This window comes from Pelmatolapia mariae, linkage group LG2 (assembly GCF_036321145.2).
Source record: "Pelmatolapia mariae isolate MD_Pm_ZW linkage group LG2, Pm_UMD_F_2, whole genome shotgun sequence".
Lineage (NCBI taxonomy): Eukaryota > Metazoa > Chordata > Actinopteri > Cichliformes > Cichlidae > Pelmatolapia > Pelmatolapia mariae.
In genome coordinates this window covers 15,495,001-15,553,377 of record NC_086228.1, presented here as the reverse complement: position 1 = coordinate 15,553,377, position 58,377 = coordinate 15,495,001, and the positions used below count along the sequence as shown (strand labels likewise).

The following is a 58,377-nucleotide window of genomic DNA, read 5'->3' as shown; positions in this document are numbered from 1 at the left end:
AGACCTCAAACAAAGACACGGCACCACGCTGCTTTCAGGCCACTGCAACTTCAATTTGTGACCAGTGTTTGTTGCACTCAAATGATTGCATCTTGGCAAGGAATTCAGCCCAGAATTTATGTAAAACAATCTGTGCTCAACACATATTTGAATTACAAAGACTGTACTATGATGGGAAAGACAGTTTGCATGCTGCTCAGTTATTAAGATTATTATTTATGCATATTTTATTACTTTTAGACATATTCATGATTGCAGAAACATTTAACAGTAGTTGCTAGATATCTCAGTACCTAGACTGCGGCCAGTTTTCCCCCCTAATGGATGTGAACTAAAAAGTGGATCACCACTAATCAAAACTTTGTGCACATGCTACAACCGAGTGTTGTAGCCTTTTGATGTGCTTCTTAGCTAAACATTGTTCCCCAAAGGATGTGGTATGAAATCAATCTCAGCAAGACGAAAAACATAAAACACTTCTTTTGACCTAAAGAGACATGGTCCACTTTTAAAGCAGGTCTATGAATGAGTTCAAAAAAGCTTTGATTATAATTTTTCAGTGCAAGTTTATCTTCTGGGAGATAAATTTGACTGAGATTACATGCTCAAATTCATACTTGCATTTTGACTTGACAGTAAATATACTGTGTGTGTGTGTGTGTGCTATGTGTACACCTGCAAAAAACACATGCCAGACTTGATAAGGAACGCTGGATATACACATATACAAAGATGAAATTTGCCTTTGACATTTTTTGAAATTATCTGCTAATAGATTGGGTGTGATTGGCAAATGCATAGCCTGTATATAAAGAGCATAAACCCAGAAAATCCACAAGTAAATACCCCTCGTGATGCTATCAATTAAGCCACATTAACATCAAGGTGTAAATCCAGCAAGCTTGAAAGCTCATCATGTGCAGCAGAAAATATAATAATAAATATACATCCTGAATTATGCAGAATGAACAGGTGACAGGCTGTCAGATTGATTGAAGATGGTGAAGCAAAGCAAGCTGTTAAATTTAATGAAGACAGGTAAGCATTTAATTCAGACAGAGGTTTTTCCAGTAGGTGCAAATCATAAAAAGCACAGAGAGGGGGGGATAAAGTGTTGATTAATCCATGTAAAAATAATCCAAGCAAAGACACAGAATGTGCCTAAAGTGTTTGTAGTTCCCAGCCGAGGGGTCACAGCTCTGCACACGGGTTCAAGATAACTCTGAGTCCAGAAATAAGAATATTCTGCCCAACAGACTTGTTTCGTTATTTAGACTTTTGTCAAATCTTTGCTGCTTTTATGAACTACTTTTATCCATTAGTGCTTCAAACAGTTGTTTAAATAGCACCACTGAATCTATTTAGAGGGGAAGTGCCTCTTTGCTTTAAATCTGAAATATGATAGGGGAATCCAACCAGACACTGTTGCCTTCAAACTGCAAAGATCCACTTCTTAAATCTTCAACATACCACTGTATTTTAAAAACATATGCGCACGCAACTTTCATACAGATATATTGTATATGTGCAAAGTCCAACATTTGTCTGTGAAATATAACAAAGTCAAGTCTGATCGTTGTTCTTCTGTTCTTGTTCTTTAGACCCTTCCATGAAAAGCTTTCATGCAGTCCTGTGAAAAACTAAGACCACCCCATGATTAAATAGCTTGAAGAACCACCTTTAGCAGCAACAACCCAAAGTAACTGTTTTTTGTATTAGTGTATCAGTCTCACACTCATTGTGGTTTGTTGGCATCTATTTATGAACACCTCTCTCAAGGTCGCATCACAACATCTGAACTGGATTGCAGTCTGGATGTTGAGTGAGCCATTCCAATAACATTCTTTTCTTTTTCAGCCATTCTGTTGTAAGGCTTGACTTGTAGGTTTGCTTGGGATAATTCCTGAAACATTTCTTCTTCAGATGTAGCTTTGAGAGCCATACTATCAAAAACTTTTTAGAGTGTAGAAGATTTTTCTAATTCTACTGCCATCTACTTTAACATTAAACATGTTAAATGAGGTCTGTAGAGCCTGAGATGTAGTTCTTGGGTTTTTTGCCGTTTCTGTGAATGCGGCATGGTCTGACCTCAGGGTGAATTTGTCCAAACATCCACTCCTGCGAAGATTATGGCACAACTGAATGCTCCAGATCAGACAACTGCCAAAATTTCTCATCACACTTGCAGATGATCAGTTAATCAATGCACTTGATTTGCAGCACCTGGCTGCTGCTTGCCCTCAAGGCGGTCGGAGCAGACACGCTCCATTTTGCATAACTATTTTTAAATCCTGGTAGCACTGCAACCACGTAAGCTAGCGCAATAATTTTTTTTGCATATGAAACCGGAGGAGTTGTACTTACATCTTATGCCATCAGCTTGTCCTAGGTCACAGTTTCCTTCCACATATAGCTTTGCAAAAACTGCATAAAAAGCACTTGCAGCAACAAAAACATAATATTCCAGAAACACGCTTTGCCGATCCGATCAGCTGTTCATAACACTTCCTACGTCCATCAGCGTGAACTATCGCATGTCCGCCATGACCTGCCCGAAACCGGAAGTGACGTCATTTGCGGAAATGTAGTTTTTTACCATCGGGGCCTTATGAGCGTATACTTGTGTTTTTAAAAGTTATGTTTGACTTTATGACTTTCTGTGTCGTTTCTGGGATGCTTTGGACTCATATTGCACTGCTGGAAATAGTTTATTTTGATGCATATGCAGTTATTTTGCAAATTTGCATTATAATATTTATTTTCGTTTTTCCTGCAGTATATGAAAATTGGTGTATTTCAAAAATAAAACTATGAAGACACTTAAAATAAATTTCCTGTGGTGGGAAACTAGTTTGTGCAACTTTTTTGTATTTAGAGTTTTGAGGGATAAGCCTCTTAAATTTCTCTAACTAGAAATATATGTTAAAAAAACAAAAACGATTTTCAATTTTTTTGTAGTTTATTGCACTTTTTTTGCAATTTATGTAATTACTATGCACTTAATGCATACATATTATTAAAATTTGGGCTATAATGGTTGTATTGATGTATATCAACTTGAAATGCTCCCAAAAATGGCACTACAGCATGTAAAAATATAATATAAGCTCTGGCGGACTTGGTTCTATGGTAGGTCTTAAAGGTTTTCCCATGGAAGTAGAAGGGTAAACTTAGTTTTTCCACAGGACTGCATTGAGTCCTGTGATAATGTTCTTTTTCAAATGACTGACAGTCATTCATATAATCTTTTATACTGTTTATGACCTCAAAGTCATGCTTAATTAAATAGTTACTTGCCACAACTAACAAAAGGTGATTGACAGTCCAGACACTGAATGCATATCAAAGTCAAAGCTGGGAATCAGAGAATGAGATAAACTGAGGTTAGAGAAAAGAGATTTGTATCAATGCTACACTGTAAAAAAACCAAAAAAAAACCAGTAATATTCCGGCAGCTGGGGCACCAAAATAATACCATAAAATAGCAGAAAATAACTTTCTCATAAAAATAGTTTGATGCCCTAATTTTACATGGGATTTTGCCTTATCCAAGTGCTTTTAAACATTAAATTAGGAACATTTTAATGTGATTAAACAATGAAATTACCTATAAACAAGGTCAATGAATGCGGCAATATGAATAATAATACTTAAATGTACAGACATATACAATTAACAGTTGGTTTAAATAATAATAATAATAATGGATTGCATTTATAGAGCGCTTTTCGAGACCCTCAAAGTGCTTTACAAATGGTAAATGGCCTGTATTTGTATAGCGCTTTATTTAGTCCCTAAGGACCCCAAAGCGCTTTACACATTCAGTCATCCACCCATTTACACACTGGTGATGGCAAGCTACATTGTAGCCACAGCCACCCTGGGACAGACTGACAGAAGTGAGGCTGCCATATCGCCCCATCAGCCCCTCTGGCCATCACCAGTAGGTGGTAGGTGAAGTGTCTTGCCCAAGGACACAACGACCAAGACTGTCCAAGCCAGGACTCGAACCGGCAACCTTCTGATTACAAGGCGAACTGCCAACTCTTGAGCCACGATCGCCCTAAATAACATTGTTTGATGTAAAAAAAAGTTTATAAGAATCATTTTATATATTTTTCCATAGCATTACATTTGAATTTAACAGTTCAATCTTTCAAATAACGGACAAATATTTGTGAAATTATGATACATTTGTGAATGTATTTTAACAATCTTTATATGCATATGTACAGACAAATACATTTAAAAAACAAGAAAATTATGTTTTATTACATTTACAGTGATTTTACGTTATTTTACATTTGAAATGTAAAATCACAGTCTATTTATGTAAATTTAATGATATTCTAGAAAAACAGTCCAAAACTGTAAAATACACAGTAAAATACTTTTATATATATATATTTTTTTACAGTGTAATTGCTGGCATGATGGAATTAAAAAATTCCATCATGCCAGGAAGTATTATATATAAGATGTAGAAGTTCTTCTCTGTAGTCCACAAATAAATAAAACCAGTGAGAGGGACAGAAACTCTGTACAAAAACAGACATGATGGTGTGGATGTAAAGTATAGCTTGATTAAAGTTATTTTATAACTGCGTGGATGTTAAGCTGCATATTACAAGATTTCCACCCCCAGGTGTCAGGGCCTACACATATAACAACACAAAGACATTTAAAAGAACACATATTTTAAAAGCAAAGGTTAGAAACTTCTGCCTAGTGCCAACTTATAACAGATATAGGAACGAGGTTTAGAGTGTATTCAAAAAGACTTTGAGTCTTATATAATGCTTCAAGGACAGCTCTTAAATTCATTCCAAAGTTTGATTTTCTGTTATTAATGAGGTTATATTGCTGTGTTTGACATAAGATTATCTTTGTGACCCGAAGGCCTGATTTTCATCTTGAATTACCGTGCAATATGTCTGGATGTGCTGTGTGGCTTATGAACACTCCAAATCACAGCCTTATACTTACATCTATGATTTATATGCGCGCCTGCATTCTGTCCATATTGTGATCAGATCTCATTATGCAAAGCAAGCGAACATGGCAGCTCTTGCTCTACAGCTTGGACTTAATTTTGCTTTTGCTGCAGAGGTAGGTCCTCTGTCACAGCAAATGGCTTTCTGTTGAGAAGAGATAGAAGTGGCAAAAGGAAAGGCTGTGTTGATAAAGGGTTTACCTGCTTATGGGAGGTTTCTCGGCTGAACAATTACATTTTAAAGAATAATGTCATACCACTTATACCCCAACAAAAGACACACTGGTTTCTTTTGTTGAAGTAACCACACATTTTTCATTTTTGTGGCAAGTTTAGAAGTTTAAAACACCGGAAGTAAGTGACAACAAGATTTCAGTAAGTGTTGCATTTCTCTTTAGCCCATTATTGTGTTGCTTTTGCCAGTTTGTAGAGTTTTTCTCTCCTGGTATTCTATCTGGCCCCAGATTTCATTGTGCAAAATTAAACATATATTATGTACTTTCATCAGACATATTCCAAAAAATATTAAATTAATACTGTAAAGTAGGATAAAATGTGAGACAGGTGCTGAATTTGGATCTATGGAGGCTCATGTGGCAGAAGTCCATTTTTCTGCTGTAATCCAGGAATGCTATAATTCAGAAATTTTGCTATGGTTCCACAGTTAAATGAACCTGGAAATGGTAGGCAACTGGTTTTGATGCATGTGGGAGTGACAGAAATGCTACCCCATCAACAGCAATGTGTATATTGCAAAAGGCAGTGCACACAGTGGATTAGCTGCTAGGTGCAAAGCTGTTTAAATAAATATATGTTTTTGAGGGGCTGACAGCTCTGAGACCACTGACAGTTTTCTGACATATCTAATCAAACTATCAACAAAGTCAAGAACATCAAAAATGTCTCAGAACTCCAAATATTTACATTTACTTTATATTTCACTCAGTAGTACCTCTATGTTTTTTCTTCTTTCGTTTAACTTTAGCGCTCAATATTCAGACACTCAAAAAAATGCACTTATCCCATGTGCTGCTTTCAACACTTTCATACTAAAATAATTTAGCATAAATTGATTTTTAAAATTACAGCAATAGTGCAACGTGTAAAGCAAAAAAAACTTAATTAACACGATACAAATAAATTTGAGTTCACATACAGTACGGAAAGTCTTCTTATGCTGTAATTAACACAACCAGAAACTGTTTTTTTCTTAATTGGTGAGTCGTGTGACTGAACATGTTCATTGCCTCATCTGTCACGTTCAGGGATTTGGCTCTGGCTGAGTTTCAGCTACTAGTGAAAAATTACTGAAAAGATAAATAATGAAGTGAACGCTACACTGAAGGGGTAAAGTGCAAATGCTGAACCTTTAATCATTTCGTCCTCACCGTCCTTATGCCCATCTGTTGTTTCATTGCAGTTAAGTACTGCAACAACTTGTTAATTAAAGACTTTTTTCTAAAGAGAAACTACTGCTTTTGTTTTGACCTCACTAATGAGACTTACAGTATCCTTTTCAGAAAAGTCCAAGAAGTTGCACTTTGTAACTTTGCTATAAATTATTGTCAGTTATCAGCTGTACTTGGATTTTACTGATTTTTAATAAACACTACTACCAAGTTCAGATATTACAGTATTACCACCATTAAACCTCCAATCAATCTATATTTATTGAATGGTGCTTTTTCTTTTCTTTACTGTTGTATGTTTTGCATCTTATCTTACCATATCTTATTTGTTATTTTTTCTGTATTTTTAGTTTAAATCTGTTTTATCTATTTTATATTTTTTCTTAATTTGTACTTAATGTACTCTTATCCTGCTTTCATTTTCAAGTTTTACTTTACAGTTTGATTTGATTTTATTACTCCTTATTTTATGTCTTATTATTGGCTTATTAACCTGCATTATAGCTGCGTTATGGGTGCTATGCAAATCAAATCTGACTGACTGACTGCACCCGGGTTTGTTATATTTAGTCGCAGTGTGGCTTAGTGTGGCTTGGAATGACATTATATATGCGTGTGAGTACCCACAGAGACAATGGGTTTGACAAGGTAAAAAGAACATTAATATAGAACTCTTGTTTGAAATCACATTGGTTTAGAAAGTAGAAAGAGCAGAAGAAGCAGTTTAGTCCCGACAACCTCTGGATCAGTTTTAAACAAATGGTGCTAACTGGTAAGTCATCATTACTGTGATATGTACAGTAAACACATTGCAAATGACTGCCTGAAATGGAATCAAAACAGAAAGTTATTTTGTTTACATGCACAAAGCAGTCACACTTAGCATCAGATGTTTGACCTTGAAAAGAATGATTTATTTTCTTTTTTTTCCACTGGGCACAGCATATTAAATGTGTAATGCCTGTCATCAGAATACTAATTAAAGCAGAAGGACACATGGTCTGTATAGCTATTATGAACATGTCATTACTTGCTTATTAATCAAGAGTCATAAAGTCCATAAAGCCTTTGTGATTGCCACAGTGAACATTGTTATCACACATTTTTCTCATATAGTGCAGACATATTACCAACATATTAGTGACAAATGTCTTTGTGTGGCTTAAACGTAACATTAAATTACATAGTTAATGTTTCCCATAAGAGGGAATTCAGTTTTTTTTAAGCATTACTGTTTGATGTTGCTGTATGCTGCTACATCTCTTTTCTACTGCTCCACTTGTAGGCTGCCACAGTAAAATCATTTTACCCTGTCCACAGCATCCTCTTGTATCAAACCAACCTCTCTATATGTCACATAATGACATATAATCAGCCTACGTATGTGAAGTTAAAACCCTTGATTTATACATCTAGCAAACAAATTACAGAGATATTATACAGTCTCCAGCATTAAGGCAATTATCTATCCAGCTAGTGACTTTTGTCCTCCAGGGACCAGCATGGGAGTTTGTGGTTGTGAACTTGTCCTATGCAGACCCTTGCAAACCACTGCCCCTTCCTCCAGGGGGCAGTGTGCAAGACTGTTTTTTCTGTTGATCATTTAGCTTAACACTAGTCATATGAAGCAAAGTGAAGTGTCGTGAAAGTGAAACTGTGATTTGGGAGAAATATTCAACCCATACCTCCTATGCAAAGTGGGTTTTAGATGTCTACAAGCAAGGTATGCTGTGGTTGCATATCCAAAAAACTTCTCTCTTTGTAGGCAAAGTGAAGTGCAAATCCTATACATTGCTAGTAAAAAGCATAGACTGTATCTGAAAGATGGACTGAGCTACAGTGATGCCACACCTTTTTGGTTTTAGAAGTTTCATTTTGCATGTTATTGTCCAAAGCTGTTAAATCAAGCTAAAATGCTTGATTGGCAGAGTGCATCACATAGACCAATGCACTGATTAGTGCTAATTAGCATAGCAACAGGACAGACTTCTTGAATGGTCTGCTAGCACACTTGGCTGCGCATGAAGACATACTATTTAGCATTAAGTGTTCCAAAAGGCGCCAGCAATGCTACAAAATCAATATGAGTGCAGTTCCCTGTTCAACTTGAATTTATGTTGAAGCCAAGCAGGTAGGTAGGTAGTAGCTACAGCTACCAGTGTTAGAACCTGTCTTTCAGTCAAAGTGGCAATAACGCCAACTTTAAGCTTTAATTAAGTGAATGAGTTATATTAAAATCCAGTTCCTATTCAGTGTTTTATTAGCTACAGAGACAAAAGTATTCATATGAAAATATCTGTTGTTAAGTTTGGTATTTTAAAATAAGAGTGTAGCTTAATTAGCTTAATTATTTTAACCTTGAACGTTTGCTAAAAACGACCAAAAACTCTTGAGCTCAGGGGAAATACAATGATAGAGGGAGATTTGTCTCCAAGAATGACTTTTTTCTTTTTATGTCATTTATTTTCTTTCTACTGTACTGTGTGTGTGTGTTGGTTTACATACATGACACTCAACTGTACAATTAAACTCTGGTGATAGCTGGATTTTAACGTTTTAATGAACATTAAGGTTGCATCTTGAAAAGAAGTCTGAATCTGCAGCACACAGCACATCTGAGTCATCAAAGCTGATTTCTTGTGATATCTGACCATAAATGTCAAACATCAACCAGAAGCTAGATTTTCATCTTTTTACTGTTTCTGACTCTGAAGAGAAATAAATATAAAACTTATTTTTATCAGCCAGGAAACCTTTGCAAGATGCATCTTTTATCTTTTGTATGATAAAACTCATATCAGTGTTTACTTTCTGGTTGCGTTGTGTGGCGTCCCCATCAACACAGACTAGGCCTTTATTTCTGTCCTTTCTTGCATGCTGAAATTTTAAATGCTAAATGAAAAGACAACACATGCAAACATTAGCTTTCCAAAATGAATCCGAGATGAATGGAAATAGGATGTAGAAAAATGGTGACATTTGTTACTCTCGCAAAAGACTCCTCTCTGCATGACTGAACTATGCCTCTGAAAATGTCGCCTTTATCATCATATTTCCTTTTTTTCAATTCTATTTCCTATAAGCATTTAGAAAATAAGCATTTATTTGTTGTTTACATCTCAGTGCCCCCATGACTACTGGTGTGTGTAGTCACTTTGCTAATACATTTTGAACTTATCAGCGTGCAAACTTCAATTAGAGAAGTCTTTTCTTAAGGTGATTATTTCAAATTAAATGAGCTTCATCAACCAGCAGACAGTGGATAAAAAAAAATCTGCATTTCTGCCTTGGAAAACTTTTGAAAGTTGAAGTCTGCTGTTTTTTCTGCTTTCTAAGTTAATCAGAAGATTCAGATAAACAGAATAATAGATGGTGATGGGATTTTTGTGATTTAAAAAATCATAACTACTTTGGACAAGAAGAAGCAGCTGCTGGTGATTTTACACTACGCTTTCCTTCCAAGCGTATCTCCTCCATCTTTAAGCCCAAAGTCCCTGGCACAGATGTATCAATCCCCTTCTTGATTCTCCCCCAACTCCATTTTGATTGTTTCCCTCACACCCATAAAAGTAAGACTTCAATAAGCACCTGGACAGACACTGGAGATTCCCTGGGATTTTAACTTCAATCTCTCTCTAATCACAGCTTCACCTTGGTGTGAAAGCTCTCTTCCAGCTCTCCCCCTCACCAGTCGCTAACAGTATCACACTATCACTTTATTGCTTCTCCATGCTGATCTTACTCGAGGCAAGCTGTACTTTTATCCAGCATCAGTAGCAGACGTCTCTTTGTCTGTCTACCAACAGATTACCCTGGACCTGCTTTTCCTTCCATCTCTCACCCTCCAGTAAACTTCTGACACCAATATCAGCTTCATAATCCACTTTAGGGTGAGTTGCTGGGAGATCTGAGCCATTACACCCCTCAAGCTTCACTATCTAATCCTCCCCGTTTGGATCACCTGGTCTACAATGCACAGGGTTTTGTTTTCTGAGCTCATGCTTTGTCTGCAGGCCACAGTGATGCTACAGACTGCCCTGCATTTAACCAAGGTGCTTTGTCTTTTACTCCCCATTAGCACTGTCTGTACACTTGCTTCTTTGCATAATCTCTGTGTAATCTCTTAATTTGCATCTATATTACATGGTCTTGATAGAAAAAATATGTATTTATGATCCCCCAAACAGTGCTTTTTCACAGGCCGAGAGAAACACCAAGAGCTTGGGCTGAGTTTAATTTTTATTAAAGACTCATGGGGACATCTAGTGTTCACAGAGAAAAGGAAAAGAAGTCTTTCTGAAATGTTTTATTTCTCATAAAAGAGAAAGAGATCTCACAACCTTGTAATTTATTTTAAAAAGATTAAAATTGTTTTAAAAAAGATACACATGTTAAGAAATGTGAAGGTGGAGAAGTAATTCCATCATAACAGATTAATCTTTAATGAGTTGAACCAGAGACAGAATGTATTACCAGATGTCAAAGAATTCATCGAGCCTTTGCTTTGTCAGGCTCATAGATGTTTAAATTTTAATACTTGGGTTTAAATTTTTACTTGTGAGGCTGCAGAAACATAATGATCTAATTTCCAATGTTAGAAGCATTATCCACCATGTAACCTATTTATATTTGTTTAGGTCAGTACAGATTGTTACTATTGTCTTTTTGGGATACTGGCTCAATCTAAGGCAGTCAGTTCTCTTTGCTTCTATTTTTGCATCTTTTCTACAGTCATATTTCTGTTTCTTTGTTGAAATTAATTAATCTTTTTGAATGGCATTGGTTATTTTGTGTCTCTTTGTAGGCAATCTATCTACATGTCTCTTTGTGGTCATTTCGCATCACATTTGAATCAGTTTGCAGTACTTTGCAGGCAATGTGCAGATATTTTGTGGTCATTGTAAAACGAGGATTCTGGCTTAGGATCCCAAATATGCTCATGTCAGCCATCCAGCCAGCCAGCCATCTGCCTATCTTGCTTTTCCCTGTTTGATTAGCTCCCATTAATAAAACCACTCCAAGCAGCTCAGCTACCCAACACATTTTCAAGTCATGAATCACTGCAATCAACAAACTCACAGCAGACCAAAACTCTCCAAGCACCTACTTACAAACCGCCAACAGTGAAGCTTAGAATTCAAATGGCCACAAAGTGGTGGTTGACACAGCCTGGGGATGACTGAAAAAGCTGGATTTATGTCTCAAAAGAATCAAAGTCCATGAGGGAGACACCCCAGGGAGAGGATGTATCTATGTTCTCTGTCAAGAGTGGAATCAGTGCAAACAATTTGGCTAGATGGTGCTGGCTGTCAAATTTTGAGTGGCAAAGAGGTCTACAGAAAACTGATTTTACATAGTTTTGTCCACAGCTACAAGACATTATGAGAATAGGATGCAATTTAACAAAAAAACCCAAAACAAAACAAAACACTTACCTTTTATCTGCTACACAAGAAACTTGAAATTTGATTTCAACAAACAATTTGAGTCTTTCTCTTCAATGCACTGTGTAAGCAAGGACTTGCAGTATTATTGCTTTGTGAAGGAAGTGTTTTTAAGAAAAGGGGAAGAGATACAGACAGGTTATCAAATTAAATGGATTACATGAATAAATTAATAGAGATAACAATGCCACACCACTGCTATTGGAGAGTACACTTGTTGCTATAATTTGGGACTTCTTGATGGCTCGGACAGACAAGTTAGATAATTACTGTGCTTTTATTTTATGTAGATCACTTTACTATAACTCCCTTTCACTCGGCTTTAGACTGGGTACCAATTAGCGAGCATTTCGAGATTCTTCCTCACTTTCTGTGTTCTGACAGGCTGGGCACCTGTCTACATTAGAGAATTAGCTCAGCTCTATGTCACCAGCAAGTCTCTAAGATTTTCTGATCAGAGTATCTGAGGTGTTTCTTGCTCCGGGCTCAAAAGAAGACTTTGAAGCAGTAACTTGTAGAAACTTGGGAAGTATTATACTTCACTTCACACTTGTGGATGCCTTACACAGGAGTGCAAGTCCATATATATTCAGATAGTCTCAATTTTATGTAATACTCGTATTTCTTTACCATTACAGTATTTTGTCCTTTTTTTTTTACGTTACTTACATAATGACAGTGAGTCACTGAACAGACTGGTAAGCGTGAAAATGATGTGAATCACGTATAACACCATTTGCTGTCACCGGCACAGTGTTTCAGATCCTGTATTTCCACACTTACAGTATGTTTGCTATTTTGAAGACGTAGGTGTGTATACACCGATAATTCAGCACATTCACATTTCCATGGTGTTAACTGATGTACTGTCATTTTTGTCGTAGCCGCTAATACAAACCCCTATTTGCCGTCTGTGGTCTGATCCAACACCGTAGTTGGTGGTAATAGTAAGAAGGTTCTGTCACTCCTATCTCATCACATATGGATAAAGACCAGTATTACACATTACACGTTAGCGTCACAATTAAACACACCAGGTACCCTTAAATGTAATTTTTCAACATGCAAGGGTAACATTGTAAAGAATATTTTAACCAAAGCCACAATCTTTTCTTAAACTAACCAAATAAATTTCACTCACTAAAGCTAACAAGAGAGGGAATGCACAAGTTAAAAGCAATAGAAAATGAAACTAATGAGTGACAAGAATAGCGCGAGACAAAATGCAAAATGATTTTTTTTTAAAAAGTTGTGATGTGAAATGCTGTACACTTCTCACCCTCAGTGGTTACCATATTGGGGACATGGTAGAAAGTGAGGAATAAAAGAAGGATGTGGGAACAGTATGAATGCCACTGTGAAAAAGTGTTGAGTCACCTCTCATATTTTTATATTTTGCATCCAAGGAGCCAGGCTTTCTTTTAATTTTTTAAAGTGCTCTTGAGCAACAGTTCTTCAGGTTTTCTGACGGTCCTTCAAGTTTTTCTTTGGACACTAGTTGCTTGTACCTGACCATTTTAAGAGGGATGTTTTGTTAAGCGACCTAATAATGACCTTTGAATCATTCAGGCATAACACAGTACCTACGTCATATATAATTTCCTGAATCAAGGGATGAACCAGTACTGTGTCTGTGGGAGGTCATTTCCTTGATCATTAATATGCAAATTCTCACAACCATTGATCAACAACCACTGATCAAAGATTGGGGGATATATAAGATTGGGGAAACTTCAGGTCAGCTGATTCTGAAGAAGTCACTTGGATGAGTGACGAAACGTTTCTCCCACTGAAGACGCTATGTCCAGATGAACAGAATCAACTTTTGGGGATTTACTTACCTGGATGATCGAGCATGCATCAAGATCTTTGCTGGATTGTTGTATTGTAAACAGTAAAGCCTGGCTCCTATACCACTGGGATTTTACTACTGGATCTGACAGAAAAACTTACCTGATGTTTCCCTGTATACATATTCTGTTGGAGAGACCCTTGCTGGAGAATGATGAGCTATTTTCTCTTCTTGGAAGAGAATCTTTAGATATGTGTGGATTTATGGAATAACCCTGTCGTGTGAAAGCCCGGGACCTTCGCTAGTGTTAGTCTTCTGTTTGAACAGAAAGAGTTCTGCTTGATAAGCGATCCCTGACAAAAATGGACCTACGTTTTCTGCACCATCTAGGTGATTTCCAAACGGCTGTTGGCTACAAACTTCATATATGTTGTTTCCTTAAAACACTTGAGGAAACTGGATAAGGTGCTCACAAAAGAAGTGGCAGATCCCCAAAAAATATCTACAGCTGAACAGTATTTTAATTCTTGGCCTCAAACACCATGAAAAAAATCCAGCAAAGACCTTCAGCTAACCCATCTGTTTGCAGAAGCCTCAGCAGGAATGGTCTCAGTGGAAGAGTAGCTGTCAAACTTTTGAAGGAATGGAAACTGGGAGAAAAGGCAGAAGTAGTCAAAGTTATACAAGAAATTGACAGAAAATCATTGGTAACGGATTATATGGACTGAATCCAAATTTGAAACTTTTGATTCAAATTGTCATATATGTATGAACATCAGAGCCCTGACCTCAAAATTATGGAAGCAGTGTGGGATCATCTTGACAGAGAATGGAACAAAAGACAGCCGACATCCAAAGAGCAGCTTTGAATGTCCTTGGACATTCAACTACTCCTGAAGACTACTTGAAGAGGTTAAAAGCGAGCTTGAATAAGAGTTCAGGTTGTGCTGAAGAATAAAGGTGGTGATACCAAGAATTGACTTTCAAGCTTGTTAGAACTGTATAGATTTAGTTTTTAACTTACATAATATATTTCCTTGTACGTTTGCATGTTTCAATAAGCAGCCACCCCCATTAGCAAAATAATGAGGGGTGGGTCAAGACTGCACTGTATTTTATTTGTGGTATCCTGTTTTCACTAAGGAGAGCTGAGCATTACTACTGTGCATAAAATTTTGTGGTTGCTGAGGTAGATGAAGTGCTATAACTGTATTTAAGTGTTGTATGATCAAAATGTGGCTTGTAGTCTAAAGCACTTTGAGTGCTGGGTAATGCTGGAAAAGCACACTGCAAATTTTGGCATTTGATTTGAGACAATGTCACCTTTTAAATTACTCTGTTATGCAAGGAATGTACAGTGTATAACATCATTGTCCAGACCCATAGAGGTTACAGCACTTCAACACAGTTTTAAAAACACAAAATTTAACAAAAAAGTTAAACAAATGCTGCAGCAATTTAAAAATCGCATCCAAATGCTGTATGCAAACCAGAAACCATATTTTAGTGTAAAATGCTCAATTGTTCTGACGACTGAACGTACGACTCTCTAACATGGAAAACGAGTGTCAGATTAAGAACACCAGTCTTGTTGTAAGCAGCCCTTTAACACACCTGTTGTTAAATCAATAGACTGAGATGGGCAATTCAACTTGTCACTGCAAGAAAAGCTCAGGTGTTCAGTTAAAACAGTCGATAGAGCCCTGCTCTATTCAAGTATCTCAGTACGATGTGACAGTGTAACAATGAGCCAGAACACCAGTAGCTTTATTGTCTACACCTACGCTTGTTTTATCTTCACGTGTCTTCACAAGTATTTCATGTGTGTGTTTAACTTATTCAGAATCTGAATTACTATCACACACTGAAGAATAGCAAAGGGATTCAAACATTATATCGCTCTGTACTGAAGGTACATCAAACAACATTTTTCTTCTTTAACAAACTAACCTTCCCAAATAGAAGGTACAAGAATATATTTTCTATAACTGATTTTGCTGCATGTATAAATACTCATATTTGTATAAATTTAGCCAGCATTAGACCAATGTTTCACTCAGACAATCTAACCTTTCCTTTAAGCTCTGTTTTTTAACACGGCAGAACACGTAGGGTGTCAAGTCAAAGTATAAAATAGTTCAGCAAGAAATGTATGCATTAAAATGCATGAGTAATGGCTTTATGCATAACCACAGAATTTATATACAGTATTAATCCTCTTCTGAAGGCATCGGTGTGCTCAAACATGCACAGAATACATTCCAGAAGGTAACAGAGCACAGCCACTTATGAATGTGATCCTGTATTTTTACAGGTAGCTTCAAAAACAAATTTCACAAAGTGCTGCACTACAACGATAAACGCACACAATCAACATTACTCGACAAAACATGGCACGGGGATGACAAAAGACATCACAAAGTCTGAGCTTAATGTGTAAGGTTAGGAAGGTTAAAAGAGGCCAGCAGAGTGGAGCAATATTGGAAATGAAAATAAAATCACTTCTCTAAAGCAAACATGTAAATTGAGTAAAACGAAGTTAAAAAGGTAAAGACCCTGAGCTTTTTTCACACTGTTTTTCTGTTGGTTGAACTGTGAATTGCGTCTCCTTTAGGCTGTTTTGTACCGGGTTAACTTAATGGAAGATTCATGTAGTGAGAAGAATTGCTACATCAGAGACCGTGAGGACACATTTCATATATCCCGCTACGTTAGGACCAGTATATTTCTCGTGGAAATTATTTTTCTTTTTACGGTCATAGAAAAAACAACCTCACCTGCTGCTTCAATCCACAGTTAGATGTGAGGAAATCTTTAGGAACAGAGCTGTGGATTGTTGCAGAAAGTAATGCACATTGTCACGCACAGTGGGGATTTTTTTATTTCCACTGCGGACTTTTCAGAGCGCTACAAGTTGATTAAGTTATCTATACAGAATAGATCAAATGAAATATTAAGCGGTACTGGGCACAGCTGAAAACACGAGAATGAAGCAGCATGATTAAAATCTTCTACTGCCGCTAACGTTATTTTCCCCCTAAAACAATGGTACTGTATAATACAAACATTAGAGGCCTGTACAATGAGGCTTAGAATTAGTTTAATTCCAAGTTTTTCCCATCAAAAAGGTATTTTGCTGCATATTTGGCATAGATGATAAAAATAAAAGTAGCTACTATGATGTCACATATTGCTTACTGAAATCCTGCTGTGAAACAGATGTGAAGAGGGAAGAGTGGAGCTCACTGAGAACCCAGAGACAATTCACGCCCATCTGGCAGTTACTTATCAATCACAAGGTAGGCCCACCCTGAAGCATGATCTTCTTTATTGTAATTCTGGATTCTAATGGAGACCATAATGCACATAATTAACATCATGCTGTATTTAAAAAGTCTCAGGAAAATAAGCTGAGTGCTGTTTTTTTCTATAGACTTCTACACAATCAGACTTCTTTTGAAAACATAGAGGTCTCATCCAGGTTTAAGGCAGCGGTGATGTCACTCCTGAGACCTGGATGTTAAGTCTATCTGTTATGTACAGCCTGCTCCAGAACAGTTTACATCCAAGATGGTGGATCAAAGAGTATAAATGAAGTGTCTCCTGAGGAGTAGAAATTGCTATACAGACATTAAAGTGCTTTATAATTTTAGCACACTGCCTAAACATTTTGAATTTCCCTAGCCAACATCAATGAGGGATGCAGATTCTAAGCAGGGGGAACCTTATTCCTTACTTATTTTTTTCCTGCTGACTCCAAGCTATGTCAGAGCTATTTCTTTGTTCTCTAACGCTCTATGACATAAATCTAAAAATGGGAGCATAAAGCCTTGTAGGCAACTTGCTGACCCTATGTTAGATTTGCAAGAAAGCTTGTTTAGTTTTTTTTTAGTTATTTCTGTTATATTTCTGTTTTTGTTCTGTTCTTAAAACCAACAGGATTGTGGCTGAATGAATGGTGCTAAAATGAACGTATACACCATAACAGAGCATCTAATTAATATAACAGGCACTGGAAAAGAATCAAAAGGTAAACATTAAAGATTATGTTACTTACACATTGTACAATTACAATTACCTTATGTTGCTAACACAGGACTTTAACACCACTGTGTTAAGGCAATTACAACACCTGCTGTGTTGTAATTGCCTGGTAGTCATTAAGTTAAGGCAGATAACATAAAAGACACTGTGGGTATATTAAACTTGCTTAGTAGTCCAGGCTCAAGGACAGACATCATTAAACTGTGTAAAAAAAAAAAAAAGTTGCCATTTCATTCATTTTGGAGTTCAATTCCTGTTCAGTTTTATTTATACAGCGCCCAATCACAATAACAGTCGCTTCAAGGCACAAGAGTTCTGGTCTTATTTGTCTTCCCAGTGCCGTAGTTTTTCCCCAACTCCTGTGCTTGCTCTGAAACTAGCAAACTATCAGTTATCATCTCTCCTCTCTGGACAAGCACCACCACTGCCCCAATAAACCCCATTCTGCAACAGCAGTTGCTGCTGTAGTCATTACTGTGTCCACTTCATGCCATGAGATACCAAGCTGCTGACAAGTACTCAACCTGGCACAGGTTCCTTTGATGCAGCTCTAATTCTGTTTGTTTGTCGAATGTTGGGAACCTGCAGGATTTCTTTTTCAGGTTTCAACTAACCAGATACTGGGTCATAATTATCATGTGTTCTTTTGTATCAGCCAGCTCTTGAGCTTGGTCAGCCTCACTGACTCCCATCACCCACACAGTTCCTCCTCATCTCACATTCTAAAGGAAATGTGTGGGTGTGCATGTTTGTTTTAATACATTTTCTCTGGAGATAGGAAGACAGGCAGGAAAGGAAGGTGTAATTCCTTTGTTTGCAACACTGGAAAGGTGTGTATTTGCTTCTCTAACCCTCTTTTTCCTGTATGTGTGTGTGTGTGTGTGTGTGTGTGTGTGTGTGTGTGTGTGTGTGTGTGTGTGTGTGTGTGTGTCTTCACGCACACCTATGTCAGACTAGACAAACCAAGCACTTATTCCCAGTAGCAGAGGTGTGTGTCATATCCAGGTGAGGTGACAGATCGGGGCTTCACTACAGTGACAAGGAAGCCAAGGCCATCTTGTTTGTATAATTCATGAGAGCCAGGGTTGTCTCGTTGGCATGCCGCTTTGGCTCAGCACAGGCGGCACAGCAGCAACTAATGGAAAGACAGAGCTCAGTCCTATGTTGTAAACCTCGCAGCCTTATAGCAGCACCTAGTGCTCACTGTATAAAATTAAATGGTTTAAGAGATCTGCAACATTTGCAAGTTTTTTTCTATTATACAATTTAGTGAAAATGATGCTATTTTTTTTCAAATGCAAAATAAAAAAACATCAGCCTTTAATTGTTTCTCCCAATTGTAACGTATCTGAAATTACTGCATGAATTTTATACAGAAAATGGAAATTACCAAAATGTTAGCATTATAGGTGAATTCACACAGAACTGCATTACTGCACACTAGGCTTGCCTGTAATATATTCATGTATGATAAAGTTCAGTAGACATGTACCTTTTCCTTAATGAAAACCTATTCTCAGAAGAGCCTGGGCTATTAGATTACTTAAGCACTAAACATCTTTGTGTCCATTATAGCTTTTGGGCGCTGACATTTTCAAGCTTCAGACAACATGAATCACTCTGTCCAACTAAGATTTTGCTATGAAGATAAAGATTAAGATCTGTATTTTTGTTTATTTTCTTTTTTTTTCTTTTTTTTTTTGCAAATAATCCAAACCATCTAACAACATTTTCACTTTTAACCTTGTGTGATAGACAAACTGTATAGAAAATACTTTTTAAAGTGGTTTTTGAAGCCTTGGGTTTGGTATTTTGGCCATCTACTTTTTTCAAACCAGACGTGACCATTTTTCTACAATAAAACTCAAACAATGAGACTTGAAAGTAAAAACCCCATTCATATTCTCCATAGGGATTTTGATTAAGGGCACCAATGTTGCGACTATCCAGCGTAGACTCACTACGAGCTATGAAACTTTGAAATAATGCTATGTGTGCCTGTATAGTAAAAAAACACAAGTCTTTATGTTTTTACCCTTTTCTGAACAAAAACACGTTTTATTTACACACAATGTCAAGGACAATGGCTATTCTGTTCTACCTTTTATGGCTTGCCATGTACATGTAAATAGTTTTATTGGTTACTAAAAACAGAGCTTTTGAAAATCATCTTTTTCTCTTTTTTGACACCAGAATCTCTGCTGTTGCATGCACTCTGTTGTTACTGGCTTCTGATTGGCTAACATTTCTTTACAGTTAGGGTTATATCACCAGCTTTTTCCTTCTTTTTCTTTCCTTTTCTTTTCTTTTTTACATCTTCATAGAGACAGAGATTTTTCAAATTCTAAAGAGAAAATCTCAATTTAAAAATCCCATGTGAATGTGAATGTAGTCTTTTTACAAGCAACCGCTTCATTCGGTGCAGCTATACAGTTAACCTTTTAGCATTTAAATAAGCGAGCTTTTTAAAAATTCTGTAATTATAAAACATGTAGCATTTGTTAATTTCCCAAAAAACAAAACAAACCTCCCAAAAAAACATCATTTGATTGTGGACTCACTGTAAAAAAAAAAAAAAAAAAAACCCAAAACAAACCCAATGTCTATAGCTATAGTAGATAGTGGAAAAGTAGCGACTTTTCTTTCACTTAATTGTTTAAGTGATAGTTAATTACTTTGGTGTAGTATATATGGTAACTGGGTTGGGGGAAGAAGTCTGTCTCAACTGGAAAAGCTATAAATCTTGTGAAAATACAGTTAAAAGATCAAAATCTACGCACTTAGTGGGCCAGATTAGAGTCTTTACTAGGCCATTTATGTCCCTCGGGCCTTGTGTTTGACACCTGTCCTCTAGAACGTCACCTGCTGGGTTCTGGACTAACATTTTGAACTCTCAGTGTTAGCTTTTTGTCCATAAAAAGGAACCACATTTGAAGACAGGGAGATTTAGCAAGGTGCATCCAGAAACTGTATGTTTCCAGAGTCAGTGGGTTCAATGGTTAGACACACACTTGCTAATTATTGCCAAGTGACAAAGTCATATGATGATGCATGTACCCGCTGTGGTGTGACCCATCGATTTTTCAAGTCCCTGATATGAAGCCACATGTTCATTCACTAACGTTTTTCCAGCGAGTAAGCCTAAAAAGTCTTTTGTAAAGTGTTTGATTAGGTAAAAGAACAACAAGTCAGACACCAACAAGGCCATTTTTTCATAGAGTTCAAACAGAATCCTTTTAGCAGCCTTTTAGTGTTTCACCTGTCGTTGGCCGTTAAAACAGCTCAGGTTTAAGGCACTTCTGCATTGAATTCACTTTTGAGACCTAAATCTAAATCCATCGTTCATAATAATAACATTTTTAAAAGACTTTTGCTCACAAAAATGCACCAACAGCAGATGGACAGGTTCTGTTCAGTAACTCAAATTAGCAGAGAGTTACCAGTTACAGCTTCCTATCCTTGGAGGACAAACTTTTTCCTGTAACATAAGCATGTTATTTTTTTAAATCATTATTATTATTTAATTTTCTATACTCCTTTTCAGTGTAGCATTGACCACGTGCTTTTTATTGCTGTAAAGTTTGGCTCTGGGATTGACTCGCTCTCCAGTGCCTATTTCAAGAACTGCAGTTTTTGGTTTCAGCTTGATTCGCTTCAGGATTCACTTTGGAGTGGGTGATTTCCGACAGTCGTTGAACGCAGCATTAGTTCAACCAACTTGTTGCTCATTCAGAGAAACGCCTCCTATTCCTCCTCCTCCTTCTGCTCTTCTAAGCTCAATCCCTGCAGCTCTCTCGCTCTCACTCCTGACGGGTAACTGGAGCGTGAACATGGCTGCTAACCGGGTGATCATTTACGGTGGGAGAGGCGCTCTGGGCTCAAAGTGTGTCGAGTATTTCAAATCTAAAGGATGGGTGAGTGGTGACAGCTAACGCTAGCATGCTAGCACTGATAAACTATGAGCTAAGTATATTTCTCTTTCTCTGTGCACTAAATAGTGGGTCGCCAGCATCGACATGGTTGCAAATGAAGAGGCTGATGAAAACGTGATCGTGAAGATGACGGAGTCTTTCACCGAGCAAGCAGGACAGGTGCTCTGCAGATCTTTCTGACTCATCAGTGCAAAAACTGAAGCGCTAACAGACAGGAGTAGGGCTGTTACTGCGACAGCTAACGTCAGACTTTTCATATGACTTTTGTATAACTCTAATGACATTTGTTTGTTGTTTTTTATTTTATTATTGTTATTTTTATTATTACAACTATTTGCATTGTTCAGTAATAGTAGAGTTGCTAAAATGTGTGTAAGCTAATGCTGCGTTTAGGTCACACTGAGAAAGTGGGGATTTCGGTTTTTGTAGTAGAGAGGTTATGATAGAGTCAGATTACTGTGATGATTTTTTTTCTTACTTGTTTAGGCAGCATTAATGGTTATCTAAACTATACTTCTTTTTCTTGAACACCTTAGTACCTTTTTATAGCTCAAATCTGTTCATTGAGAGCGTCTAAGGGTAGAGAGGGTATAAAAACTCAAGGTAGGTAAAACTATTAAAGCTGATCTGAGTGGTCTTATTTGACACACAGAAATATTTTTATCATTTGATGCATCTCTTTTTGCCCATTTTATGTGACTCTGTATAACTGCTTTTTTTTGCACTTTATAAAATAAAGTGTTTTTAGAAATCTAACAGTACACTGACTGAGTGAGGATAATTTCTACAGCTATCCTCCTTTGTTTGTTTACCAGAACAAACACTCTCCAGCTGATGCTTAGTTGACATTTAAATGCCATTCAGCTCGTGCGTCAGCCCCGTGGCTTTATGTCATTGTGTTAGCAGTTAGCTCTCATTTTGTGCAGGTGACGGCAGATGTGGCCCAGTTGCTAGGGGAACAGAAAGTGGATGCCATCTTGTGCGTGGCGGGAGGATGGGCGGGAGGAAACTGTAGTTCCAAAGGTCAGAGTTCAACCCTTTTTTTTTATTATTATTATTTGTTTTGGTGTTAATAATCAGCCAGCTTTCCTGCAGTCTCCCATGCATAATTGTGAACTTGAAAACAATTTGCTGTGTAATTAAATAAAGTCTAAGGAATATTTGTGATTAGACTTTTTCTTGAATCTCATTTACTTAGAAGTGTTCAAATCTTGCCAGATTTTTGTTCTGCCAGTTAGCTTTTTGGTATTTATTCCATAGCTGTACCTGGCAGCAAAGGGAAAGCAGCAGTTCTCTTGAAGTGCCAGAATTGATGTGCACTGTGCAGCTAATAAGAATTTTGTGGTTGCTGCAAATTCAGCCATTTCAAACATTTGGAGGAAAAGGCACTCACTTTCTGGCAAAGATGAAAAGACTGGCATTATTGAAGCTACTCAAAACAGCTGGTCTACCCGGCTCAGATTATACAACTTAGTGTATTAAATCTTTACAAATACCAGTGTTTATAAACAGCAATTCGCCATTTAATAGATGAGTTACGAGCCAGCAATGATTTTTGGCAATGAACAGTTATCAGGCAGTCTGGTAAGACTTCAGGACGTTTCTGGTCCAAGCCAAGAAATAATCTGACACAGAAACCTGTAAAAAAATGGTAATTTGGTCTTTTTTACTCAAGTTTTTGTACAGATCAAGCAAACCTTTTAGAGGTACTCGTAGCTTTCGGCACTGCTTTGAAGAGCCAGGCTAAGATGTTGTTCTCTGTATTCTCCTACAGACTTGTACAAAAATGCCGATTTGATGTGGAAACAGAGCGTGTGGACCTCAACCATCTCCAGCCACCTTGCTGCCTTGCACCTAAAAACAGGTGGACTGTTGACTCTGGCTGGAGCTAAAGCAGCCCAGTCAGGCACTGGAGGTGAGGCACACAGTTTTTATTGCGTGTTTACTGTTCTCATCATAGCGAACTGATGGCCCGCTCCTCAGGGTTACAGACTTTGACCAGGGTAATTGACACACTGATCAGAGGCGCACCTGCTCACAGCAGTGTGTGCGATTGGGGGCGAAATGTGTCGATAACATTGATCCAAGAAGCAAAACAGAAGGGAAAAAGACAGAATCGCTGATGAGCTCTGCGGCAGCAGTGGTGCTCACTGGTTAGTGAGTCTGTTTCACAAACAAAAAGTAATTGGTTTGATTGCCAAAACAGCATGTTTGTCCACCACAAACCTTCCCCTGTGTTGTTGAGCAATCGACTCAACCATGACCTGCTTAATCGTTTTAAGATATCCGGGACAAGAGTGAATAAATTTTAAAAAAAAAAATAAGGTTAATGAAAGTAGATAAATTAGACCAAAGGAAAATTTAAATTTAATTTTTTCCAAAAAAATGGGAAATGGGTGTAGCGATTTATTGAAATGTGCAAATTTGGATTAATCACTCCATACAACATGTTTTCACTTCAGTTCTTTTTGTAATCTGGCAAACCTTGGCTGTTCCTCGCCATTTGCCTTCCTTCACAAATAATATCTTCTTGACATCCAGCCTTCTACTGAAACAATTTCTCATGAGGCTTCAGTGAGGAGTAGATGGATTCATTGAAGGGCGAGATGCATTCCTCAGTTCCTGTGTCAGGTTTTTCAGGGATTTTTTTTCCTGCTTCTTAAGGACATGACTGTCAGACACTGTTCAGATGCTGTAGGTAGTATTTAAGGTCTACCACTCCTGTGTTTTGGTTAATAGTTCTTCAGCATTCATCTTGTTGGTGCAAAATCATATTTTATGTCTGTGAAACTGTGATATCTTTGGCTTTGTTTTTGTATATTAAATTAATTAAATGAGAACAAATTAAGTTTGTTTTTTGCGGCAGGGTGCTAGGAACAAAGTGCCTAAAATTAACAACGATTTTATGCCTAAGTGTTTATTTACATACTAGAACAGGCCGTCCATGGGGTTGTTTAATACTCAGTCATTTAAACAACCAATTAAGACAGAGTCCAAAGAAATCACTTTATTCAACTTAATTAATTAAAGTCTACATCTATGATTAATTGGTATAGTCAAATACTTTGTTAGTTGCAGCCTTGTTACCATGTGATACTGGTCCAGCTCTTCAGCTCATGTAGTGTCCATAAAGGCTTAAATCCAGGGCCATGTGATTTGTAAAACCCCTCCTGTGACCAAGCTGGCCATGTGATGGGCTATGATCCAATTCTACAGCTACACAAAGCCCTGGCTCAGCAGCCCACACAGAGCCGAAGAGCTCATTGGCTGCCGGCTTAGGAAGACAGTGACTCAGCAGTTGTTGGTCCTCACACAATGTCCCCATGCAGTGTTTTAACTTATCAGACTAAAGCATTTTAGTTGTTCTCTGCAGTGCGAACATTTAGGTAGAGCTCTGCATAGTAAACATGTGGGGAAAAAATCTTCAAATTCTAATTAAACACAAGGCAATAACAAGTACCAAATGTTAAGAAATGTAACAAACGATTTTAAGAGGCACCTACGCTCATCCTTTTTTTTTGAGTGCTTTGATCAAACAAGATGAATGGAGAGTTAATGAGCCAAATCCAGATCATCTATGAAGAGGAAACAGGAAAGTATATAAATAAATAAATAAATAAATGTTTATTTATATAGCACCTTTCAAGACAGAATCACAAGGTGCTGCACATAAGATTACAAGTCATAAAAAAGATTTAAAAAGAGAAAATAAAACAGGCAAAAAATTAACCAAAAGCCGTTTTTAAAAAGGTGAGTTTTGAGTTGTTTTTTAAAAACAGCTACTGAGTCCGCAGTTCTTAATGTTTGGGGGAGAGAGTTCCACAGTCTAGGGGCCACAGTGGCAGAAGCTCTATCACCCTTAGTCCTCCTCTTAGTATTTTTTAAAGCAAGTAAGCCCTGATCAGATGACCTCAAAGACCTGCTAGGGACATAGGGCTGTAGCAGATCAAAAATGTAGGCTGGTGCCAGTCCGTGCACAGCTCTGTAGGTCAAGACCAGGATCTTAAAATTGACTCTAGATTTAACAGGAAGCCAGTGTAACTGAGATAACAATGGCGTCACATGTGAGTCATCCTAATATTAGGATGACTAATTGTACTGACTTTGACTTTGTTGTTGTTCATCAACGTTTAATGGATGAAAAGGCTGTTAAATGCTGCAGGTGTGTGAGATAACAGACCAAATGAAGGATATTGCTTAATACACTGAAAATGTACGTTGATTTTGGGTTGACCAAATGTTTAAAGTAGTTAAAAGTTTTTGTCATACTCGTTGTCTTTCAGAGGGATTTACGATGCAGCAGATTTTACAAACCCAGTATTTCTTTGTGTTTGCTGTCTTGACAAAACCTAAAACCCAGTCGGAGATAACGGGCATGACCCTCATAACAGGGACTACAAAAAAAAATATGCATTTTCTGCATCATCTACATGAAAATTCCCTTTTTGTACATTTCCAATTTGTGTAGTTTGCATTTCTGTAACTTTACTTTAGAGCTTCATTTTGGTGGTGTTAGTAAGGTGTGGCCTTCAGTAAAGAATATATACTGCATTTGGGGGAAGTTGTAAAAAGAAACTAAAAACGTGGCACTTTCAGCCAATTTCAACCCAAAACTCGGTAAAAAACCTGCTCACGACTTGGTTATGTGTTCAGCATAAGTTACCAAGGTTGGGTTTAGGCTCAACATACCCCAGTAGCACATCAATCTTGTTTCTTAGCTTCTTTCTCTGAGGAGCAAACCAAATTTACTAGAAATCTGAAAGAAAAAACAAAAAGCCAGCAGGTGAAGAAAAGGTTGGAAACTTTATGACTGCCCTTTTTGAGAATTTGACCCCAGAGTTAAGCTTAAGATCAGAGTTTGAACCCCAGACAGTTCAAAAGGAATGCCGAGCTCTTTGCTTGGCCTCGTGAAATTTTCATGGTTTGTGATTATCCTCCCAGATATGCAACTTGTAGCCTGTTAAATTCCTTGGAGAACTCCATTCTGGGATTATTTAACATTCACTAGATGATAAGTCAGTAGTCAAACCAGTCTCTCATACAGAACAGAGAAGAAGACACCATGAAGAGATTTCCAGTGGATGCAGTGGTAATCCTAGAGTCACAAGTATAACTTGAAAAACCTTAGTTGGCACCTATTGCATTTGTTTTACTGCAACCAGTTGCAGCTGCTGTTAGATAGAATCACTAAATTATCAGCATGAGATATGGAGTTTAATCATTTGGTAACTATTGAGTGCGTCTGTTACAAGACTAAATAATAAAGCTTAGTTATTGAAGAATAAAGCAGATGAGAGAGGTGATCAGCATGATGGCGCAGTGGTTATCAAATGTCTAATGCAAACTATAACAACTCAAAATTGCAAATTCACAACATGTTTTGTAACTATTATATTGCAGATAATAATGTGAGTCTGCATAGTGTAAATTCTATTTTTTCCCTTCTTTCCAAAATGTTTTCAGGTGAATGTATGTGTATTCATGCAACAGAGCCAGAAATCAGATTTATGTTTTTTAATGATGGGCTGGACATGTCTGGTTGTCTAAATTTGCATTCTAATCTGGTCAATACACAGTGAGTGGATGCTTTTGCAAGACTGGTATTCCTTACTAGTGTTTGCTCTTGCAGGAAAAACAAAAGCTTGAGAGCAAAGTCATGCCACCACCCCTCGTTTCTATTGGTCGGTGATTTATAAGCCTCTCATAAGATCATTTAGGGGGAAGAGACGCTTACTGTTTCCAGATGCTGAAGAGTCAGAAAATTCCTTCTCCCAGGCTGGGTTCATGTACAGATTCATGATTCATGATACATGTCTGGTCTGTCCACTTGACCCCTCTCAACAAATCAGTACCGTCCACTTCCTGTGTAACGATTATATTGTGGTGTGTGTTGCCTTTTGCAAGCTGAATTTTCTCCAGGATACTAAAATAATAATGTTTCCACTGCAACCCCCAGGCATGATAGGATATGGCATGGCCAAAGCAGCCGTCCACCAGCTGTGTCAGAGTCTCGCAGCAAAAAACAGCGGGATGCCTGCCGACACTGCTGCTGTCGCTATACTACCGTGAGTACTGAAATAAAACACAATCAAGGTGTACAAAAGCAGCTCTAGCATGTGTTGTCCTTAAAGGAATAATCAACAAAAAGTCTTCTCTGCTAGATTAAAACTAGAAAAGTCTATTGCTCTCTTCTCACCCTCAGATTAGATTAGTTTGTATTCACAGCAGATACAACTGGAGAGCCAGACTTACAGGAAAAAAAGTTATCAGTATTGAATAATTAAAAGCAGTCCTTACCAACTTTCATCCCCAGTCTGTTTTTCAAAGATTTTAAAACGTAGTCGAGATGATCCTGAGCACACTTTATGTGTAAAATCTCTGGTTTATCCCTGCTAGCAAAAAGCAACAAACTGAAGCTAATAGAATTTAATAGCTTTATATGGCCTAGCATGATTTTATTAACCTTTTAAAATAAGAAGCTAAAATAGTTTTTAATATATTTTTAAGCTTTTTTTTTTTTTTTACTGTACAGTTCACACAAATGTGGTTTCCTCACAACATAAGTTGCTCTTTTTATTATGAGAAAACAAGTGGCTTTAATTATATTATACAGTTACTGCTCATTACTGTGTGTGGTGAGTTTGTAATTAGAATTTAAATGGAAGTGAAAAAGGAAACATGGCTCCCTGGTTTTTAATCAGAAATAAATCTTACACTTGCGTGACATATTCTTTTTAATACATGTGTCTACATGTCTTCTTTTTCCACACTGGGTTTTACAATTTTCACCAAGGAATTGTCTGCAGGTGCCTCTGCACTCCTGTTCGTCCTGCTGACATGGACTAAACTTGGTGTCTACTTTCAGAACCCACCTGAATTGTTTTTATGGGGTAAAAATAGTTGATTTTATGGTAACACATAGGGCTGTTCGATATATATCGGATGACGATATAAAAACATCTATCGTTTCATTTTATGCTATCGTTTGTTTCGTGGTGTCGCAAAATAAACTGTTTACGGCAATATTTTTTCATAATTTTGATGGTCACTGTAGTGGCTATATTAATTTCTTAAAGTTCTCTCTTTCTCTTATATTTAATATAACCACACTACAGACGGACAAGCGCCTGTTTTATGCGTTGTCTTTAGCAACAACGACGGTAAAACCATCGCGTGTCCGCTTGCTTATTTTCCATATAAACCTTTCACAATAAAGCTCAAGATCCTGTTGAGACTTTTCAAAATACACTGAATCACGTGAAAGAGTATGCAGAGAGTTTACGGATGAAAAGCAAAAAAAGAGCCGTCAGGTGCTAAAAAATAAACCTTAGACTCAAACGTTAGAACAGGCTTTTCCCCGCAGCACGCTGTGTAATAAATACCCACAAAGAAAACGGCGGCTGTTACAACTTATGTCTAAAAATGTATCGTTTCATGCATCAGTTAAAACACTCGACTCCAGGTACACAACACCCAGCTGGAAACACTTCAGGCAAGTCGAGCTGCCCGAGATTCACAGAAAATGTTACATTTTTGTGATTTATATCATTATCGGACGATAGATGTTTTATATCGGGATATGAGATTTTGGGCATATCGCACAGCCCTAGTAACACAGAAACCCCTAGATTGCCTGTATTAGCAACAGCATGTAAGAGCTCATGCTTTATGACAAAAAAGATTTCTTTTTTCCCTTGGATAGTGTGCTGGTGTTCCGCTTGCAGGGTAATACACTAGAAGAAGCAATATACAGTGTTTTTAATATTTTTAGGGAACAGATTTGTCTCTAATCCATATCGAGCAGCAGACTTTTATTAATAAAACAGGACTGACAAACCAGTAGGATGAATTCAGGTCATTTTTTTGTGCTACAGACGCAGATTTAAAAATGTGTTCTGTATTCACCATAACATAAAAGTCATGTATAGAGCTGCTTTAAATACACCAGCATGCAAGCAGTCGGTGAAAGGACTGAAGATGAAAGCTATAAAATTAGCTGTACCACGTATTCTTTGTTATGTTGGATAGATAAGTACGAGGTGAGGATAAGATGCAGGAATAAAAGATGAATAAGGGTGCCCGTTCCACGCAGTGGATCTGCACATGAATGCTTTAGATGAATGACACACAGCTGTATTTGCATCATTGCGCTCTCTCTTTAGTTATTGGATATAAAAGCAGCTTTTGCACTGTCATCATGAGAAGAAAGAAATGTCTTTTTAGGGGGTGTATCCACCCCTCGTGCTCTGTTTGGCTGCATTTTCCTCCAGTATGGGGCCAGGCTGCCTCTCCAGCATTCTGTCACATCTGTTTAACATTAGCCCCATGACTTGCATTTCTGCTGCATGCAGGTCTCTGATGCTGTGGCACCACCATATAGTAACCCGAACATTTCTGCAAAGCACAGTATAGAATGAAAATGTTGTTTACCCATTGTATGGCTTTTGCAGGAATACACAGTCTGACAATACAGGAATACACAGTCTGCTAGGGATTGCCCTAGCAGATGATAACACGCCCAATACAAATGTCCTCACTCAAGCACATAAACTGCAAGCCTTATTGTCTGAGCGATGGCTGTTTCAAGTTTAAAATAAGCCTCCTGTGCCTTTTGCCATAATTCCTAAACATTTTTTTTCCTTTAAGCTGAATGTTGATGTCTAACTTATACGGAATTCCTGTAAAATACAGTTTTAGTATGCTTATAAAATGACTTCAACCCCTCAGAAACTGCATGTGATATATAGTATGTGTGGAGATGCTGCAGTCTGCACGCTCTGCTTCCTCTGCGCTGCTCAGACGCAGCTACTCACCCTGATTGTCATCTGGCTTCATTTGGCAGCGTTACCTTGGATACGCCGATGAACAGGAAGTTCATGCCTAAAGCAGATTTCAGTACCTGGACACCGCTGGAGTATATTGCAGAGTGAGTGCCAAAGCAGTTTTTTTCTCTTCTTTGTTTTTATTTAGATTGGGGATGTGTATATATGTTTTTATCAATTTTCAAATGGTCGAAATGTTCAAGATGTTCAGTTTTATAGGAGCCCTATTATGCAAAATTCCAACTGGACTCTATTAGGGTATTCACATTTTAAATTAATATACTTCTTAAATGCTTTGATATCGTTCAACTGCTGTACAGCTCTTCTGCGTGTTTCTGTTCACAACGGCCCCCCTGCTGACTCTCAATTGTTCACACTCTTATTAAGACAGTGTGGGCAAAGAAACAGAATTTCTTTCTGATTGTTCAGCATTGGACTAAGAAGCTCTTTGATTCTCAGGGACTGACACCGTAATCGTCACATTTACCTTTGATGCTTGGGATCACAGAAACATTTCCAGCTATCAAACTACGTTACATTAAAGTGACTGGAAATACCTGACGATGTCTAATTATGCACAAGAATGAGGAGGCATGAACACAGAATACAAAGTGTTTTGCAAGTAGCTGCTTAAAAATCTGTTAGGACAGATTTGTTTTGCTTATATGTATATTATGTATTATGACATCTTCATGAACTGGAATGGGTTTCTTTTGAGGATCTGAAGGTTTGGCTGCATATGAATATCATTAACTCAAAAAGAAATACAATTTAAAATATAGAATTGCACCACAAGATTGCAAAATAGACTTCTTCTGGGGTTTTTTAAACAGCAATGAGACAATTAAACTTCTATTAACAAATAGAACTTTGAGCTACATGAGCCACGCTGCCTTTACTTAAAGCTTTGATAAATTTGTTAATTTCTTTTAATCCCTGGTGTACAACTGAATGAACGCTTTGGGTTTGGCTTTGGCTGCGTTTACGTCTGTGTCGGCCAGTGAAGATTAGATGGGATTTGATCCACTTTGATAATCCCTTAGGAAACAGATGAGGGTCTGGAGACAGAAATAGAAACAGTCTATGTGACCTGAAATTAATAAAGGTGGCGGTTAGTTTGTTTTAGCACCTATTGTTATTCTGTGCTTACCTTTCTGGCCAATGTTCATCTATTAAACCGAACTGATTTCCAGTATAAGCTATTTTCACTTAGATTTTATGTTACTGTTTTAAGTTAACAGACTAGCTCACGTGGTATTTGAAGGCATCTTTGGTGCTAGGCTTGTTAGATTTTAGATTCATGATTTATGCTGAATACATGACTGGATGAGTTATCGGTTTATTTAACTAAAAAAAAACACACAAATTTAGATATGCTGATCAGTTATTTGGTGTGTAACGGGGGATGAACGGAAAGAGTTGTAAATGTATGCAAAGAATAAGGTTACAACTACAGACAGTATATTAAAGAAAAATATAGCTTTGGCATCGACCACTGATCAGCGATATCCTGTAATGAAGCTCTAAGCTGATTGTTTTCAACATAAGATGCACATGTATTGAGCGAGGGGCAGATCTGAGTGAGAAATTAACTCTGTGACCATTGCGTTGTATTTAACTGCAGTTAACAATACCATTTTAGGCTGTGAATTTGCAGTCATAGAGCAGGATGACGCCCAGGGAATAAAACCAGCCCACCAGAGGGAAAGCGAGAGAGAACTGACGCTGCCAGCATCTTATAAAACAATCAGGGGAATATGATTGAGGTGTGGCTCATCTTCCAGACACATCTCTGCCTCCTTGACTCCAACAAATGAACAGGAAAAAGCAAACCCACTTACTAAGAACCACAATGGGGAGGTTCAGCACATTGTACACATATAATATATATAAGAATGAACATGAAAAGGGATTGGAGATTTTATTCAACTACTCAACAAGTTCTCTCTCTCTCTCTCTCTCTCTCTCTCTCCCCCCCCCCCCCCCCTTTTTTTTCTCCTCCTCAGAATGTTCTTCAGCTGGGCCACCGGGGTGAACCGACCATCTTCAGGAAGCCTCATGGAGCTGATGACCTCCGGAGGCGAAACCCAGGCTGTTGCTGCTAAGTAAAGGACAGAGCAGCTGTGGAGGTGGGGGTGGGGGTTAGTAGGGAGGAAGCGATAAAGATGGATGGAAACGGATACAGAGGCTTGAGGAGAGAAGGGTGAGAGAGATGGAAGGAGTGATGAGGTGTAGAGGTGAAGAACAGAGCTGGAGACAGAGAGGAGCTAAATAAAATGGGTAGGTGGAGCAGAGATGACCAGATGGGTTTGTTTTGGAGGAGGGGGGCTTTCTTTGCAAATACAGCCTCACAGCGCCATCTAGCTGTCAATCATTGTAACTATCTGACTGTAACAGCCAATCAAACTTTGTTCAATCTCTAGTAACTGAAATATTCTTCATGGATGGACCATCAAGGCTTACCTAGCGTATTTGATTTAATTTCACTGAACAGTGATGTGAAATTGTGGTAATTGAGCATTCAGAGTAAACGGTGTTATAAATATTTGAGGCTTATTTCATCAGATGCAAACAAGAGGTAATAAAATATACTAATGTAGCTTTAAACTCAAACTAAAGTGATGTCCTTCCATTTCATTGTCATAACATTTTTAATACGGGTAATTGCTGAAAATTAATGAGCAGTGGCTTATCTACCCTGTGATTTTTACCACATTTTAAAGTTCATTCTTCTGAAAAGCACATTGGAAACTTCATAATCACCTACATTAGCCATAGCAGTTCCCTCTAAAATGTAACACGTGACAGTGACCAGTGAAATGTGTGAGATCTGTAGACCTTTTAAGTTTCCGCTGTTTAGGTCCTCTACCACTGCGGAAACTCAGTCGAAGAAAGCCGCTGTCTTCTCTCAAACGGACAATAACGCTTTAAAGTGGAGTGGCCTTATTTGTTTTTTGTATGTAGCTATCAAGTCAAAGTGTCCTTGCCGTCTGCAGTATGAAAAAGGTGCTCTGTTCCTATTGTGGGTTTTCTGAGTCATGTATTGTAACTGTGTCAATATTCACATTAAATCAATCAAAAAAAATATTTGTCATCCTGTTTGAAAACAGCAGTTGAAGTTTAAGATGCTTTGGTATTTGTAAAATTATATTTGTTTAAAAAAAAATCTAGTGAGACACATAAATAATTTCATTTCTTTATTTATTTCACACATGGTTCAACAGTGTTTCTTTTTCTACACACAGAACCTCCTTCCCATTAATGTGACACTGCACCCATGGGTGAAAAGGAGCAGGAAGAAGAATAAATTCTTGTTAGCACCTGCCCCCTATCTGCAATCCAAAATATTCTTACAAGACGGCGCTAGTAACACCCAAAAAAAAACCCAACCCTCTAACATGTATCTTTATGTAACAATGCAAAACTAAACAACAAATCAATATAATCAGCAATATACAGCATTAAATGGCAATAAAAATGTTTTCTTCCACATTTAGTCCTAATTATTTTCATGTTCTTCATATTGATTTATCCTTTTAAATATGTAACACATTTTAAAACTGTGCATGTTTGTACAGCTCTTGAGATTATCTTCAAGAGAATTCCATATTCTTACCTTTAACTGTCGGACACATTTGCCTTTGTGTGGTTCTAGCAAACTTATGCTTAAAGTCAAACTTCCTTCTACTGTCCCCTCTTCCTGAACACAATACAAACAAACTTTGTAACTTAAGAGGTAATGTATTATTTTTTGCCTTGCACATGAATAATAATGTCTGTAATTTCACTAAGTCTTCAAATTTCAACAATTTAGATTTTATAAACAAATTATTTGTATGTTCTCTATATTTAACATTATGAACCATTCGTACCACTTTCTTCTGTAACAAGTATAGAGGATGTATATAAGTCGCATATGTATTCCCCCACACCTCAGCACAATAACTGAGATAGGGGAAAATTAGTGAGAAATATAAAATACGCATTGCCTTATAATCTAGTATATCTCTGACATTACCCAAAATATAAATATTTTTAACCATCTTTTTTCTAACATATTCAATATGAGATTTCCATTTTAATTTATCATCCAATACTACCCCCAAAAAAACGGAGTTCAGTAACTCTCTCAATTGGAACTCCATCAATGGACAGAATTACTTCATCCTCTTTTACCCGATTTCCAAAAATCATAAATTTCGTTTTTGTCAAGTTCAAAGATAATTTGTTTACATCAAACCATTTTTTTAGTTTTTCCATTTCAGAAACCATTAATTCAGCCAATTCTTTCAATTTATCCCCAGCACAATAAAAATTTGTATCATCTGCAAACAAAACGAAATTTAACATTTTGGACACATTGCAAATATCATTTATATATAAATTAAAAAGTTTTGGTCCCAAAACAGACCCTTGAGGAACCCCACATTCAATTTTCAGTCTTTCAGAGGAATTGCCTAAATAATGCACATACTGGGTCCTATTTTCTAGATAACTACTTAACCAGTTTAATGCAATTCCTCTCACCCCATAAGTATTAAGCTTAGAAATCAAAATAGAATGTTGCATTGTATCAAAAGCTTTTTTTAAGTCAATAAATACTCCTATTGTATATTTATTATTATCTGTTGCACACGAAATATCGTCAATAGTAGTCATCAGTGCTAATGCCGTTGATCTGTTTTTCCGAAATCCATATTGATTTTCACTTAGTAATTGATGTTTTTCAATAAAGCTATCAAGTCTTTCCACAAACAGTTTTTCAAGTACTTTAGAAAACTGTGACAGATCATAATAAAGCTCATGTTGCAATAATTACAGTTGATACTGTATTTTCAGATGTGAGGCCCGCTGAAGTAGTTTCACAGTAGTTTCTCTGGTTCTTTGTCTTATCAGTTACAGATATATAGACTTTCACATCCTGCCCTAAAGTCATATTTGAGTGTAACGTGTTTGGCAGAAAAGAGACAAGTTAGAGTAAAAAATTAATTTACTTGATTTGATTTCTTTCCCTCAAGTCACTGTGGATTATTTTTTAAGTGACATTTGGTAATATAAGGTAAGATATACACCACTTTTCACAGATTTGGGGAAACTCCTTAGTGATAAAAGTGTAAAATAAATTGTTTGGCTTTTAATTAGTGGGGAACTTCTAAAAAACAAAGAAAATAAGAGGAGAGTTATCGGTGTCCCTCAAACCACTGGCACTCATGGATGGGGAATAATTGTAGCAAAGAAAATTAAAAACTATGCCCAAAAACCTTCCACTAAATAAATCTATGCAAGGCTTTCATGGTAAGTTTAGAAAAGTAACAAAAAGCCTTTATTTTAGTGAGTGAGCATGTATCGGGTCTTCTTTAAGGTGTGCAAACACAGTGGTTAACAAATGTATTAAAATGTAACAAAAACAAAACAAATATTGTAGAAATCTGCCAAAAACTTGTTTAAAACTAACAGTTATATTAATATGTATTATGTCATAAACCACAAACTTTATTCATTTCAAATTTGAGCCAGCACACTGAACTTCTCTGAGAAGTCAAAAATTAATCAAGGTTAACATTCAACCACTAAAATGTATTTTTCTTTTCAGGAAGTAAGAAAATAACTGCAATTTGGAAATTAATCAAAAAGTAATAATCTTCATTGTTTTTTTGCCTTTTTATAAAAGTAAATTCATTGATTCAATTCAATTTTATTTATACAGTGCCAAATCACAACAACAGTTGCCTCAAGGCGCTTGTAATAATGATTGATAACACCAATTATATTTTAGCATGAAAAAGTGTGAGTTCCATTAAAGAGCTTTTGCATATTGGTGGAGTAACAATTACAGAAACAGAAAAACTGACTTTATTGCCAGTGCTTTTAAGTTAGAGCAACTGTGTCGTAAACATTACACTGGGACATGTGGTCTAATAAATTTGCACTGTACCAACTTCCAAGGTGGATTCCTTCTTATTATTATTCATATACATATTAAAAGCAGGATTATAAGTCCTTCACTACCCTGTTCACTAAAATTCTATGGCAGAAATCAAATCTCATGGTTATATGAGGACAATTCTTGCTCTCCTTTTACATGCAGGACTCTTGTCTTCAAATAAATAAGTGAACATGAAATTGATCAATGTGAAAAGTCTGATCAAGTCTTTAGTGTCAGGATCAATTCGCAGTTTTAGATTTCTCATTTGAATTATGAATTATTTGCCACTAGATGGTGCTGTTAAATAAAGAGTCCCACTGCTTTACTGCCACTCTGTGTTTTTCAGTGGAAGTCATATTAATCAAACGGATGAGTTAACACCCAGAGCTGAATATGCAGTGCCATGCATACACAGTATAAAAATAACTTACAGAAGGACCCTTTAGCATTCACTCTCCTGCGCACAACTGATTTCTGAGCATCCAGGCCTTTCACCTTGGCAAATGCAAATCTCTACAGCAGTGACATCTGGGAAGGCATCAATTTAAAACTTGGATTATGGCGAATAGATTATTTTACAGCCCCATTCCTCTTAGCGCAAAATGTTGTTGTTCAACCAACCCATATATTCACCCTCAGCGTGGACCAGAATGCACATAAATAGACTACGGGGCAGCTGCTGGGCCTTAGTCTTAAACTCTACTATTTCTCCCGGATGGCCACAGTTCCAGGGGACTATATGGCTGTTGACAAGCACACTGCAATAAATCACCATGCTGAGGATTAATAGGAAAGAGCAAAGCGCCCCAGCTCACTGTAGCTGATATGTATTTATTCTAGGTGGCGTAGCAATTCATCTCACTGTGCACGGTGTGTGTCCGTGCGTGTGTGTGTGAGTGTTTGTGCGAGGGGCCCAAGGCGAATTCAACACGTCTATGCATACATTACCTCCCATGATGCCAGTACTATAGAGTGATTGCCCATGGGGATCGAGTCAATGTTTATCACAGAAAGCGTTTCAGCTGATCAAAGATTACCGCTGAGACAGAGCATGTTGTTCCTGTTTCAGCTGGGGCAGATAAGTTGTCACCCAGCGCTACAGGTGCTATTGTTTTGCGCAGTGTAAACCTCTGAGAAGCAAATTATTTGTATGTCACAGGTGCCGCGGTGCTCTAAAGCGAATTTATCCGCGGTGCTCTTCCTCTAAGCTGCGGCGGCACGCTTTTCACATCCGATCTGATAGCGCGTGTAAATGTAGGTTGACCAATGTGATTTAAGAAAGGTCTTGTTCACATAAACAGCAAACAAATTCTAATAAGGTCAGCATGACCATACAGTGGAATGGGGCAAAGCAACGTAGTGAAATGGAAATATGCATCTTCCATCACTTTTTACTATCAGTATACAACAATTCAACTGACAGGTGAAGTAAATAATGTGCCATTACAATCCAGTGTTGCACTGGCAAATCTTTGATCCTCACATTCATGTGGGTGATACTTTGACCTATTGTTGGGAACCCAGCACACCCCTTCATGGCAACAACGCTCTCCAACAGCAGCGACCTCTCCCAGCAGGCTAAAAGCTGCTCAGGAAAACAAAGAGCCCAAGGCATTGATCCAGTTTCCAAACTCCTCAGAGCCCAGTCAGACTGAGCGTCCCTGAACAGCCCTAATCTGCAGCATGTGAGGGACCTACATGACATTAGGAAGATGGTTTCGATGTAGAAGAATGCACTATATCATCATCTTCTTCTGTTGCTGCTGCTTTAGGGGTTGCCACAGCAGATCATCTGCCTCCATGTCACCCTGTCCCTCGCGACCTTATCTGTCAAGCCAACCCTCTTCGTATCATTCTTCACTACATCTATGAATCTTCTTTGTGGTCTTCTTTTCTTCCTGCCTGGCAGCTCAATATTCATCAACCTTTGTCCCAACATAACCACTATCCCTCTGCACCCATCCAAACCATCCCAGCTTCGCCTCTCTAGCTTTCTCTCCAAACCTCTAAACCTCAGCTGTACTCTAATACACTAATTTCTAATCCTGTCCCTCCCAATCACTGCCAATTAAAATCTTAACATCTTCAGTTCAGCCTCCTGTCTTTTCTCTCCTGTCAGTGCCACAGTTTCTAAATCATACATCAAAGCTGGTCTCACTGCCATCTTATAAGCCTTCCTTTTCACTCTTGCCCGTATCCTTCTGTCACAAATCAAGTTTTTAAACATCAACGGCAATTATTCTGGGTTAATATAACTGTAGACATCATTTGGCAATGAGATCACACCAGCCTCACACACCCATCTTTGAACCCAACCTTCATTTTGACCTCAACTTTACACACAAGTTTTGTGATGGCATATGCATTGTTGTGAAACTAATTCACTGACACATGAAGTCCACAGACAGCCATAAAATCAGCCGCCAAAGTACTCAAAGGCAGTATTTTTCCTCCTTAATTATGAATGTCTCTATTACCACTCACTGTCCACCGTGCTTAATGCTATACTTATGTGATATTAAAAGAGGGAGAGTTTCTGTTCACCGGGAGGAAACCAGGTGCAGTTTCTTGAGACCACAATGGCTGTAGTGTGTAGTATGGAAACTGAACACTGAAAAGCTTTAATCGCCATGACTAAAATGGAACTGGTATTTGTAACATGAGCAGAGACACCCTGCGTATTTGAAAGGACAAAGAAAAAAATCCAGAAACCAAACTACCAACTAAATGGTCAAAAAGAAATGTGTCGGCTGAAGAGTTTTCTAAAGTGTATTACAAAAACACTGACGTTTTAATGATCACAAACAAAAATCATGCTACGTAAGCAGAAAGTGTGAAGCAAGCTTTGATATCAGGAAGTTTGGCGTGAAATGAAAGGAAAGTGGGCATAATTTGTCGAATCAGCCAGTGACATTAGTGGCTGAAGTGATATCTTCTGGTCTAATATGTATTTTTGGTTATGGTTATGTATTTTAATTACAAAGAGAAATATTCAGTTCATTTGGATTAGATAATTTTAACATAATGTTATGTCTGTGTCTCAAAATAAAGAAATAAATAAGCACTAATAATTACATAGCATTGTGGATTTATTAGTACTGCAACAATTAAATACTTACTGGTTTCATTTGTAAAGTTTATTACTTTGTTCTATTATGTGATCCAAACAGACACACAATTTATTACCAGTTAAAACACATAATTGTCAATACTAGGCCGAAATTTTGAGTGTTTATATTTCCTGTGTGTGAATTAAAACTTGCTTCTCATTAAATCTAACATAGAATCTTTTAATTCCAACAAAGTGCCTCTAAAAACTCTAAATGACTGCATGCTTTGATTCATTCAAACAGGGAATAATGGTTGTGTCTGTCTCATATGCGGCTGAATTCGGGTCCACATGCTGCATATGAAACCATATAATAGATTACAGTGCTCACAGAAAACCTGTGATAGCATTAGCGTTATTGACAGCGGATTGAGGCTTTCAAGCACTGGCTGTCTCGGTGATTCAATTCATTGTGTTGAAGCAGGGAGAAGAGCAGCGTCCAGTCCTGCTTAGATGAAACCCCTCGAGGTGAATTTCCTGATTAAAGCCCCTCACTACCCATCCCCCTCCCCCAAACCCCTGCAGTCGTGTGAGCCTATCTGAGCGTTTTTGTGCCTGTGCAAGCGTGCACACCTACATGTACTGTATGTGGGTTATGTGCACATGTCGGCGTGTGTCTGTGGGTAGTGCATGTGACATAACATGTCTGTGTACGCAGTTTTTGGATACATGCCAAAGAATTACACACAGTGTAGTGTGTGCATATGCGCGTTTGCATAGTGTATGCATGGATTTATAAGGCTAAATTCATTCATATTTGTCTTTATTGTCAACTTATTAGTGTATTTTTAAATAAAAATGCCATAAGTGTTGCTTCTACTTTCTGTAAGGCACTGGGTTTTTTTTATGTGTTTGTGTGTTTACATGTCGCTGTACCATATGTGCCTGGGTTTGTGTGTTTTTATGTGCACTGGTTATATAAATGTGTATTTCTGTGTGTTTGCTTGTTGTAGAGGTTATGTCTGAGATGACGGGGCGCCATGTGGAAGCCATTGAGAGCTGGAGCGGCAGTGAACATGGAAGGTAAGGCCAGATGGTAGTGGTTAGTCCTTGGCTGCTCTGGGTAACCTGACCTGCAGGGGAGGACCCCTCTGCCTCACGAGGACCAGCCGCCACATGTGTTGCGTGAGAATAAGTCACCCAAAAACCAGGAAACCGCCTCGCAGCTTCCTGACCGCCTGTTCTCAGCAGTCCGGGGATGTTTTTTTAACTGAGGATCTAAAACAACAAACTAGAAATGGGATCAGACAGAAACAGTTCAGAGACAGGATCAGGGAGGATCTAGAGGTCTGATGGCAATGTTATTAAGAGTCTGATTCATGTTTTTATCCTGTATACAGTATACCTGCATTAACCCATTATATGAGAGTCATCTTTAATAAAATACATGCAATCATAAAGAGAACACTACAAAGTAGAACCACACCAAAATGTCTGTTTCGCAGGTTCTGGAAAGAAGTATCGTTTAGATGTATTTGTGTTACTACTACTACATATACCGATCAGCCACATTATTACAACCACGTGCCCACTGCTGAGTAGGTCTCTCTCGTGCACAGATCTGAGCCACCACAGTGGGACACAGAACCTCTGGGGATGTCCTAGTGGTGTCATTGGCTCACATTTGAGTCCTTTGGGTTTATGGGGTCGAGGCATCCATACATCGGGCTTGTTCTTCCACATCCCGTGGATCCTTGATTGGATTGGGATCTTGGGAGTCTGGAGGCCAGGTCAAGGCCTAGGGCTGGTCCTTAAGCTATTCCAGGGCAGTTTTTGCAGTGTAGATGGGCATATTGTCCTATTCGTGGGAGGGGGTGGGGGGGCTACTGTCTGGGAGATCAGGGATCTGCTTGGTCTGCAGTTAGGGTGAGCGTTAAAGGAGCATCCACATGAATGCCAAGACACAGTGATTCCCAGGAGAACTGGGATTTGCAGCAATTTTCGCTTCACCTGGTTTTGATGTTGTGGCAGTTCAGGACACTGTGCATACTGCACATGCAAAGACCAGTCTTTAAAAATCAGAGTAAGATAAAACTGCACTAAGGTTAATAAAATGAGTACAGAATAAGGAAAAAATAGCAGAAAACTTAAATACAGTGATATAATGGTATGTTTCTGGCATGGCTTTCCCACTCCAACATTTAATTACCCCAATAAATATTCCCACAAATGTATCTTATCATACTTGGCCATATTTTTTAAGTAGAATGAGACCTGGAAATAGTTACTTTAGTAAAAATATTGACTTCTGCATTAGCTATACATTGGCGTTCATATTTAAACAATGATATGCCATAACATAAATGTTCATACAGTGAGCAGTACCCACACCTTGTGAAAAAATAAGGTAAGAATGAACGTCAGTGTTTTCTCTCAATATTCTTCACTTGGTTTTTAAGCTGTCAGTCTTTTTGTGTTACTGCATAAAGAAATTTACAATCATCCAATTTATTCAGTCTTAAAAAGCTGTGTGGTACATACTGAAGACTAATACTGCTCGCTTTTCTAAAATCAGTGTTATAGTTTCACCCAACTTAGCCTCTAGATGGCACTAAGTCATAAGTGAACCTGAGATGTATGGCAGCATAATTAAAACGTGAGTGATAAGTTTTTGATTTAATTAAATGCCCCTCAAGCCAGTAACTCACAGCACAGGGTCGACGTGGATAGAGAATTTATTTTTCAACATCAGGTCCTCTGTCTTTTAAGATCAAGGCAGCTCGAGATGGTACTCAACACCTGCTCAGTGAGAGGTGAGCCACTGCTTGAAAAATCCATGTCAATGAATAAATGATAGGCTGAATGAAGACCTGCTCCAGATATTCTTTCGATGCACACAATAATGAAATCTCTGAATTACTCAACATAAAAGCAGAAGTAATCACACACGCGCGCACACACAAACAAACACACAGACAGGAACAACAGAAGCTTTGATTTGTGATTACTCTGAAGTTATGTGGGAACATGTTTTCCTGGCCTGTCAGCGATGTCACTTTCGTAGGAATGACAGGCTGACAGGGATGGCTTGCTTTGCACATACTTTCTGTCAAACCTCTACTTCATATTATACTACTGTTTTCTGTCTCTGAATATTTCCTGACAGTATTTGACAAAATGTATCCAACTTTCTTTTCGGAGGGCTACTGTATGTTAGGAAATCTGTATTTACAAGAGCAGAATGATCAGGATTTGGAGGCGATATTTTTGGAGACATATGGGACCGAGGAAAGTAAAACCTGCTGCTAAATCTGTACATACGCTACACGCCATTACTTGTTGTCTTAGTTTTGTTGTGTTTTATGGTTTTCTGTTCACACATGTTGCTGTTATCTAGCTCCTACATACACACCAACCTGCTGCTTTTCTTCTCCTTTTTACAATTCATCTCCGTGGGTGTCATATTAACAAAGCAAGCTTTATATAATCTTGAAACTATTTTCTAAACTAAAATTTATCAGTATGCAGTATGCAGTGTTCAGCTTAAGTATACTTACTGCTCATTTTATTAGATAGCCTATACCTTGGTAGTACCAGGGTGGACCCTCCTTTAATTCTTCAAGAACTGACTTTAATATTCATGTCATAGATTCTACAAGGTACTAGAAGTATTATTTTGGGATTTTGGTTCATAGTGATATGATCACATCACACAGTTGCTGCAGGTTTTCTTTGGCTGCACATCCATGAACTGAATCTCATGTTCCACAACATCCCAAAGGTTCTCTGTTGGATTGGAGGTTGGACTGGAGATCATTTAAGTACAGTGAACTCACTGTTACATTCAAGAAACCAGTTTGGGATTATTTGGGCTTTGTGACATGATGCGTTATCCTGCTGGTAACTGGCATCGGACGCTCAGTATATTTATGTTGCTGGTCATAAATGGGTGGACATGTTCAGCAACAACCCTCAGGTAGTCTGTGGCTTCTAAACAATGCTCAGTTGGGCCAAAAAAACACAAACTCCCCCACCAGCCAGCACCACTGGTGCTGAATTGGTCTGTGCTTTCATGTTATTTACAGCAAATTCAGACCTTATCATCCAAATGTCACAGCAGATATCAAGTCTCGTCAGACCTGGCAACATTTTTCCATCTTCTGTTGTGCAATTTTGGTGAGCCTGTCTGACCACATTTTACTGTCCTAGCTGACAGGAGTGGTACCTGATATGGCGTTCTACTGCTGTAGCCAATCCACTTTAAGGTTTGGCTAGTTGTGCACTCAGAGGTGCTCTTCTGCATACCTTGGTTGTAATGAGTGGCTATTTAAATTACTGTTGCCTTCCTATCAGCTAAAAGCAGTCTAGCCTTTGTTCTCATACCCCGTGTCAACAAGGCATTTCCAACCAGAGAGCTGCTGGCTGGAATTTTTTCATTCTTTTTCAGTCCATTCTCTATAAATCCTAAATATATATTCAGAAATACAGAAAATCTGAAATACTGAGACCAAGAACATGCCTCATATTCATAGTCACTTAAATTACCCTTCTTTGATGCTTAGTTTGAACTTTAGCAGGTCCTCGTGACTGTGTCTACATGTCTAAATGCACTGAGTTGCTTACATGTGGTTGTAAGCAGGTGTACCTAATAAAGTGTGGACTATTTCATATATATATATATATATATCTATATATCTATATCTATATATATATATATATATATATATATATATATATATATATATATATATATATATATATAGATACATATATATATATATATATATATCCAAAACAATGACTTTTCCTCAGATGGCGTTACAGTTTGTACATCATTGTACAACAATAGAAAAAAAAAGGAAAGATTTGATTATTGGTTAATTGTTTAAAAACTGGATACTGTATGGCCTAAACTAGTGCTTCACAATGAGGTAACACCACCAATGTTCTTAATAACAGTTACATTTCTATAAGACTTAGTCGCTTTTTCAGTAGAGTTTAGTTACATTTGAATTCATATTACCTCGTGACATTTCAAGCATTTTTAAGCATTTATTGCCTGCGCTGCCTATTCTGCCTTCTCTGCTTGCTTTCATGACCACCATCAGTGGTGGGTGTTGAGTTACCATCAGTGGTTGTTATTGGTTGTTTTGACAATATTCATACTAAACATCAGCCCCACACTAATTATCTATTATATATGCATCTAAGTTAAATAGCTTTATTTTTATTATTGCAAGTAAATCAGACAACATGAATATGTCACCATGCACTCTTAATTAAAACTGACACATAATTAATAAAAAAAAAAGAAAAGAAAAGGTCAAACCCGTGAATGAATGAACCATTTGGTACATATGTTCTCTAGCACACACATCCCCTCCCCTCTAACACTTTGACCCCATGTGTTACTCGGGAAGATGAAGGAGGAGCAGGTCCAGAGTCTGGGAATCAGGGCCTCGGGGTATCTGAGCTAACACCAGCTCTCTGTTTTCTTCTGCAGCTGTTATTGCCAAACAAGGTTTCCTTTGTCACACATTTGAGCTACTGATGCTGGGACCTTCTGTATTCTGAGTTGTTGGTTGCTTGCATTGTTGATGATCTAGTAATGGAGGTTTCTTGTACTGTTGCACTTTGTTGGAGTGTCTTTGGATAACACCCAAAATGTAAATGCCCCTGGCCAGACACAGCTAAAGTGATAACAAACAGAGGGGACAAAGGCAGGCTACCATTACAGGCAATAACCTCATTATTAGGCCTGCAGCAATGATGGGGTGAAGCTAAAGAGGCCTGGCATCACATATGATCCATCTAATCACAGCTGTCACTTCTGGGACCAGGAATACCTGATAGGTTCTTGTTCCTAACAGCTCTGACACTGTTAGAAAGCAAGTGGAGCATTTGTTTTCCAGAAAAAAAAAGAAAAAAGGATCACCACAGGTCTTTAGAGCACTACATGAAAAACTGTGACATGATCCTATGGGAAATGATACATGTGTACAAAGAGTTAAAAGAATTTTTCCTGAGTTCAACAAGTAATCCCTCCATCCTACTACAGACACAATCCAAGTTAAAGAGGTTATTTATGCTTAGGTTCAATAATAAAATAATACAGATGTGCCAAATAGAAAAAGAAAAAACATTATATGATGTTAGTGCTGAAACCATTATCTGCAAAATTATGCATACACTCAATGTCAGGTATGGGTAGGTAATAGCTAAAACCACTTGGGTACTGCTGTTGAGACCATTATTAATAAGATTTCGACTTTCAATAAGAACTATTTTTGTGATTTGGGATCAGAACAGATCTATAAAATAATTTAAAGTTTAAATAAGTTTGGCATCGAAATCGTATAAATGTATTCAATTCAATTCAGTTTTAATTATGTACTGCCAAATAAACAACAGCAGCCGCCTCAGGGTGCTTCATACTGTAAGGTAAAGACCCCACAGTATTAGAGAGAAAATCCCAAACAATCAGATGATCCCCTATGAGCAAGCACAAGGCAGCACTGGGAAGGGAAATCTCCAGCAGAACCAGGCTCTGGGAAAGGCAGCCATCTGGCACGACTGGTTGGAGGTGAAGGAAAGTTACAAACTACTTTGATGTAATAATCTAAAATTAACCCATTATACATTTGCAAAGCAGCTGCAAAACTGCATACATGTTTATAGATGACATATAAGAAAATGAATTCACTAAATTTCCCAGCAAACCCATTCTAGTGATAAGGAGCATGAGACACAACAAAATGACAGGACGTGTTTGCAACACATCAGATCAGTTCTTATTAGCTCATACTATTTTTCCTATGAACAATACTCAGAGCAGATCCAAGTGGTGGCCACAGTTCTCACTGCCATGAAACCCTATCATCATTACTCATTGAACTGGGGTTACATCCAGCAACTGCAATTTTTTCTAGCCACCCTTTTCTTTTTTTTTGCTTATCCAGTTCAGGCTCATGGTTGGGCTGAAGCCTATTCCAGCTGTCACTGGTCAAGAGGCGGGGTGCGCAGGACTAACACAGAGAGACATACAACCATTCATGCTACATTCATACCTGCAGCCAATTTCAGAATAACCAATTAAATAACATGGATGTTTTCAGACTGCTTAAGGAAGCCGGAGTACTTAGAGACACAGGGACAACATGCAAAGTCCTCATACAAAGACCAGTGGGTTTGAACACAGGACCATCTTGCAGAGGTTACTGTGCTCTAACCACCATGTTACTATGCTGCCTCCAATTTTTCTAGTTAAACTTTGTTTTTTGTTATTTATTAAAAACATCTTTGCCACAGGTTCATGCCATACCTACCCTAAGTAATAGTATCTACCTGGCCTCAACTTTCAAACTGGTTTGGCTTCTCCACTGGTACTGCTACCAGCTGTTGGTACAACTTAGCTGAAGCTCACATAATATTACTGTCACCATACTGTTAGCCTATGGTGTTATTACTACTAAATTACCTGTTACCATTGCGATTGCCATTACTTCTTCGGTGATTTGAGGTACTCCAAATGGTATTACTGCTTTTGCAACTTGCAGGCTCTATTTTACAAATGCTGCTACTAATTATTTTGTTCATCCGGTTACAAAAAAAAAAAGTTACAAAACAATATAAGTGAAAGACCCATTTCCCTGTCAGTTACAGCATCCAACAGTCAGCACTGTAGGCCCATCGAAGTCAATGTGGGCGGATACTGCAGGCAGCAGCCAGTCAAATCCAGGTCATTGGGGGTGGGAGGGTGTGTGTGTGTGTCAGTATGAGTGAGGGGGGGTGGGGTGGAGGTGGCACTAAAACACTGGACGAACGATGTGACCGAAATCCGAGTTTCCATACAAGCAACAGGATCTGACCAAGATAAGCCTCTTGGGAGTTGAGCGATCCTCTCTCTCAGGGTGGATTATGTGCACACTTCCCTCTCCGTCTACTGTACACATCTGTCCATATGCCTGTCTGTTAGTTTATTGACTTCCCTGGATGGCGTCTAGTGCAAAGAAGCCAGCCCAAAAGGATCCAAGTTTGGGATTTTCTGGTTCTTCTAAGCCTAAGGTCTTCATGAAAGCACATTCTCCTCAATGCCCCCCAACCTCCTGAACATCTGTTTCTCATTTACATCTTGGATGGAAGTGGGGTGGGGGGGATTGTTAGAAGGTGAGCAGCCAAGAAATATCCAAGTCTCCCGCATGTAGCTTTTCTTCTTAATATAAGTAAAGTCTTTCTCATTTCTAAATTTTAAAAACACTGACACCTACTCAGATTTACAACAAATAAGCGTGCCTTTTAAAAGTGACAGCTAATGTGAGACCTTTGTTGACAAAATAATTACACATCTGCAGTGTGAAACTGTGACATTTTCAAGTAATTACTGAACAATAAACTAAACCTCTAGCTGTAACTCAATTTTAAGATGTCTCAATTTTAGTTATGACCAATCATGATTACAATACAAACATTTTCAAGTAATATTTTTAATATTCAATTAAAATCATATTGAGAATTGCTTAAGCCCCGATCCCACCAGCCGCCATCCCTTAATGACCTTTTTGTGGTTTTTTTAGGGTTTTTTTTTTTAATTGGAAATGATACAGACTGACCTTAAAAAGTTGCAATCCCGATTCCAAAAGCATTAGGTTGTTGTGTAAAATGTAAAATGTAAAAAAAAAAATAAAGGAAAAAAAAGAATAAGAACAGAACATCAAAAACATAACATATCAGTAAGATCATTTTGAATTTGATGCAAGGTTTTTTTGGTTAAATTGATGTCTTAGATTCAAGGAAACACTAAATTACTTCTTATAACCTTTTGAACCACAGGTTTACAGTTGCTAGCTGTGGTTGCTGCTGTGTTTAACTAGTGAGCTGATTTGTTAGTTTGACGATGGAAAAACACTATAGCTAAGGTTTTAAGTGTTCGTCTCATTCATTCTAAAATGGGAGCTCCATTAAAGGTAACTTTTAAATATTCATAGGTGCATAGGACATATAGTAAATAAATGAGTAGCGCTGCAAAAGGTACCAGTTTCAGGCAAAAAGATTTTCTCCCTCTTTGTTTTAATATCATAAACCTGTTTAGCTACCTAATATGGTTTCATTTATAGATTATCAGTTGATAATGACTGATGTTTTTGACCAATATAGCTTAAGTCACAATGTAACTTCTGCTAACATTAGCCTATATAAACTAAAAGGACAAGAGAATGGATGTGCTTCTTACAGTTACAATCATTAGCCCATTTTAATGAATTCCCAATGCCCCAAACCAGTGGTGTAATTGATTTTAATTTATCGCTACATTAGCCTAAATCATTAGCTTGAAAATATCTGTAAAATTGTCTTTAAGTGGCTTAAAAAGTAACAATGGTGGCACTAACAGGTCTGAAACTATATACAGAATTTTGGGGGACTTAATATTTTAAGTAATACTTTAAAAAAGGCTGTAGCATTACTGTGTAAATACAAAACATGTCAAATTTATTGGGTGTATTTTTAAACAGAGCTTTAGTAAATAGAAAAGTGGATAAAGAAGGAAATATAGCATTATCCATAACGTACTTTCTGTTAACATTAGCCAATATAAACAAATAGCACTAGAAAGTAAATGTGCTAGTTACAGTTACTATTTGTAGCGATTTATTTCCTAATGCTTTTATAATGTTTTGGACGTCCCAAGTTCCTGGTGCAGCTTTTTTTAATTTCTAGTCAGAGTTGCAGAGTTAAAGAAACACATATCAAACTATATTTTAAAACATTACCAGGCTGTATCATTATTGTTGTCAAACTTACAAACAGCGCTGGGGAGTAACGGAATACATGTACCGCCGTTACGTATTTAAAATACAAAATATGAGTAACTGTATTCCGTTACAGTTACCATTTAAAAAGGTGGTGTTCAGAATACAGTTACTTTGTTGAAATAAATGGAGTACATGTTTCATATGTTAGGCTATGCCCTCTCTATATTTGGTAATTCCATGCTGGTGGAAACCCAAACAAAACACGCATTAAGAGGCTCCAATGCCTGTGTCTCAATCTCAGCCCATGTCACCTCTACTTGCGGCCCGCATAATGACGTGAAGAAATATTTTTCAAAATTATTATTCAAAAAATTATTTAATATGAAGGCAATAGGCAGAGTGTTACAGGGATAGGCCTAAAGAATGTAGCCTCATGGGCAGTGTAGTCCGTGCTGCAGGGAGAATGGACTGCCATACCCGTTATGTGTCTGTGAGTGCGAGGAGGGAGAAAAAGGACAGTCGAAAAGTACGAGTTGTCACCAACCAGAAACGGGAGATGGAAGCATGTAAATTTAATAATAACCACTGCAGCCAAAAAGAGTGCCTGATGAGCCCAGTTGTAAGTAAGCTATTAAACAATAAGTTCCATTGGAGCAGCCTTTCAACGCCTCTCTCTGTCTCTCGCTAGCAAAGTTACCCAGACAATAAAGTAAAGCTAGTTTTCAGCTACGAGCCCGACACGAACCCGATGTATTAGCCAGAGGTCCCTTTACTATGGTTCGGAGCCGCAGACCTGTTTTATATACGTGCGGAATAGTTTTCTATATGAGATTGCTGCAAAAAATGCAGCCTTACCTAATGTCCACCCTACTGTTACTCATTTTATATTAAGATTTAAAAATCTAGTTGGTATTGGTATGGCGAGTAGCCTTCAGTAATAGTAATAAATCACACAGCAATAGTACATTCATGTAGTTGTAAAAAGCATGATAATATATTAAGTAATCCAAAGTATTCAGAATACGTTACTCTCATTGAGTAATGTAACGGAATACGTTACAAAATACATTTTGGGGCATGTATTCTGTAATCTGTAGTGGAATACATTTTAAAAGTAACCTTCCCAACACTGCTTACAAAATATAAAAAGTTTCAGCTGGGCTGTAATTCCATTTATTGGAAGATATAAGTGTACGGTCATTTAGAGTCAACATTATACTGTATGTGACTAGATAAATACATGTCAACATATACACAATAAAATCTTTTATTTATTTGCAACGTCAAAATATTTTTTCATTTGCCATCTTCTCAAACGAGGAAAGGGGATGAAATTTAGTTAAAATGCCATCATCTGATATGTAACACACAATTACAGTCTACAAAAAATTAGTGGTGTATGACCTGACTGTGATGCAAGCTGCTGCAATGTACTCTGAGCCTGCAATTCAGACATGATTGTTATTTTTCACTGCAACAATGACTGTAAAAATCAAGGAAAAAAAACACAGGAAAAAAAACATTGACAATTTTAAAACTTTAGACTAGAAAATAATAGTTCCACTGAGTTTTGTTTTGTTTGTTTGTTTACCATATTTAAACAGCTGCCAGCATGTATTTACATGTGACATCTAACAAGTCAAAGAGAAAGTCGGAATTATCCCTGTAATGCTATAAAGGAAGAAATCCCTTTAATAATTTGTATGTATGTATAATATAAACATAATAACAAATTCTTGTACTTTTTTCATTACAATGTAACTTTATTAAACATTAATAAAAATATACTGAATTGGTGGAGTCATGAATATTTGGTTAACCTACACCATTGTATCTACCAAAACTCATATACTGATATGTAAAAGACTGAGTTATATAGTTATATAGGATTTCTGGTATTGATATTTGTTGCGAGGTAATACAGTGTACATGTAAACATTTAAACTATGTACTTAGAATAACAAAACTAACATAAATGTTATAAGAAGGTTCCTGCTCATTGACATTATAATTCTTAAAATCATAATTTCATACTTACAAGGCTAAATCAGAAAAGGGAAATGCATTTGCAGGGGAATATTTAATTATACATCAGTTGGTAATATAGTGTATGAAGCAAAATAGATCTTGATAGCAAGATAGCATGTATGAGACTGACTCAAAATAAAACTTAGACTTATGGTAATAAAATAATACACTAACCACAAATTACTGGTGCGTTTTTGATTGTTAATAGATGGTTGGTGTGTTGTATAATGGAATAACAATCCAAGGTGCATAAGCAAATTATATAATTTAAATATTGTTGTTTTTGATCATGTTAAAGAACGCTATAGATCAGGGGTGGAGAATTAATTTTCCCAATGGGCCATGTGAGAAACTGCGATTGTTGTTTAGGTGCTGAACTTAATTCAAAGTCAGTTATTGATGTATTGATGATGATATTATGAAATGTTTAAAGCTCTAAATGAAGTTGTCTGTCTCAGAATGTCTCCAAATGTAACAATGAAGGAGCCAACATATATCCATATGGTCTCCCATATGAGGTCATACACTCCTATAAAATATTACATTAAAGTATTGTAAAATTAAGAAACTAAATTCAGATTTTGGGGTGGATAAAAGTGTTTTATTTTAAGTATTTTAGCTAAAGAATAATGTTTAGAATTTCCATGTAAACAAAAAACATGTCAAATTATATTGAGTGAGTATATTTTTAATCAGAGCTATAGTAAGTGCTTCTAAACAAATCAGTTACTAAAGATGGTGTGGCCTATTTGACCACACAAAGCCTTTTTCTCTTATGTTCCTAAATGAGGAATTTCTTTGAATTATGACTTTAAAGTATCTCTCATGCTTCATTATTCATGTTAATTTATGCAACGGAATACCCAACTAATAAAATTTTGGAATATATAAGTGTGTCTTGGTCTGGAGTAATGAGATATGCCAATAATAATATGTAAATTTGGTGAATTATTGAATAGGCATGACTGTGGATTTCTTATTAGTTTGCATGTTTATCTCTAAAAATCCATCAATTTTTCAGAGTGCCTCTTCTGCCCCATCCAATAAGTAAATCTAATCAAACACTGAAATCAATAATTCAGGTGTTTATATGCTGCTGTGTGCATGTATCTGTGTGTTTGTGTGTGCGTGCGTGTGTGTTGTACAGTAGATTTAGTTTCATCTGGTCTTCAGTTTGAGAATTTCCAAACTTTGCAAGTGGCAGCTTTATTGTTAACTTGGCACAGTTTCCACTGTAATAAACTCCTGTCTGATCTGAAATCAATGCAGTTTATCAACCACTCAATGCCGATTATTGCTAAGTGCATATTTTAATTACTCAACCCCATCAACAGCTGTTGCAAAAGGACTGCAGAACACTAAGAGCAGCAGTGCGTGTATTTTGGTGAATGTATGTGATTACAGCTATTGGTGATCTGGTTTGAAGGAAAAAAGCTCTGCCATATATGTTTCTTCTTCTTCTTCTCCTCCTTCTTCTACTTCTTCTTCTTCTTCTTCTTCATTCCCCTGCCTCATTTGCAATGATTATGTTATCAGGGCAGCCAGGCAAAAGGGTGGAGCAACCATAATTTCAGAGCGGGATTAGGTAGAAATAACGAGGTCACCAAGTTACAGTTGCCATGGCAACGACACATCCAAGAACACAGGATGCCATTGCTTAAAAAAATAGAAGAAACAGGGCCCAGGATTTTTCCTCTCTCTCTCTCTCTCCCCCTCTCTCTGCCTGTTTTTTCATACCCCTCCCTTTCCATCTTTCTCTCTCTCTCCCATCCTCTCCCTTTCCACCCTGTTATTTTTTTTTATTATTATTTTTTAGGCAGTGAAGAGCAGAGGGAAGCAGTTCACTTTCACTCCCTCTGTTTTCCAGAGCCTTTTGTTTCCGAACATATTCAGAATAATAAATTCACTGCTGAGTGCATTTGCATCTTTCTGGTATTCATTTTTGGTGGGAGGTCTGTTTTCTCTCATTTTAACGTGGCTGCACCCTTTCTTTAAAGCTCATTAGGGAACACCCCTCTCCAACCTTTCCCCCAAGCCCCCTTACCTCCCACAATCTTGTTAAAAAAAAAAAAAGAGTCAGACTCCTGGTTCTACGCATTTTTCGAGCTGATTTTTTTTTTTTTTTTTTTTTTTTTTTTTTGCGGGGGGGGGCTATGTGTGAGGATCGAAGTCAGGAAAACTTGAGAGATAAGAAAGAATGGCTCCTTTCTGAAGGGAAACGAATGTATCTGGTGCCCTGGCCTGAACATTGATTTGGACTGGAGCTGCCAGAAGCTTTGGGCTTTTATTCAAACAGATATCCATTCCCATGTTACACCTGGCTGCTGGTAAGACCAGAGCCCAGAAAAACCGACTCAACACTATGCAAAGTCCAATAATCAGCAGGACTGGAGATAGCACCCAGTCCAGCGCTGTAATTTTGAAGCGCTATTGATCGTCATTGGGATGATGCCGATTACACAAAGCCTGGAAAAAAAAAGGCATTGTGGGGATTGCAGATGATACAAGGACACTGGCAGAGTCTGGCAAGGTAAACACTGGGGATAAATTAAGCAGTGAACTGTGATGTTTGTGTCCAGTTGGCTGTTAGTTAAAAAGTCTGGAGGATAATGACAGTAAACCACAGCAGACTTTTACCTCTCTAACAGACGGCGATGAGAACACAACCAGCTCAGGAGCAGTCTGCAGTTTATTCTGACTTTTTACATCTTGTTTAGCCACTTACTCTTTATATTTAAAATTATTATACAATTATATTTATGTATATAATTGTCTATATGATATCTCCAACATTCATTTGAAGTCATGAAGGATATGTTACCTTCTTGCAACAGATTTCTTATTGTTGTCCACTACATATATACTTATCTACAACTGGAAAGTTTCTTGTGAAGGAAGGAATCATATTTTACAACAAATTTAGTGGAGTAAAAGGACAGGTATGTCTTTCTTAGTGTCTTAGTATTTTTATGTCATATTTTGATGCAGTCAAATTAAATAATACAGGCTACATCAGTAGATAGCCCTGTTATAGACCAGCCCTATCATACCCCCCAATTCCTCACCCCCATGATCTGCATTAAATGAGCTCAGTAATACAGAGACTTTTGCATTGGCTGTGCAAGTTTCTCTGAAGCACAAGTGAACACAGTTTTTTCTGATATCCTAATGAATTCATGATGTGTTTTTGTTCCTACCAACAGAGGCTGCAGTTCTAGAAATATACAGCACATAATGGCTGTATAATAACAAACAAGTATACAGTGCTTTGCGTGAGTAGCAATAGCAGAGGTAGCAGAACTAGAAATAATTGACAGCCTTTTCAATACTTTAGAAGTTACAACTAATAAAAACTGCATTAGGAATAGCACTCCAGCAACAATAGAACAACCAAGACCAGTAAGGGGTTAATTTTATAAGTAGTTTAAGTGCTGATATGTGTAGCAGCTAGTAGGAACCTCTTTTAAAGGTCCGACTAACTTTTTTTAACTCTTTGACCACACAAAAGTACGTTAATTTGAAAGTTTAAATTCACATGTATTGGATTTCATGTCATGATCACATGCCTGATTTACAACTATTTTCTTACTTTAAACCTAATTATGGTGTATTTTAACTCTACTTTTAACCGCATTAACAAATATATAAATGGAAAGCTGCATCATATTTATAAATTACCTTAAAGGCAAGTTAAAATCTAGTATTTAATCAGTATATAATATTATTTAGTATATAATATTTGATGATAAATAATCAGGCAAGTGGGTTGCCTTTGAACTGACTATCAGTTCAAAGGCAACCCACTTCTCTTTTTGAAGACCTGGCCATACTTATAACAAATTGTCAAAACCCTTCCTACTTAAACTCCCTCACAGGACTTCATTTCAATCTTCCTGTGACATTGAAAGGAACTGTAACTGCATGAATTAGTGTTCAAATGCTTAAAACATCTTTGAAATTAAAAATCTCATCAAATTTCCAAGAAATAACCTTGTACAGCTGAAGCGAATCAACCCTGAGCCGCTCTGAGTGTTGTATTATGAAGGTGCAGGAAGGTCAGCAGGAACGCTACAGATCATCACAGCTGCTCTTCTCCTTCAAACGCTGCCTCTTAAAACACTTTATTTATCCAGCACTGGAGCTATACCATAAACTTTTTCTCCTCTACCCTAATATTTTATTCTCTCCCACTTTAAATTTGATTCTTAAGAGTGTCGAGAGCAGCTTTTAAATGCATGCACGGGTTTAATCTGAATTAGGACCGTTGCAGTGAGATTTTCTGTTTTGTATGACTAGTAGAGGAACATTCATTGTGTTTGGTTTCTGGAATATTCTCTCTGCCTCACATCAGGTAGCAGAGAGAGATGGGCTATGTGTGTATGTGTGTGCATGCGTTTATGTATGTGTGCTTTGTATGCATGTGTATTTGTGTGTGTGTGTGTGTGTGTGTGTGAGTGTGTGCAGGCGCATGTGTGCGAGGCTGCTGCCATGCCTACGAGATGGGGGATGGTAGCAGCACAGCCAGCTATTTTTCTTTCTTTCTCTCCTGAACATCAAGTTTGGTCTCCCATCAGCCTCACCCTCTACAGAAAATGCTTGTTGGTAGAAGATGTGGTACAGACAACTATTGATAAGCTACAATGTTATCTACATAATTATTGAGTAACTTAGTACAGGTGTTGATTGATCCACGAAAAAATCATACGTGTTGATAGACCAAAATGTGGCGCATAGATGTTACTATTAATAGATAGTTATATGGATGTGGATTAACTTACTAGAAGATACAATATGCTGCAATTTTTTCATCACAATATGCTACAGTCAGGTTTTATTGGGAAAAGTTGTTGATTATCTTCTGCATGAAAGCTACAGATGTTTAATTATTGAAAAGCAGAATGTGGATGTATAAATACAGGAACTATGGATTTTAGGACACAGATTACTTTTGCACATTGAAAATATTAAACTGCATACTTTTGTATGTTCTTATCAGGGTTAATAGTAATAGACTACGTGAAATTGGGCTTACAAAAAATGAAAAGATATCTTATTCATTTATTATTAGATAACGATTCCACTGTCAAATATGACTAAATTATATTTGGATTGCTTCTTTAAAATGTCAGTTATAAAGTTATAGAGCATTGCTGTTACTTCGTATGACTTAAAGCATCATGGCTTGCATCAGATATAGTTCTGATTCTGTTTGAAGCACAATCTGATTTTGGTTAAAAATGTTTTTAGATGGAAAAATGTTAAATGTTCTATTATTTTATTTTATTTGGAAGCAATTCAAATATATCATATTACATAACACGCTTGTCAAAATAAAAACAGAACATTAATAATTACTTAGTTCTAATAAGTAATTGCTTAGTGATTAGTATTTCTAGATGGTAACTGACTACATTTCAAAGTAATCTGACCCAACCCTTGCTCTTACTGCAAGGGTTGGGTCAGTAACATCTCCCAAACAACAACTACTTTGTTGCACACTATAAGCTAATTGGTTCTGATTGCATGACATACATACATGACAAAGTAGTAAACAATTATTTTGATGCCAGTAAATGAAACCAAGACTTTTCGGATTCTAACTAGTGTTTAGGCAGCTGCTGACAATCCTAGGTTTTTTGATGGTTATTTGTACAGATACTACATGGTGATTGGCTCTGAAAAATGAGCTGGATTGGAAAAATTGGCATTAATAAGAGTGGTGCAAAACAGTAAACCTGTGAACACTATTTTGATGCCAATAAGTGAAGAAACACTGACTGGAATCTCCTCACCTGCTGACAGCGTTGAAATTAATACCTGCAACATTGCCGGTGTTAACACTCATCACCGTACCAGTTTTTAGGTAATTCCGTCCACATCAGAGTTAATTTAACACTTTCAGATAGTTTTGAACAGCCTCCAAGCCATATCCACTCTGAGTGCATAATCAACACTCGGGATAACATCCACTGAATAATCAACACTTGAACAAAACTGGGAAATTTCCTGTGTGGACAGGGGACACGGGATAAGGCATCCCCTGTTATGTGCACAGCAGTTTGATTTATTTGTTGTGTAAGAAAAGTTTTCCACCTGACTTGTTGTGTTGTGATGCCATACAACAAGCAAGTTAATGAGCACACTGTTCCAGTCAAACTGAACCTGAAATCCCTTCAGTAAATGTTTGCCACATTGCGGTGCAAAACACTGGAGCCCGGTGTCCGAACACAGCAAACCATCACAGAGATAGATTCATGCATGTTTATTTATGCAGTAACTTTCACTTTACTCTCATAAAGATACTCCTGTGTTGCAGGTTGGATAATTAGGATCCTGCACATTGTGCACTTTGGCAACCACTGGCTCTAACCTCTACATGACCTCTCTGTGTCTCTGGAATGTTGGCTGCCATTCATGCTAACTTCTAGCTCACCAGCCGTTGGCCAGCCTTACCACCACCACACCAGCGACTGCAGCAAACGACTGAGGGGCATTTTGTCGACACTTGGCAGTTGGCGCAGCTTCCTCACTAAGAAAACATACCCAAAACATCTGCAGCAGAGTGAGCAGAGAGAGGAGAGGGGAAGGAGGTTGATGGGGGAGGAAGGGGAGGGATGGTGGTTAGAGGGATGGGGAGATGTGGTGGTGGTGGTGGTGTTGGGGTGTGGGGGGGCAGAGATGTGGGGGCGGCAGGCAGCAGAAGTACGTCTGCGCTGCAAATCTGACGAGGACTTTTGAAAGGCTAAATCCCAAAGAGAGCGCTGCTGCCTCGGCTTGCTGCACTACAAACAGCCAGAGCTGAGACGGGCTGGGCTTTTTCACTGGAGGTGCTCAATGAGAGAGAAGAAAAATAATTATAATGATAACCTCTGTATGCTACACCTGACAAATGTTGCAGATGGAAAATATTTCCAATGCAAAAAAGTGCAGGAATATTTTATATGTAAAGTGTCAGTGTTATTATTTGGAGCATTTTCATGGTGTAAATGTTACCTTGGCTTCAGCATTTCATGGAGAGGCGCTCAGTGAAGGTTGTATGTGTCTGCATGGCTTTCTTTCCTTTTCTTTCCTTTTTTTTTTAAGTCCACCATTTCCACAAATTTTCCACCACTGTCATGGTGTGGTTGGGGGTGGAGGATAACATTTAGTTTGAAAAAAAAAATCTCATTTGCAATTAGGGGGTGTGTTT

General features: G+C 37.6%; 1 protein-coding gene across 2 annotated transcripts; it reads left to right on the top strand.

Moving 5' to 3' along the window:
- Nucleotides 1-21,394: 21,394 nt before the first annotated feature.
- On the top strand, nt 21,395-33,916 carry qdpra (quinoid dihydropteridine reductase a). 2 transcript variants are annotated; one of them, XR_010095532.1, is made up of 8 exons: nt 21,411-21,596; nt 21,681-21,773; nt 22,541-22,637; nt 23,389-23,529; nt 27,571-27,679; nt 30,457-30,540; nt 32,443-32,716; nt 33,682-33,916. XR_010095532.1 is itself a non-coding variant. In XM_063493832.1 (7 exons), exons 1-7 carry the CDS (start codon nt 21,513-21,515, stop codon nt 32,543-32,545), a joined length of 711 nt encoding a protein of 236 aa, XP_063349902.1. In that variant the 5' UTR covers nt 21,395-21,512; the 3' UTR covers nt 32,546-33,624. The 2 variants fall into 2 exon arrangements, 1 of the variants encoding a protein (XP_063349902.1); XM_063493832.1 differs by lacking the exon at nt 33,682-33,916 and having other exon boundaries at nt 21,395-21,596; nt 32,443-33,624.
- The last annotated feature ends 24,461 nt before the right edge of the window (nt 33,917-58,377 follow it).

Excerpts from the sequence above, each read along its gene's own strand:
- qdpra (XM_063493832.1), top strand. The coding sequence starts at position 21,513 with ATGGCTGCTAACCGGGTGATCATTTACGGTGGGAGAGGCGCTCTGGGC. Across the intron at positions 21,597-21,680 it reads ATTTCAAATCTAAAGGATGG|TGGGTCGCCAGCATCGACAT; the intron begins GTGAGTGGTGAC and ends TGCACTAAATAG. Across the intron at positions 22,638-23,388 it reads AGGAAACTGTAGTTCCAAAG|ACTTGTACAAAAATGCCGAT; the intron begins GTCAGAGTTCAA and ends ATTCTCCTACAG.